The sequence below is a fragment of the Ranitomeya imitator genome, chromosome 2, assembly GCF_032444005.1.
Source record: "Ranitomeya imitator isolate aRanImi1 chromosome 2, aRanImi1.pri, whole genome shotgun sequence".
Lineage (NCBI taxonomy): Eukaryota > Metazoa > Chordata > Amphibia > Anura > Dendrobatidae > Ranitomeya > Ranitomeya imitator.
Window position 1 is genome coordinate 571,023,943 of NC_091283.1, and position 62,591 is coordinate 571,086,533.

At 43.0% G+C, this 62,591-nt stretch overlaps 1 protein-coding gene across 3 annotated transcripts; it reads left to right on the plus strand.

Moving 5' to 3' along the window:
• The first annotated feature begins 29,425 nt into the window (after nucleotides 1-29,425).
• LOC138665015 (proton channel OTOP2-like) lies at nucleotides 29,426-55,334 on the plus strand. Of its 3 annotated transcripts, none has more exons than XM_069752143.1 (7): nucleotides 29,426-29,717; nucleotides 30,396-30,886; nucleotides 44,483-44,619; nucleotides 45,761-45,819; nucleotides 45,973-46,100; nucleotides 48,208-49,067; nucleotides 52,631-55,334. In XM_069752143.1, exons 2-7 carry the CDS (start codon nucleotides 30,520-30,522, stop codon nucleotides 52,799-52,801), a joined length of 1,722 nt encoding a protein of 573 aa, XP_069608244.1. In that variant the 5' UTR covers nucleotides 29,426-29,717; nucleotides 30,396-30,519; the 3' UTR covers nucleotides 52,802-55,334. The 3 variants fall into 3 exon arrangements, with proteins under 3 accessions (XP_069608244.1, XP_069608245.1, XP_069608243.1); XM_069752144.1 differs by having other exon boundaries at nucleotides 30,407-30,886; XM_069752142.1 differs by having other exon boundaries at nucleotides 30,511-30,886.
• The last annotated feature ends 7,257 nt before the right edge of the window (nucleotides 55,335-62,591 follow it).

Consider the following 62,591-nt stretch of genomic DNA (forward strand, 5'->3'; position numbering starts at 1 on the left):
CTTCTTAAAAAGAAATTATCCTCCCCAGATTTTAGTAACAGCAGAACAACGCGTTAAACAGCTCACCCAAAATGAATTACTAAAAACCCGTAAACGCAAAAAACAGGTCCCTCGCAAAGTCGACGAGCAACAAAAAAGATTTACGTTTACTTTTACGCATAGCCCTATCGATAAAAATATTTATGCAGCCATAAATAAAAATTGGCATATTTTGCAAAACGACCGGGATTTGGCAGCAATAGCCATGAGTCGTCCAAGATTCGGTTATAAGCGGACGAGAAATTTGGGGGATTTGCTAGTCAACAATAGATTATCTTCGACGGGTAACAATTGGCTTACGCGGTCACAACCAACAGGTAACCACAGATGCGGCAACTGTAAGTTTTGTCACTTAAGACTCCTAGACAATCCAATTCGTGTAGGTCCTGTTTGCCATTCTGTTCGGCATTTAATTACATGCAAAACCCAATATGTTGTCTATTTAATTCTCTGCCCATGTCTTTTTTACTACATCGGCAAAACAATACGGCCGATGGTCACTAGATTCAAAGAGCATTATAATTCAGTGTTATCCGGCAAAGGGTGCCCTCGGTTCATTAAACATATGCAGGATTATCATAATGCGAACCCTAATGTGTTACGGTTCGCTGGCTTAGAAATAGTTAAATGTCCCGTGCAAGGCGGAGATCGCAATAAAATCTTACTGCAGCGGGAGGCAAAGTGGATAATGGATACTAATGCTCAGGGCCCCATCGGCCTTAATGATAAATTAGACATATCGATTTTTTTGTAAGGTTAGACATGATTTTTTTTTTTGTAAGGTTAGACATGATTTTTTTGTAAAGTTAGACATGATTTTTTCATATATGTCTTATAATGTTGTAATTTACATGTGCTTGTTAATAGTGTTTTGCACTTAACCCTATGTGTTTTTATCTCACACACCTGTTAATGATACGTCAGCTGGTCCTCTATAAAGGATATGACGTTTTTAATTGTGCACCTGGACCCGTTGAAGCGCATTTGCGCGAAACGATCGTCGTCCACCTCTCCTCCTCCCAGCACCATCTCCCGATCCCAGCCGCCTCTCCAAAAGTGTTCTGTTTTATCGCATCATGAATAAAGGACTTTAATTCAGCAGCTTTTCTGGGTGAGTGCCACATATTCTTCTTTTTTACTATATTTAATTTGTCCGTACCTGAACACACCGCTATGCGCAGTTATGTGAAGGAGTCCCTGGAGAAGGGACATATTCGCCCATCGTCGTCACCATTGGGAGCAGGGTTCTTTTTTGTAGCCAAGAAGGATGGTTCGCTAAGACCGTGTATTGATTACCGCCTTCTTAATAAGATCACTGTTAAGTTTCAGTATCCCTTGCCATTGATTTCTGACTTGTTTGCTCGGATTAAGGGGGCTAGTTGGTTTACTAAGATTGATCTTCGTGGTGCGTATAATCTGGTGAGAATCAGGCAGGGAGATGAATGGAAAACGGCATTTAATACGCCCGAGGGTCATTTTGAGTATCTGGTGATGCCGTTCGGACTTGCCAATGCTCCATCTGTTTTTCAGTCTTTTATGCATGACATTTTCCGTGAGTATCTGGATAAATTCTTGATTGTTTACTTGGATGACATTTTGATCTTCTCAGATGATTGGGAGTCTCATGTGAAGCAAGTCAGAATGGTTTTCCAGGTACTGCGTGCTAATTCCTTGTTCGTGAAGGGATCAAAGTGTCTCTTCGGTGTGCAGAAAGTTTCATTTTTGGGGTTCATCTTTTCCCCTTCTACTATCGAGATGGATCCGGTTAAGGTTCAGGCCATCCAGGATTGGACTCAGCCGACATCTCTAAAAAGTCTGCAGAAATTCCTGGGCTTTGCTAATTTTTATCGTCGCTTCATCTGTAATTTTTCTAGCATTGCCAGACCATTGACCGATTTGACCAAGAAGGGTGCTGATTTGGTTAATTGGTCTTCTGCTGCCGTGGAAGCTTTTCAGGAGTTGAAGCGTCGTTTTTGCTGTGCCCCTGTGTTGTGTCAACCTGATGTTTCTCTTCCGTTCCAGGTCGAGGTTGATGCTTCTGAGATTGGTGCAGGGGCGGTTTTGTCACAGAGAGGTTCTGGTTGCTCAGTGTTCAAACCATGTGCTTTCTTTTCCAGGAAATTTTCTGCTGCTGAGCGTAATTATGATGTGGGCAACCGAGAGTTGCTGGCCATGAAGTGGGCATTCGAGGAGTGGCGTCATTGGCTTGAGGGTGCTAAGCATCGCGTGGTGGTATTGACTGATCATAAGAACTTGACTTATCTCGAGTCTGCCAAGCGCTTGAATCCTAGACAGGCCCGTTGGTCGTTATTTTTTGCTCGTTTTGATTTTGTGATTTCATACCTTCCGGGCTCTAAAAATGTGAAGGCGGATGCTCTGTCTAGGAGTTTTGTGCCCGACTCTCCGGGGTTATCTGAGCCGGCGAGTATCCTCAAGGAAGGAGTCATTGTGTCTGCCATCTCCCCTGATTTGCGGAGAGTGTTGCAGAAATTTCAGGCTAATAAACCTGATCGTTGTCCGGCCGAGAAACTGTTCGTCCCTGATAGGTGGACTAGTAAAGTTATCTCTGAACTTCATTGTTCGGTGCTGGCCGGTCATCCAGGAATCTTTGGTACCAGGGAGTTGGTTGCTAGATCCTTCTGGTGGCCATCTCTGTCACGGGATGTGCGTGCTATTGTGCAGTCCTGTGGAATTTGTGCTAGGGCTAAGCCCTGCTGTTCACGTGCCAGTGGGTTGCTTTTGCCCTTGCCGGTCCCGAAGAGGCCTTGGACACATATTTCGATGGATTTCATTTCTGACCTTCCCGTTTCTCAAAAAATGTCGGTCATTTGGGTGGTCTGTGATCGCTTTTCTAAAATGGTCCATCTGGTGCCCTTGGTTAAATTGCCTTCCTCCTCTGATTTGGTGCCTTTGTTCTTCCAGCATGTGGTTCGTTTACATGGCATTCCTGAGAATATTGTTTCTGACAGAGGTTCCCAGTTTGTCTCGAGGTTCTGGCGAGCCTTTTGTGGTAGGATGGGCATTGACCTATCTTTCTCCTCGGCCTTCCATCCTCAGACTAATGGCCAGACCGAACGAACCAATCAGACCTTGGAAACATATCTGAGATGTTTTGTTTCCGCTGACCAGGATGATTGGGTGTCATTTTTGCCGTTGGCTGAGTTCGCCCTTAATAATCGGGCCAGCTCGGCTACCTTGGTCTCTCCATTTTTCTGCAATTCTGGGTTCCATCCTCGTTTCTCTTCAGGACAGGTTGAGTCTTCGGACTGTCCTGGTGTGGATTCTGTGGTGGACAGGTTGCAGCAGATCTGGACTCAGGTAGTGGACAATTTGACCTTGTCCCAGGAGAAGGCTCAGCTTTTCGCTAATCGCAGACGCCGTGTGGGACCCCGACTTCGTGTTGGGGATTTGGTTTGGTTATCTTCTCGTCATATTCCTATGAAGGTTTCCTCTCCTAAATTTAAACCTCGTTTTATTGGTCCGTATAGGATTTCTGAGATTCTCAATCCGGTGTCTTTTCGTCTGACCCTCCCAGACTCCTTTTCCATACATAATGTATTCCATAGGTCGTTGTTGAGGAGATACGTGGCACCTATGGTTCCATCTGTGGAGCCTCCTGCCCCTGTTTTGGTGGAGGGGGAATTGGAGTATATTGTGGAGAAGATTTTGGATTCTCGTGTCTCTAGACGGAAACTCCAGTATCTGGTCAAATGGAAGGGTTATGCTCAGGAAGATAATTCCTGGGTTTTTGCCTCTGATGTCCATGCCCCAGATCTTGTTCGTGCCTTTCATGTGGCTCATCCTGGTCGGCCTGGGGGTTCTGGTGAGGGTTCGGTGACCCCTCCTCAAGGGGGGGGTACTGTTGTGAATTCTGTGGCTGAGTTCACTTCTGTGGTCACAAGTGGTATTGCAGTCTCTGGGCTTCCTCCCTCAGGTGTTTTGGTGAGCTCGTTGGCTGCCTTGCTATTTAGCTCCACCTGAGTCTGTCTTCCTTGCTCCTTGTCAATGTTCCAGTGTTGGATCTGAGCTACTGCATCTTTCCTTGGGCCTGCTGCTCTGCTAGATAAGTGCTTCTAGTTTGTTTTCTGTTTTTTTCTGTCCAGCTTGCTATTGTCTTTTGCTGGAAGCTCTGAGAAGCAGAGGGGTGCACCGCCGTGCTGTTAGTTCGGCACGGTGGGTCTTTTTGCCCCTTTGCGTGGTTTTCGTTTTAGGGTTTTTTGTAGACTGCATAGTTCTCTTTGCTATCCTCGCTCTGTCTAGAATATCGGGCCTCACTTTGCTGAATCTATTTCATTCCTACGTTTGTCTTTTCATCTTGCTAACAGTCATTATATGTGGGGGGCTGCCTATTCCTTTGGGGTATTTCTCTGAGGTAAGTCAGGCTTGTATTTCTATCTTCAGGCTAGTCAGCTCCTCAGGCAGTGCCGAGTTGCATAGGTAGTTGTTAGGCGCAATCCACTGCTGCTTTATAGTTGTGTGAGTATAGATCAGGTACTGCAGTCTACAGAGATTCCACGTCTCAGAGCTCGTCCTATTGTTTTTGGTTATTGCCAGATCTCTGTATGTGCGCTGATTACTGCACGCTGTGTTGCCTGATTGCCAGCCACAACAGGGAACCACCGTTTGGGTGCATGGGAGGGCTCGGAAGGGAAGGAGCATCATTTGGAATGCAGACTTAGATGGATTGGTCTGCAGGCGTCACATTGCGTTTGCAGAGCCCCTAATGTACCTAAACAGTAGAAACCCCCCACAAGTGACCCCATATTGGAAACTAGACCCCTCAATGAACTTATCTAGATGTGTTGTGAGAACTTTGAACCCCCAAGTGTTTCACTACAGTTTATAACGCAGAGCCGTGAAAATAAAAAATCTTTTTGTTTTCCCACAAAAATTATTTTTTAGCCCCCAGTTTTGTATTTTCCCAAGGGTAACAGGAGAAATTGGTCCACAAAAGTTGTTGTCCAATTTGTCCTGAGTACGCTGATACCCCATATGTTGGGGTAAACCCCTGTTTGGGCACACAGGAGAGCTCGGAAGGGAAGGAGCACTGTTTTACTTTTTCAACGCAGAATTGGCTGGAATTGAGATCGGACGCCATGTCGTGTTTGGAGAGCCCCTGATGTGCCGAAACAGTGGAAACCCCCCAATTATAACTGAAACCCTAATCTAAACACACCCCTAACCCTAATTCCAACGGTAACCCTAACCACACCTCTAACCCTGACACACCCCTAACCCTAATCCCAACCCTATTCCCAACTGTAAATGTAATCTAAACCCTAACCCTAACTTTAGCCCCAACCCTAACTGTAGCCCCAACCCTAACCCTAGCCCTAACCCTAGCCCTAACCCTAACCCTAACCCTAGCCCTAACCCTAACCCTAGCCCTAACCCTAGCCCTAACCCTAGCCCTAACCCTAGCCCTAACCCTAGCCCTAACCCTAACCTTAACCCTAGCCCTAACCCTAACCCTAGCCCTAACCCTAACCCTAGCCCTAGCCCTAACCCTAGCCCTAACCCTAGCCCTAGCCCTAACCCTAGCCCTAACCCTAGCCCTAACCCTAACCCTAACCCTAACCCTAGCCCTAACCCTAGCCCTAATGGGAAAATGGAAATAAATACATTTTTTTTTATTTTTCCCTAACTAAGGGGGTGATGAAGGGGGGTTTGATTTACTTTTATAGCGAGTTTTTTAGCGGATTTTTATGATTGGCAGCCGTCACACACTGAAAGACCCTTTTTATTGCAAAAAATATTTTTTGCAATACCACATTTTGAGAGCTATAATTTTTCCATATTTTGGTCCACAGAGTCATGTGAGGTCTTGTTTTTTGCGGGACGAGTTGACGTTTTTATTGAAAACATTTTTGGGCACGTGACATTTTTTTATCGCTTTTTATTCCGATTTTTGTGAGGAAGAATGACCAAAAGCCAGCTATTCATGAATTTCTATTGGGGGAGGCGTTTATACCGTTCCGCGTTTGGTAAAATTGATAAATCAGTTTTATTCTTCGGGTCAGTACGATTACAGCGATACCTCATTTATATCATTTTTTTATGGTTTGGTGCTTTTATACGATAAAAACTATTTTACAGAAAAAATAATTATTTTTGCATCGCTTTATTCTCAGGACTATAACTTTTTATTTTTTTGCTGATGATGCTGTATGGCGGCTCTTTTTTTGCGGGACAATATGATGCTTTCAGCGGTACCATGGTTATTTATATCTGTCCTTTTGATCGCGTGTTATTCCACTTTTTGTTCGGCGGTATGATAATAAAGCGTTGTTTTTTGCCTCGTTTTTTTTTTTTTTTTCTTACGGTGTTTACTGAAGGGGTTAACTAGTGGGACAGTTTTATAGGTCGGGTCGTTATGGACGCGGCGATACTAAATATGTGTACTTTTATTGGTTTTTTTTTTTTTATTTAGATGAAGAAATGTATTTATGGGAATAATATTTTTTTTTTTTTTTTCATTATTTTGGAATATTTTTTTTTATTTTTTTTACACATTTGGAAAATTTTTTTTTTACTTTTTTACTTTGTCCCAGGGGGGGACATCACAGATCAGTGATCTGACAGTTTGCACAGCACTCTGTCAGATCACTGATCTGACATGCAGCGCTGCAGCCTTCACAGTGCCTGCTCTAAGCAGGCTCTGTGAAGCCACCTCCCTCCCTGCAGGACCCGGATCCGCGGCCATCTTGGATCCGGGGCTCGAGCAGGGAGGGAGGTGAGGAGACCCTCGCAGCAACGCGATCACATCGCGTTGCTGCGGGGGGCTCAGGGAAGCCCGCAGGGAGCCCCCTCCCTGCGCGGTGCTTCCCTGCACCGCCGGCACATCGCGATCATCTTTGATCGCGGTGTGCCAGGGGTTAATGTGCCGGGGGCGGTCCGTGACCGCTCCTGGCACATAGTGCCGGATGTCAGCTGCGATAAGCAGCTGACACCCGGCCGCGATCGGCCGCGCTCCCCCCGTGAGCGCGGCCGATCGGCTATGACGTACTATCCCGTCCAGGGTCAGATAAGCCCAGGGCACCTCGACGGGATAGTACGTCTAAGGTCACAGAGGGGTTAAGGGGGAAATGTGTTTTTGATCTTGATCACATCATCACATTTCATCAATACCTCTTCTACCTCTTCTTCACACATTTTAATAAAGAAGAAATATTAATAGGGTATTATTGGGTACAATAACAATCAATATTATAAATATCATTTTTTTCCTTTAATGAAGGGTATTACAGTGGGGCAAAAAAGTATTTAGTCAGTCAGCAATAGTGCAAGTTCCACCACTTAAAAAGATGAGAGGCGTCTGTAATTTACATCATAGGTAGACCTCAACTATGGGAGACAAACTGAGAAAAAAAAATCCAGAAAATCACATTGTCTGTTTTTTTTACATTTTATTTGCATATTATGGTGGAAAATAAGTATTTGGTCAGAAACAAAATTTCATCTCAATACTTTGTAATATATCCTTTGTTGGCAATGACAGAGGTCAAACGTTTTCTGTAAGTCTTCACAAGGTTGCCACACACTGTTGTTGGTATGTTGGCCCATTCCTCCATGCAGATCTCCTCTTGAGCAGTGATGTTTTTGGCTTTTCGCTTAGCAACACGGGCTTTCAACTCCCTCCAAAGGTTTTCTATAGGGTTGAGATCTGGAGACTGGCTAGGCCACTCCAGGACCTTGAAATACTTCTTACGAAGCCACTCCTTCGTTGCCCTGGCGGTGTGCTTTGGATCATTGTCATGTTGAAAGACCCAGCCACGTTTCATCTTCAATGCCCTTGCTGATGGAAGGAGGTTTGCACTCAAAATCTCACGATACATGGCCCCATTCATTCTTTCATGTACCCGGATCAGTCGTCCTGGCCCCTTTGCAGAGAAACAGCCCCAAAGCATGATGTTTCCACCACCATGCTTTACAGTAGGTATGGTATTTGATGGATGCAACTCAGTATTCTTTTTCCTCCAAACACGACAAGTTGTGTTTCTACCAAACAGTTCCAGTTTGGTTTCATCAGACCATAGGACATTCTCCCAAAACTCCTCTGGATCATCCAAATGCTCTCTAGCAAACTTCAGACGGGCCCGGACATGTACTGGCTTAAGCAGTGGGACACGTCTGGCACTGCAGGATCTGAGTCCATGGTGGCGTAGTGTGTTACTTATGGTAGGCCTTGTTACATTGGTCCCAGCTCTCTGCAGTTCATTCACTAGGTCCCCCCGCGTGGTTCTGGGATTTTTGCTCACCGTTCTTGTGATCATTCTGACCCCACGGGGTGGGATTTTGCGTGGAGCCCCAGATCGAGGGAGATTATCAGTGGTCTTGTATGTCTTCCATTTTCTAATTATTGCTCCCACTGTTGATTTCTTCACTCCAAGCTGGTTGGCTATTGCAGATTCAGTCTTCCCAGCCTGGTGCAGGGCTACAATTTTGTTTCTGGTGTCCTTTGACAGCTCTTTGGTCTTCACCATAGTGGAGTTTGGAGTCAGACTGTTTGAGGGTGTGCACAGGTGTCTTTTTATCCTGATAACAAGTTTAAACAGGTGCCATTACTACAGGTAATGAGTGGAGGAAAGAGGAGACTCTTAAAGAAGAAGTTACAGGTCTGGGAGAGCCAGAAATCTTGATTGTTTGTTTCTGACCAAATACTTATTTTCCACCATAATATGCAAATAAAATGATAAAAAAACAGACAATGTGATTTTCTGGATTTTTTTTTTCTCAGTTTGTCTCCCATAGTTGAGGTCTACCTATGATGTAAATTACAGACGCCTCTCATCTTTTTAAGTGGTGGAACTTGCACTATTGCTGACTGACTAAATACTTTTTTGCCCCACTGTATATGCAAAGTTGCATAATTTCAATATTTTGGTAATCCAAGGTCAAGACAACATTTAGATGATGAAAATATTAAGGGAATGTGTTACTGAGACATAATCTTAGCATTTGTCATCAACATATAAAGGTCTTATTCTTATTTTTTATTCTCATTTTTATTTTTAATTTTTCATTTTTTTTTCATCAACAAATGAAAGCCTTATTTTAATTTTTCATTTTTAATTTTTTCTTCATTTTTATTTTTCATTTTTATTTTTCATCAAGGAAAAATCAATATTTAATAGAGTAATGTCTATAAGCATATTGCTTTATCAAATATAGTGATCATATGGTTTCATTATATAAGAAAATTTCAATTCTGAGTTAAATACAACAATTCTTTGACTCATTCATTCATTTATTCATATATATATATTCTTATTTTGGTTCATGGCTATACATACTTACATATTATTGGTCTACTGAACATAAATTAATAAAGTTTTAATACTAAATATCAGCACTTGTTACATAAAAGACACACTGACATCTATGGGTTCAAAAAGAAATTACACCTATGACATAAAAATGTCCAATCACATGAAGAATATGGTTAATAATATACTATCATTTATTATTATTATTATTATTATTTTATTTTTCCAAATATAAACTCCATTTTAATATCATTTAATAATTATATGGATATTATTGATTGCTATGGTACGCTGTGATATTATAAGTTAGGGAAATTACCAGATTTGGTATAGAATAGGGAATGAAGACTTCAATCAAGATACCGGAGATACGTTAATAAAGACTTTTCATTTTTCTAAATTCAATTGATTCTTAAAAGTTGCAAGAAGAAAAGCTGTTATCCAGAAGTTCCACAAGGTAACAATGCTATGATTTCTGAGTAATAATAGACTGTGTCAAATGCAATTCATGTCACCATTCACAACTACAGCATCCATCACTGACAACTGAGTACAGTATCAAAGATGAACTGTGTTATTATGTTCCAGTGGTTTCCTATCACCTATAAGACTTCCATGAAAGCTGGTGAACACTCAGGTAATTGTCAGGACGCTACAACAACCCTGACATGTGTCCTGTGTACTAAGGACTGGTTATGGTGCTATGTTTGGCAAGGAAGAGTCAATGTAACCCTTGCTGTGCTGACCAAAGACGTCACACCTGTCCCAAGACCAGTGCGGATGATATGAGGATTCCAGATGATTTCCAAGGCGAGCCAAAGTAAGTCCAGGTCTCTAAAGGTGACACTGCAGATATTAAAGCTACATTACATCTATGAACTTTGTTTTCTTATCAACATTTGAATTTATGGACTTTGATTGACACATGACACACAGTCTCTACATATCTACATGCTATCATCTATTTCAAAAGACTTATATTAAAAATTGGTTTAAAAGAACCAAGAAGACATCAATATGAAGACCAGATGACATCAGACCTGAGATGCTTCAAGTAGATATAGGGAAGTATAATATATATATTTTATATGAATATTAGTCACGGCCTATCATAACATGAATTTACATATCATTATATTATTGAGAACATATAACAATATTATTATTGATATTACTATTTATTACATCATTTTGCCAAAGAAGAAAGTAGATTTTATTAATATTTTAATTTGAGGGTTCCAATCAATGTTTGTCACCCTCAAAAAGGGGAATTGTTAAATATTAATTATTCTTATTTTTATTCTGTACCGAGCACATGGTTTCTTGCTGACACTATCAAAAGCTATTTCTGTGTATGTAGCTCAGAGTATAAGTTAACTCCATATACAGAGGACACGTGATCAGTGTTGAACATATATAAACGTCTCTTAGGAGGGTGTGGGGGCTTTTTGTCACGTGGGACGGTCACCTCCCTGCCTTCACCATCATTCTCCATGGACATGAGACAAGACACGAGGAACAACAGCTGTTAGCTACTCCATGCCATGATGACCTTCAAACCTCACACAGACAGACGGTTTTACCATTCAGGACCTTGGGAAAGATGAGTAACAAGACAAGCGCTGATATTTACACATGGACACTCTGTTTGTAATTGTTTCATCTACCTTTTATGTTTTTGCTGCGATGGTGGATAACTCAATAAACCACTATACTTTCGTCAGAATATCATGACATTTTTCTTTTAAGAATAACGCACCTGGTTAAGTCTTGATTAGATATTTTTGCGCAATAACGATTTTTAACAGCGGTACAAGGTGTATCAAAATGACCCCACGTCGTTAGCTAAGAAAGGTGCCTTTACCAATATAAAAAGAAAAGTACAAATCAAGCTACGCGAGATGCAGGATATCTGGTTGAGCAAGAAGGCGGCCGAAATTCAGGGCAATGCAGATACCCATGACCAGAAACGTTTCTACGATGCGCTCAAAGCTGTATATGGACCCCAGTCATCAAGCTCTTCATCTCTGCTTAACGCAGATGGAACTAAGCTGCTGACAGAAAAGAAACAAATTCTGGAATGGTGGGCTGAGCACTTTCTTAATCGCCCTGCCAATATCAATTGTGAGGCTATTGCTCGCCTGCCCCAGGTAGAAATAAAAAAGGAGCTTGATGTTCTTCCAAGTGGAGATGAAGTCAGGAAAGCAGTAAAACAACTTTCTTGTGGAAAAGCACCCAGAAATGATGCTATACCTGCTGAGGTATATAAAGCTGGAGGCCCTGTTCTGATGCAAATGGTGACCAAACTATTCCAATGTATGTGGAAAAAGGAACAGGTTCCGCAACAGATGAAAGATGCCAGCATAATTCACATATACAAGAGGAAAGGTAATCGCCAATCTTGTGACAACCATCGAGGCATCTCCCTTCTGTCCACTGCAGGCATTGGCTCATCTCTTGCTCAACCGCCTTTTACATCAGTTTGAGCAAGGACTATTACCCGAAAGCCAGTGTGGTTTCCGTGCTAAACGAGGAACAGTAGATATGGTCATTTCAGCACGTCAACTTCAGGAAAAGTCCCAGGAGCAACACCGTGACCTTTATGTAACTTTTGTTGATTTTACCAAGGCTTTCGACACAGTCTGTAGAGACAGCCTGTGGAAGATCATGGCAAAATTCGGCTGCCCGAGCAAGTTCATCTCAGTCATCCGGCATTTCCATGATGGCATGATGGTGAAGGTTCTGAACGAAGGAGACGAATCTGAGGCTTTCCCAGTAACAAACGGCATAAAACAAGGCTGTGTGCCTGCTCCAACCCTTTTCAGTATGCTGTTCTCTGCAATGTTAAGTGATGCCTTTAACAACTGTGAAGATGGAATCCAGGATAGGTACAGGACTGATGGAAAGCTATTCAACCCAAAACGCCTGAAGGCGGTTACGAAAGTGCATGAGACTGTTATCCGTGAATTATTATTTGCTGATGACTGTGCACTTAACGCTAGCATGGAACAGCAGATGCAGCATGAAATGGACTGCTTTTCGCAAGCTTGCGACTATTTTGGTCTCGAGATCAACATTAGAAAAACCGAAGTCATGTATCAACCGGTTCCAGGAAAACTGTACAAGGAGCCACGTATCACGGTGAAGGAGCAAAACCTCAAAGCAGGCGATAACTTCACCTACTTAGGCAGCACACTTTCCTGTGAAGTAACCATAGACGCTGAGGTTAATAACAGAATCGCCAAAGCCAGTGCCGCCACTGCGTAAAAACATCTGAGAACGAAGGGTACTCAACCTTACCACCAAGCTGAAGGTCTACTGCACGGTGGTCTTCACCACACTTCTCTATGCTAGCGAGACCTGGACAGTCTACAGCCGGCATGCTAAACAGCTTAATCATTTCCACATGAGTTGCCTCCGCAGACTCCTTCACATCAAGTGGCAAGACAATGTCCCGGACACGGCAATTCTGGACCAAACTGGGCTCTGCAGCGTTTACACTCTCCTGCTGAAAGTGCAAGCCAGGTGGGCTGGACATGTGGTTAGAATACCTGACAGCCGACTTCCGAAACAACTGCTGTACGGAGAACTGTGCCAAGGAAAGCGAGCAGTTGGGGGGCAGAAGAAGCGCTATAAAGACTGCCTTAAGGTGTCTCTCAAAAACCTGGAAGTCAACACCAATGAATGGGAAGAGCTTGCCCTGGATTGTCCAGACTGGCGGGGCAGGATCACCTCAGGAGGACATGCAGCTGAAGATAGGAAAACCTTTGATGCAAAAAGAAAGCACGCTGTACGCAAGGCACAAGTAGAATCTGGTGTACTGACCACATCTGCTTCCTTATGTCAAGTATGTGGGTAAAACTTCAGGGCCCGGATTGGACTCATCAGCCACCTCCGGACCCATAACTACTAATTCTCTTCTAACCCTGAAGTCATGGTCATCTTCGAAAACGAAAGACGAACATCACAATGCTATCGCAGCGATTTTGTTTTATCTTACACTGATGGGCAAAAGGGTAACAATGTTTTGAACTGTTAACTTTCAGGCTCCATATCTGACCATCCACTACTGTTTTGAATGTGACACTATCATCATTTTATAGACAATCATCTTGGCTATCTCATACACAAATTTGACTTGCAACTGTTTGGCATATGATTAGTTATGCAGATTCTTGTCATGTCATTGTATTATTACTATTTGCTCCTAAAAATCTAAGTTTTTAATATTTTGTTAGTATTTTGAAAATCCACCTTTGGCTTTCAGCACTGCCTGAATTCTTCTGTGCAAGCTCTCAATCAGATCTAAACATATGTTTTGACTGAAATCTGATCCCAAGTTTCTTAAGACTACACATTCTCAAAGTTGGTGCATACTGGCGACTCACTTGGGTGTGTATACATTGTCAGGACACTGTTGTTAGATGTCCCAGGACCAGTGGCTCCTTCCCTGGCCCTAAGGCTAGGGGCACCCTAGTACACCCCATTACCCGAATTACTTCTGATGGTGAAGATGCTGAGGCTATGTACCTTGCCTTAGCTCTGGAATCCACCATTAGTCTTCCCCCACCCATTGAAGAGGGGAGTAGTAGTGTACCATAATACACCAACCAGACTAACAAGGTAATATGAATAGGGGTAACGGAAAATACCAAACATACAAACATGCTCACACATATAACAGAGAAATGCACAGTTGAGTGGTGGATGGGGTTTAACTAGAGTAGGAGAAGAAAGGGAATTATCTCACACTCAAAACCTAGCAACTGTCACAGATAAACCCACCAACCGTCTTCTCCAATAATAGCCACCTACAATCTCCAGCCATGCAGCATAAGCAGACAATAAGTGTTAGGCCGGGTTCACATTAGCATTTGAGTCCGCAGCGTGGTGCTGCAAACTTTTTTCCTTAGCTCCGCCTACTTCTGCATGCGTCCTGCGTACCTATCTTTAACATTGAGCACGCAGGGACATGCCTTGTATGCGGATGTGTCCGTGTGCGTCATTTTGACATGCCTGCTGAATGCAATATGTTGCATTTTCTTGCGTTCGGCGGGCACGTCAAAACGCCACACGCGGACGCATCCGCATACAACGCATGGCCCTGCGTACCCAATGTTAAAGATAGGTACGCAGGACGCATGTGGAATTAGGCATAGCTTAAGGAAAGAAGTCCGCAGCACCACGATGGGGACTCAAACGCTAATGTGAACTTAGCCTAAGTCAGGGCCTTGTTTATATAGGAAATCGGAGTGGCTAACAGTGCACAGCTGAGAGCCTTAGCTTCAGGAGCAGATTAACCCCTGCACTGCCATAATAAATATACATTGTTTAATAAGAAGGTAAAGTGTTATGACCTGGTGGTTAAGAGGCCACACTGATATGACCTGGTGGCTAAAACGCAACATTCAGCGAGCTCTGAGAAGGTGGTATCTCTACTGACCGCAGTCCCTAATCCTAACAACAACACTAGAAATAGCCGTGGGATGTTCCTGACTCTCCCTAGACACCTCTTCACAGTCTAAGAAATAACTACCCCTAAAGAAGGAAATAGAAAGCTATCTTGCCTCAGAGAAAACCCCCAAAAGGAAAGATAGCCCCCCACAAATATTGACTGTGAATGGAGAGGGAAATGACGTGCACAGAAATGAAATCAGATTTCAGCAAAGGAGGCCAATACTAAACTAGATAGACAGAGAGAAAAGCATACTGTGCGGTCAGTATAAAAACTACAAAATCCACGCAGAGTTTAAAAAAATGAACTCCACACTGGCTCACGGTGTGGAGGGCAAATCTGCTTTCCCAGAGCTTCCAGCTAGCCAGAATAACACATAGTGACAAGCTGGACAAAATGAGACATATTTGCAAAGCAATAGAGTCCAAACAAATAGACAAACAAAAACTAGCAAAAACTTATCTTTTGCAGACAAGGACTGGCCATATGAGAATTCCAAGGAGAGAACCAAATCCAACCAAGAACATTGACAGCAGGCATGGACTAAAGCCCAGAGCAGGTTTAAATAACAAACCCAGGCAAGGCGATTAGTGAAGGCAGCTGCTACAGCTACCTAAAGGAGCAGCAGTTCCACTCGAAACCACCAGAGGGAGCCCAAGGGCAGAACTCACAAAAATACCATTAGCAACCACAGGAGGGAGCTCCAGAACGGAATTCACAACAGTACCCCCACCCCCCCCTTGAGGAGGGGTCACCGAACCCTCACCAGAGCTCCCAGGCCGATCAGGATGAGCCAAATGGAAAGCACGAACCAAATCGGCAGCATGAACATTGGAGGCAACAACCCAAGAATTATCCTCCTGGCCATAACTCTTCCACTTAACCAGATACTGAAGCTTCCGCCTCGAAAAACGAGAATCCAAAATCTTCTCCACCACATATTCCAATTCCCCCTCAACCAACACCGGAGCAGGAGGATCAACGGAGGGAACCATAGGTACCACATATCTCCGCAACAAGGATCTATGGAACACATTATGAATGGAAAAGGAAGCTGGAAGGGCCAAACGAAAAGACACTGGATTGATAATTTCAGAAATCTTATAGGGCCCAATAAAGCGAGGCTTGAACTTAGGGGAAGAAACCTTCATAGGAACATGACGAGAAGACAACCAGACCAAATCACCAACACGAAGCCGGGGACCAACACACCGACGACGGTTAGCAAAACATTGAGCCTTTTCCTGAGACAACGTCAAATTGTCCACCACATGAGTCCAAATTTGCTGCAACCTGTCCACCACGGAATCCACACCAGGACAGTCAGAAGGCTCAAGCTGCCCTGAAGAAAAACGAGGATGAAAACCAAAGTTACAAAAGAAAGGCGAAACCAAGGTAGCAGAACTAGCCCGATTATTAAGGGCAAACTCAGCCAATGGCAAAAAGGTCACCCAATCATCCTGATCAGCAGACACGAAGCATCTCAAATAGGTTTCCAAGGTCTGATTGGTTCTCTCCGTTTGGCCATTTGTCTGAGGATGGAATGCTGAAGAAAAAGACAAATCAATGCCCATTCTAGCACAAAAGGACCGCCAAAACCTAGAAACGAACTGGGAACCTCTGTCAGAAACAATATTCTCCGGAATACCATGCAAACGAACCAGATGCTGAAAAAATAATGGAACCAAATCAGAGGAGGAAGGCAACTTAGGCAACGGCACCAAATGGACCATCTTAGAAAACCGGTCACAAACCACCCAGATGACAGACATCTTCTGAGAGATAGGAAGATCAGAAATAAAATCCATGGAAATATGCGTCCAGGGCCTCTCAGGAATAGGCAAAGGCAAAAGCAACCCGCTGGCACGGGAACAGCAAGGCTTAGCCCAAGCACAGGTCCCACAGGACTGCACAAACGAACACACATCCCGCGACAAGGAAGGCCACCAAAAGGACCTAGCCACCAAATCTCTGGTACCGAAAATCCCAGGGTGACCAGCCAACACCGAACAATGAACCTCAGAAATTACCCTACTAGTCCATCTATCAGGAACAAACAATTTCTCCACAGAACAGCGGTCAGGTTTATCAGCCTGAAACTCCTGGAGTACCCGCTGCAAATCAGGGGAGATGGCAGAAAGAATCACCCCCTCCTTGAGGATCCCAGGCGGCTCAAGAACTCCCGGAGAATCAGGCAAAAAACTCCTAGAAAGGGCATCAGCCTTCACATTCTTAGAACCCGGAATATACGAGACCACAAAATCAAAACGTGAGAAAAACAGAGACCACCGAGCCTGTCTAGGATTCAACCGCTTAGCAGACTCGAGGTAAATCAGATTCTTGTGATCAGTCAAGACCACCATGCGATGCTTGGCTCCCTCAAGCCAATGTCGCCACTCCTCAAATGCCCACTTCATAGCCAACAACTCCCGATTGCCGACATCATAATTACGCTCAGCAGGCGAAAACTTTCTGGAGAAGAAAGCACACAGTTTCATCAAAGAGCCATCAGAATTTCTCTGAGACAAAACGGCCCCTGCCCCAATCTCAGAAGCATCAACCTTAACCTGGAAAGGGAGAGAAACATCTGGCTGACGCAACACAGGGGCAGAAGTAAAACGACGTTTGAGCTCCTGAAAGGCCTCAACAGCCGCAGAGGACCAATTCACCACATCAGCGCCCTTCCTCGTCAAATCGGTCAGAGGCTTCACCACACTAGAAAAATAAGCAATAAAGCGGCGATAAAAATTGGCAAAGCCCAAAAATTTCTGAAGGCTCTTTACAGATGTAGGTTGAGTCCAATCATGAATGGCCTGGACTTTAACAGGGTCCATTTCAATAGCCGAGGGGGAAAAAATGAAACCCAAAAAAGAAACCTTCTGAACTCCAAAGAGGCACTTAGACCCCTTCACAAACAACGCATTAGCACGAAAGACCTGAAATACCATCCTAACCTGCTTTACATGAGACTCCCAATCATCGGAGTAAACCAAAATATCATCCAAATACACAATCATGAATTTATCCAGATAATTCCGGAAGATATCATGCATAAGGGACTGAAATACCGATGGAGCATTAGAGAGCCCGAATGGCATCACAAGATATTCAAAATGGCCTTCGGGCGTATTAAATGCTGTTTTCCATTCATCACCTTCTTTAATACGCACGAGATTATACGCCCCTCGAAGGTCGATTTTAGTAAACCAACTGGCACCCTTAATCCGAGCAAACAAATCAGAAAGTAAAGGTAAAGGGTACTGGAATTTGACAGTGATCTTATTGAGAAGGCGATAATCTATACAGGGTCTCAAGGAGCCATCCTTCTTGGCAACAAAAAAAAAATCCCGCTCCCAACGGTGACGAAGACGGGCGAATATGCCCCTTCTCCAAGGACTCCTTTACATAACTCCGCATAGCGGCATGCTCTGGCACGGACAGATTGAAAAGTCGGCCCTTAGGGAACTTACAGCCAGGAATCAAATTAATGGCACAATCGCAGTCCCTATGAGGAGGCAGGGAACTTGACTTGGGCTCATCAAATACATCCTGGAAATCCGACAAAAACTCAGGAACTTCAGAAGAAGGGGACGAGGAAATGGACATCAAAGGAATATCACTATGTATTCCCTGACAACCCCAACAGTTACAGACATAGATCTCCAATCCAGCACTGGGTTATGTACCTGTAACCATGGAAAATCCAGCACAACAACATCATGCAAATTATGCAACACCAAAAAGCAAATATTTTCCTGATGTGCTGGAGCCATGTACATGGTTAACTGAGTCCAATACTGAGGTTTATTCTTGGCCAATGGCGTAGCATCAATCCCCCTTAAGGGAAGAGGACTCTGCAAAGGCTCCAAGGAAAAACCACAGCGCTTGGAAAATTCTAAGTCCATTAAGTTCAGGGCAGCGCCAGAATCCACAAATGCCATAACAGAAAAGGACGACAATGAGCAAATCAGGGTAACAGACAAGAGAAATTTAGGCTGTACAGTACTAATGGTAACAGACCCAGGAACCCTCCTAGTACGCTTAAGGCAATCAGAAATAGCATGAGCTGAATCACCACAGTAAAAACACAGGCCATTCTGACGTCTGAATTTCTGTCTTTCTGCTCTAGTCAAAATCCTATCACATTGCATAGAGTCAGGACTTTGCTCAGAGGACACTGCCATATGGTGCACCGCCTTGCGCTCACGCAAGCGCCGATCAATCTGAATGGCTAGAGACATAGATTCACTCAAACCGGTAGGCGTAGGAAAGCCCACCATAACATCTTTAAGGGTTTCAGAAAGACCTTTTCTGAAAATAGCAGCCAGAGCCTCTTCATTCCACTTAGTGAGCACAGACCATTTTCTAAATTTCTGGCAGTATAACTCTGCCGCTTCTTGACCCTGACACAGGGCCAACAGTGTTTTCTCAGCATGCTCTACTGAGTTAGGTTCATCATACAACAATCCGAGCGCTTGAAAAAATGCATCCACACTCAACAATGCCGGATCCCCTGTTTCAAGAGCAAAAGCCCAGTCTTGAGGATCACCACGCAGTAAGGATATAATGATTTTTACTTGCTGAATGGGATCACCAGAAGAACGGGTTTTCAAAGCAAAAAACAATTTGCAGCTATTTTTAAAGTTCAAAAACTTGGATCTGTCCCCAAAAAACAAATCAGGAGTAGGAATTCTAGGCTCTAGAGCCGGAGTCTGGACAATATAATCTTGGATACTCTGGACTCTTGCAGCAAGTTGATCCACACGAGAAAACAAACTCTGAACCTCCATACCAGAGCATATATCCAGCACCACCCAGATATCAAGAGGGAAAAAAAGACAGAACAGAGCACAGAAAAAAAAATGGTTCAGAACTTTCTTTTCCTTCTTTTGAGATGCATTTAATTCATTTCTGGCCTAGCTGCTACAGCTACCTAAAGGAGCAGCAGTTCCACTCGAAACCACAAGAGGGAGCCCAAGGGCAGAACTCACAAAAATACCATTAGCAACCACAGGAGGGAGCTCCAGAACGGAATTCACAACAGTAAAGTACATCTAATCAGTGCAGAAGTAGGAGAAATCAGTTCTTCTGGATACTCTCTGTCACAATAAACCCATGATATACATCTTTTTTCTTCAACTCTTCCCAAAAGTGTTCAATTGGGTTTATGTCTGGGGATTGTGGAGACCAATCCAGCACCTCTACTTTATTGTCATTGACCCACTTCTTCGCCAATACTGAAACAGTATGTTGTCCTTTTCATACCCATAGTACTCAAGTGTACCAAGCAACTTGTCTTGTAGTATACTCGAATAGCTCAGCATTGAGACCACCATCGATCCTGGTCAAGAATCTAACGCCTTTGGCTGTTAGACAACCCCATATCACCATGCTTTCTCCTCCGAACTTGACAATTCCTTCAATTTCTCGATCCATGGTCCCTTTTACACATTTTTTTCAGACCCGTTTGTAGCCATTATAGCCTAGTCTATTGACTTTCATCTCATGGCTCCAAATTACCGTTCCAATTAATTTTCTACTGTTCACTTTTCGTACTTTTTTGCAAACTCGAGCCGACGCTTCTTATGATGATATTGGAGTCAAGGCTTCTTCACCTTTTTTGTTCCACCATTAAAGACTTGTGTTACCTGCATTGTGATTGCATGGACATCTGTGAGCTCAGTATTATGATGCATATGAGCCACCTGCACTGCTTTGTTTGTCGCTCTTCTGGTTCCAGGAAACCCGACATCAGAATCGTGACACTGTATACAGTACATACCCAAGTGAGTAGACCAGTATGCACCAACTTTGAGAATGTGTAGGAGAGACCTAAAGCTCCCACCACATATGTCACAAATATCCAGAGTCTCCAATTAACCAATGTAAGTGAAAATAGAGGGCCCGAAATATCAAGACTGGCGATTTTCACATCGGCCTTGTTAAGGCAATGAGCTGAAGTCAGACACACCTGATTCATGAAGCGACGTATATGCAGCGCCCCAGAGATCTGGTCGTTGCAGTATGACACTCTACCACTAAGGGGAGTGATGGTACGTCTGATGGCACTGAAGGAATTCTCCTGACCAGGTATCACTAGAACACATTACACTTCACTCTCCGGCCACTAGGGGGAGAAAAAGGCTTTATTTATTGGGCCACTCCTCACACTGGTAAAACTAGGGGCTGGGGAGGAAGTTAGTCAGAAACTGACTGGGTTGGATTCAGGCAACATCCCGTGGCAGGGGGTGTTGTGGGGAGAAGACACAGGGGGGTCCCTGTCAGGCGTGGGAACCTGTCAAGAGCCTAGTGAACAGAACGTTACGGAACCGCTCCTGCACTTCCTTGCGGCGGTATCCTAAGAAAGAGATAAGAAAGGGAAGGATATTGTGGAACAGTGTAAACGAGATCAAGCAAAAAGGAGTACCAGTAGGAGTCGTGCCGTGAGACCGAGGCAACATCCTACTGAGGCGTGTAGCCGGAACACTGCGGGAGTAACTGACTTCAGGCCTTACTTCGAACTCCGCAGGACAGTTAATTATAGGTTGGCTGTCTACCTTAAATTTCCTGAGAAGACATAGGGGGCAACATTGGGAGAGGGGCGTCTCTAGGGTCCCGGAAGACCTCCAAGCCTTCCCGTCATACGGATGCGTCCTAGCCAAAACATACTGGGGGCACGAGAAACTAGTAACATCTGGAACAAAAGAGAGAGAGAGAGCTGTAGAGAACGAACGAACGAGAACAGCAGTTGTGAGGACTATACCGAATGCTCAGCAGGGTAGGACTACAACACACAGGCGCTAGTGCTAGGCAACAATTTCCATCTGCGAGGGAAGCTCTGGAAGTGCCGATCAGACCGGCCTGTCTCTGATAGCCCTGTTAAACGTGCTCTGGATTGAGGATCCTGAAGTCTTCAGTAAAGAGGTAAAGAGACTGCAACCTTGTGTCCTCGTTAATTGCCTGCACCTCACACCATCACCATCTACCTTACTGGGAAGCCCTGGGGACCTACTTCACCTGTGGGAAGGTATACCATCCAGCTGCCATTCCATCACCCCAGCGGACCCCATAGCAGCGTCGGTCACCCTGACCGAACACCACAGGTGGCGTCACGAACCCCTGACAGACTTTACCACCACCTTCATTGGACGCCCCTTAGCAGGGTCACGGACCGGGTCTAGCCACCGTGACAACCTCAGAACCGAACCAGAGAGGCCCGGTACCGAAACGCGTGGCCCTGTGTCTGGGGGCGATCCATATACCTCTTAATGTATTAGGAGTGCCAGACAACAAATTTTGTACACCACTGTGTTCTGCTCGCCACAATTCCTACTCCACTCTAAGCTGGAGTGAAATTTGTTAAGTAGCAAAGAGTGATGAGCGAACGTACTCAGATAAGGTGTTATCAAAGCAAGCTTGGGTGTTATCCGAGTATCTTGGGCATACTCGGATAATATGTTCAAGTCACTGCGACTGAATGTGTTGCAGCTGATAGACAGCTGCCATACATGCGGGGACTGCCTAACAAACAAGTAATCCCCGCAGGAGTTGTGGGTGTCTAACAGTCACAAAATATGCAGACGAGCATGTTCGCTTGTCGCTAGTAGCAAACAGCTTGTCATGAATTTGACGAGCAGAAGTCGTCACATTGGCGTCCCATCCAATTTCTTCCCACTTATCAGGAGCTGGGCAAAAATGGTGTGAGAATCCCAAAAGTCAAATAATTTTAGTGCAGCTACTAGTCACGCCAAAATTATTCAACATTTTAAAGCTTTTTACGCCAGAATACTGGTAAAAGGTTTGATGATTCAGGTCCAATGTCTGTTTGGCCTTTGATATGTCAAATGGAAAGGGATACCCTTCTTTTGATGCTTGGAACTACACAACAAATAGTAATCTAGTAGAAAAATGAATACTGCATTTTTTGATAATAGGATCCTATGAGCAACACGTATTGGGTCCCTATACAGTGTCATAAGTTGGAGGTATACATTGGAATGTTTCTGACAAATACCTCAAAGGTCACAATTACCCATACAGACATGGAATAACTCTCACTATAACTAGGGTATAGTCCTAGATTTGCTAGGATTTCGGCCATTGTGCAGTTTGCGAAATAATATTTCTTAAACACGTGCTCAAAATTGTTGGTACCCCTTGTTTAATGAGAGAAATACCCACAATGGTCACAGAAATAACTTGAATCTGACAAAATTAATAATAAATAAAAGATCTATAAACATAAGCAAATGTAAGTCAGACATTGCTTTTCAACCATGCTTCCACAGAATTTAAAAAAAAAAACTGAAAATAATGTGACAAAAGGGACATATTAAATCAAGGTGTGTCCACTAGCTAGCATCACAGGTGTCTACAATCTTGGAATCAGTGAGTGGGCCTGTATCTAGGGCTACAGATACTCACTGTGCTGTTTGGTGACATGGTGTGTATCACACTCAACATGGACCAGAGGGAGCAAATGGAAGAGTTGTCTCAGGAGATTACAAAGAAAATTATAGAAAATCATGTTAAGGGTAAAAGTTATAAGACCATCTCCAAGCAGCTTGATGTACCCTGTGACTACAGTTGCACATATTATTCTGAAATTTCAGATCCATGGGACTGAAGCCAACCTCCCTGGACGTGGCCGCAGGAGGAAAATTGATGACAAAGACACGGAGAACACGAATGGTAACAAAAGTTGCTTGTGTAAAGAGCCACCCCTGCCAGAGCTCCTGAGGTGCTCCAAGCCAACTATCTTAGTATTTGCATAGCTGCCCGCACTGTAGTGAGCGTCTTACCCTTGCGACTGTCCGCTGCAGCTGTATTTATAGTTGAAAAGTGACCTTGCATTCTCCGACGTAGTTCATGTGAGGTCTGACCTACTTATATGCAAGGGCAAGGACAGATCAAGGCATATATAACATGAGAGGTTTTGCAATTGATGTATGCCTTTAATTTATGCTGCATCTGATCAGTGGGATTGGAGAAAAAGTCACGAGTGGGATGCATGTATGGACAAACATTGCAATCACCGCATGGGAAAGAACCTCTCAGGGAAGTCCCACAATTAAGTCTCTGTGTGGGTCTAGTGTAGTGACTCTTGGTGAGTATGTCTCTAAAGTTAGGCGCCCTCCTGGCGGTCATCAATGGCTGGGCACTAACTACTTGGGACGTCTGTGTATCTGTGGTTAAAATCCTCCAGTGCTCACTCAAAATCTTCCTTACCTGTGGCCATTGGGTATGGTATCCTGTAAAAAAGCGCGCATAGTTGTCCGGTCTTTTCTTGGTGAAAACAAGGAAGGAGTCCTGTGTCTGTGAGTTGGCCCTCTGGTAGGCACGGGAGATACATTTTTTAGGGTAGTTCCTGCTTCTGAATCTTGTTGTGAGGTCCTCGGCTTCCCTCCTAAAATCGAAATCCTGTGTGCAGTTCCGCCTGGCCCTGAGAAATTGGCCTATCGGAACCCCATCTTTAGTATGTTTAGGGTGGAAGCTCCGATACTCCAGTAAGCTGTTAACGGCCGTGGGCTTCCTATATAAACACGTGGACAGTATACCGCTCTGACATTTGACCTCGAGATCCAGGAAGTTAACTGCAACGGAAGTAGGATGGTGAATCAAAAAAATATTAAAAGAGTGGTTGTTGAGGAAGTCCAAAAACTCCAAACATTCCTCCGATGAACCAGACCAAGTGAAAAATATGTCGTCTATGTAACGCGACCAGTGTTGTACTTTGTTGTTAAAAAAGCTGGATACATAGACGATAGTGGACTCCCACCATCCTAAAAAAGGTTTGCGAAGGCCGGGGCACAGCGCGTCCCCATGGCCACGCCAGATGTCTGTAGAAAAAAAGTCCTGTCAAACAAAAAGAAATTGTGTCTCAAAGCAAAATTAAGCAAATCAATAATGAAAGAGTCGTGCATTCTGTCTGAATTTGCCTGTTGGTCAAGAAAGAATAGAACAGCCCGCATGCCGTCGTCATGATAGATATTCGAATACAGTAATTCGACATCACAAGTAACCATACATTCGTTCGGAGCTAACGTCACTCCTTTATAGGTGCTGATGAAATGTGAAGAGTCTCTGATATAGGAGGGCAGTGTGGTGACCAACGGCTGCAGGAAGAAGTCAATATAGGTACACGCTTTTTCACACAGGCTACCAATACTGGAGACTATTGGTGATCGGGAGGCTTGTTAATGTTTTTGTGGACTTTGGGTAGCATATAAAAAGTTGGTACAGTAGGTTGTTCTACCCAAATAAAGTCCCACTCATTGATGTTGATAATCCCCAATTCAAAGCTCTTCTCTATAAGTGCTCTCAGTTTAGTAGCATAAACACCTGTGGGATTAGAGGGGAGTCTGCAATAAAAACGTGAGGCATCGAGTTGTCTATGGGCTTCTTCCAGGTACAAATCATGGGGCCATAAGACCACATTGCCACCCTTGTCTGCCTCTCTAATCAAGAATTCCTTGTTGGTCTTAAGATTGAATAAGGCCATTCCTTCCTGGGCAGTGAGGTTGGCAATAACGCCAGTCCTCATGGGCAACGCTTCTATGTCTTGTTTAACCATCTCGAAAAAAAATTTTACAGCTGGCACAGTAGAAAGGGAGGGACATTCCATGGATTTATTCTTATATGGGAATCATGGTCTACCTATAGGAGAGTCCCCCTCCCGTAGAAGATCCATAAGATCCTGAAATGCTCTCTGTTCAGTTTGATCAAGAGATGACATAGACTGTGGATGATTGCGCAGAACCTGTAAAGTAATTTTTCTGCAAAAAAGAAAAAGATCTTTGATTAACGTAAATTTGTCCGTCTGTTGCGATGGTGAGAAGGTCAGCCCCCTCTTTAATACAGACGCCTCAATGGTAGTTATCTGATATTGGAACAGATTGATGATTTGTAAAGTGTCTTTATCATTGGGGTTGTTATACTCACGGATGCTGTTGGTAGATAGTATGGTCACTTGCGGTTCTTCTTCTGTTAGTTGTTGTACACCGGCTTGTAGCTCCTGCTCCTCGTGATCCGGGTAAAGAGGCTTGTGCCTCCTGCTCCCTTGCCTGGTCCTGACCCTGATTCTGGTTCGCTTTCCGCGGAGGATAAAAAAATCACTTGAAATATGTCCATCCATGGTTGAACTGTTTCGTGCCAATTCACTGGAACTTTGTCTAATGTTCGTACCCCGACGTTGGTTGCCTTGATGTTTCCAGTTAAAGGCAACTTTCCGATCAAAATCTGATTTATCTCTCAGAAATTTAGACCTCTTTTTGTCCATAATCTCTTTGTCATATTTGTCAACAACCTCCTTTAGTTTAACTTTAAAGGGCTGAATCTGTGAAGCCTCATCAAATTTGTTGAGACCATTTTCCTAACCCTTAATTTCAAATTTAACTTGGGCCAGGTGTTCTCTGTCATGTGTAATCAATAAATTGATCAAGATATGTGAAAACCGTAGTAGTCCTTCCTCTCATGTGGTACGGAAGGTGGCAGAGGGTTCCCATGCTGGAAAGATAGGGATTCTCAGTCCCCTCGGTACCAAATTCAATTTACGGTACTCCTCTAGACAACAAATGTTCCATAATAATTTAATCCCCTGCTTCTGTGCCGCCATTAATTATGTCGTCAACCAAGAGAAATCAGAGTCTGGACAGTTCTGGGTAGTGTCAGTGAAAGCCGCAGAAGCCGAAGCCCTCCATGCGGCCTCTCTAGTATCCCAATCCATCAAAACCACCAACAAAAGCCCACCTAAAGGCCGTAAGTACAAAAATGAATACAGAGATGAGATGAGGTTCCAATAAACCATGTGCTGCCAAGCCGAAAAAAAACATCAACAGGATGTTTCAAGGGGAGCAACTTAATAGAAACAATGCTGCTGGCGCACTGCAATAATTATACTAACAATTCCAATGGGGGGGGGGGGTTCAGGCAAGTGACTGATGATGATGACCATCAAAAGAAGAAAAAGAAGCCACTGTATAATCTGCACACCACCAGTCAATTATATGAAAAAGGAACAAACTTTATTGGTAACAAATGCTAAAAACAATTAAAACCAGTACAAAAAAGACTCCCCCATATGGCCTGTTCATAGTACAATCTGGATATATAACCAAAATAACCCACATGGCACTGAGCAAAAATACATGTACAAAAATATGTACAAAAATATATACTGCTGGGTAAAATATGGAGCACACATCCTATAGGAAGAATATAGACCCTTTGAGTGTGCTGGATCCCAGCAAATAATAAGGCAAAGACAAAATCACCAGTAGGCTGCTGATATATGGGTATTGTCCCAGGTATGGGGGGGCACCAGCCCAAATGCACAGTGCAAGGTGGCTATTGATGCAAATAAGAAGGGATATAGCAGCCGTGGAAATCCTGGCAGGACCGCAGCCCAAGCAGTAAAAAGAATTGCCCAAGAATCACTTGGAATAAGAAAGGTGACCTAAACGGCCAGTGGAAGGAACAGGACCGGATGGTTGGAGGATCCAACACGTATCGCGGTTTCCAAGACCGTTTTGTCAGGGGAAGTGACTTACCGATGCCAGCGGCGTCCTTTTATGTCGAACAGCACGGTCATAAGTGGGCACTGGTGTGTGGCCTGCTGCCGGCCAGAAACGGAGAAGCCGGAAATGAATCGCAGGAGGAGGTCAGATGAACTGGCAAGATAGCGCATACGCAGAGAGCAAAAGAGTGCATGAAGGGGGCCCACACTGTTCTATTGCGCACGCGCCGATCAGAAGGCCGTCGGTCCGCAGAAGAACAAAGAAGTGATAAGCCTGGAAGTAGGATCTATTGAAAAGAGACCAGATATCGCCATATATATATATATATATATATATATATATATATATATACAATATATATATATATATATATATACACAAAAGGGGTGCAACCGAACAAGGAGAGTACTGGTTTCAATTGTTTTTAGCACTTGTTACCAATAAAGTTTGTTCCTTTTTTCATTTAATTGACTGGTGGTGTGCAGATTATATAGTGACCTCTTTTTCTTCTTTTGACTACATGTTGACAAGACACAAAGCTTCTGGGAGAATGTCCTATGGACAGACAGATGAGACAAAAATTGAACTTTTAGGCAAGGCACATCAGCTCTATGTTCACAGATAGAAAAATGAAGCATATAAAGAAAAGAACACTGTCCCTACTGTGAAACATGGAGGAGGCTCTGTTATGTTCTGGGGCTGCTTTGCTGCATCTGGCACAGGGTGTCTAGAATCTGTGCAGGGTACAATGAAATTTCAAGACTATCAAGGGATTCTAGAGAGAAATGTGATGCCCAGTGTCAGAAAGCTTGGTCTGAGTGGCAGGTCATGGGTCTTGCAACAGGATAATGACCAAAAACACACAGCTAAAGACACCCAAGAATGGTTATGAGGAAAACATTGGACTATTCTGAAGTGGCCTTCTATGAGCCCTAACCTAAATCCTTTTGAGCATCTTTGCAAAGAGCTGAAAGATGCCGTCTGGAAAAGGCAACCTTCAATCACGAGACAACTGGAGCAGTTTGCTCTTGAGGGCTGGGCCAAAATAACTGTTGAGAGGTGCTGAAGTCTAATTGACAGTTACTGGAATCGTTTGATTGCAGTGATAACCTCAAAATATTAAGTTACGGGTGCCATCATTTCTGTCCAGGCCTATTTCATGAGTTTTATTTTTTTATTCTGTAGAAGCATGGTTGAAAAGCAATGTCTGACTTTCATTTGTTCAGTTTCATAGATCTTTTATTTATTATTACTTTTTTCAGATTCAAGTTATTTTTGTGACCATTGTGTTTTTTTGTGTCATTAAACGAGGGGTACCAACAATTTTGACCACGTGTGTATCACATATATTGCTATATATAAATGGCTACAAAAATCCAATTACAAACATAACTATTCTGCTACTTTTAATAAACCCATTCGCGTTTCAGGATAAAAGGAATGCTCATTCTAAATTACAAAGCACATGTGCTTTACAAAGCCATTAATAAAATAGCTACGAATATCATTGATACATATGTATAAAAATATTTGTAGACATTCTAAATGCTAAAAGTATCAAGGGGGAATTACAATTCAAATGACTTCTTGTCCCATTGCAGACAAGAGTTGTTAGAATCTCTAGCTGGTGGCGGAAAGCAATGCACTATATTCAACTTTTCCTGAAATAGATTTTAGCATTAAAATAGTATCCAATATCAGACCATATATTGTTGTCACAAAACACAGTTTATTGTCTAATGTCCTGTCGGCAACATTTTATATGTTCTGTAAATATTTTAAGTCTTCTCGCACAGTATATGTGTCAAGGAATGAAATATAGCAGCCCAATAGATTTTACAGAGAGATTGAAATTTGGAAATCAGTTGTTGGCCCTGTGAGAAAAGAAAATTCTACAGTAAATGCTATAAGATATATGTTGTGTTCTACCCTGTCCTTTGTATATTAGGGGCCTTAAATCAAAAGTCAATGGGTTCATAATGAAGAGTTTATAATGTCTTATTACTACAGTGTGTAAATCTGTCCTAGAAACAGTATAATCTGGGAAAAAGAGGAAGCTCATCCCAGATCAAAGGACCAAAACATGAATAGTTTATTGCATATAAATAGAGAATGTAGCCCAAAGTCATTAAATTCAGTAGTAGGTTACTTATACACTAAGGTAGATATTCAAACCTTGGGCTGAAAGGTTTTTTTATAGATTGATCAAAAACACAAATCATACAAAATAATCCAAAACCTTAAACAAATAATACAACAGATACATTGTCCTAAAGAATTGCAGAACTGCAATCTGAAATAATCTTGGTATGAACCAAGACCCGGAAGACGATCATCAACTCTTCTGAAACTGACTCCAGTATTACAGAACCGATTCCTCCTTTGGAAACGAGAGTCCAAGAGTTTTAATAAAACCATCCTGTTTTCTGAGACGGACAACAGGTAAGAAAAGTTTCAATGTAGACAAATAGCCAAAATATTGAATGAAACGTTCTTATTCATTTCCCCATGCAATATTTTGTTTAGTTTGTGTCATATATGTTGTTTAGTTCATCACAGTTAACATTAGTTACACTTTAGCTGCAGATTAAATTGTTACTTAGTGTATAAAAAGAATAAGAATTTGTAATCAGGAAAATTCAGTAGAAATATGCAGAGATGACAGTGCCAAGTGACCCCCTGGGGCCTGATTCTGTGAGAAAAATCCTCCAGCAGTGTGAAACCTGTCCTATGACACATAGGCTTTAAATTGAACATCAAACCTAATAATCCATATCTTATCCCAACAATGACACAAAGAACACTCACTTTCCCTAGAAAGTTCCAACCTCTCCCACTGAAACTTATTTACATATTTCTACTCGTAGCAATTCACATGCTATTCTCTCAAAGGCTATGCATCACCATACTACTTGCTTTCAGCAACTTTCTATTCAGTTTCTGTAATGTATCTACTTTCCTGTACAAAAGCAATATCTTATATTTAGGTTTTTACATATGGGATGGTAGTCATAGATAAGCAACGGGAATGTTATCTGCTCACCAATTCCCAATCAAATGAGATACATATTATATATGTGCTTCGTGGCTATGTATATTACTTTAATTATTCTCACATAGTTTGTTCATAGAGTTTTGCTGATTCAGATTTCCAAGTGTGGTACGAAAAGAAAAGCCTAAGAAGCAAAAGGCATGCACAATTGGAAGAAAGTAAGCTGGTAAACTTATTTTCCAGGACTTGACTATGGGGGACATAAGTGTTGACACCATTTCTCCGGTCACTGAGTCTTCCCTACAAAATGACACCAAGTTTGAGAAGATCAGTATTGACCAGCATTCCTTGGCTGCTGTTGAGCCACCTGTGTTGTGGAAGAAAGGAGGTCGTATGCTCTCTGGGCATCTGGGGTTAAACGTGCTGCTGTTGGCGATCGTCCTTGTTAGCAGTGGGGCTTTCTATGATGTGGCAGTGGTTGAACGGGAGGTGCTCTCTTTTCTGTGCGTCCTTATGGGCCTCACCGGCTGCTGGATGATGGTTTACCTGCTCTGGACATCTAGAAAGGACCGTCACATAAACCTAAAGGACTCCCATGCTGGACCCATCTGGCTGAGAGGTAAGGATAAGCATAGATTAATGGACAATCATGTGGTAGATATTTAGATCAATGTAGTAGAAATATTTTGATTTTTTTTATTTCATGGATAATTCCTAATTAATGCTAAATGCCAAATTCACGAAGACAAATTAATTGTATATGTAACTGTATAGAAAAATTAACATATAAATCAAGCAATCCTTTTTTATTTTAAATTGTATTGAAACATTTATGGTAAGAGAAGTTCTGGAAATGTCATATGGGGCAGATGACTTGGAATACTTGAGCAGCTACACCAAATACAATATACGGTACATTACTAATTTTCAAATTTACCAACAAATTGTTATTATTACCTTATGTACCTTTCAATCATCTCTTATAAGCCACCATTCCTAAACACAGTTTTGAGTGTAGGGGCACATATATTTTTATATATTGCATATATAATTGATAAAAAATAAACTAACAGTTCTATTTTAGAATGCATTCTTTGCAACATTTATTTTACGCTTGCCCAAAACTTTTGCGCAGTAAAGTGTATAGAGAAAGAGAGAGTCAAAATTTCCATTTTACATACAGTACTTACAGTACAGTACTCACTTGGGCATGGAGGTCACTAGAGCTTCATAAATTACCACTGGAATCCTCTTCCACTCCTCATGACGAAATCACAGAGCTTGTTGATGTTAGAGACCTTGCATTGCTCCACTTTCGTTTGAGAATGCCCCACAAATGATCAATAGGGTTTAGGTCTGGAGACATGCTTGGCCAGTCTAGCACTTTTACTCTCTTTCTTTGGCAAGGCAGTGGTCCTCTTGGAGGTGTGTTTGGGGTCTTTGTCATGTTGGAATACTGCCCTGCAACCCAGTTTCCAATGAGACATCAAGCTCTGCTTTATTATGTCACTAGTAGAATACCGAGGCTTCGCTCGTGGAAAATATGTTAAATTGTTGGTTATGGGGGCTAACATAAAATTTTCAGTGTCACCCAAAAATTGACATTTTCAGAGTGCCACAGTAAAAAAATGTTTCCACTTTAAATTTTTATTATTTTGGCATTTTACTAATTTGACGTAACATTGATGTGAACAACAACTTTTCTTTTAATTTCAACATTTTTATTGATTTTACATATTTAATACATATTATGTAGTATAAACTATTACAACTATTTTTTTAACTATTTTTTATCAAGAATGAAAATTTATGCACCTTTCACAAACATATAAAACATTTACACCCAATTAACAACATAGTGCAACCCTTCCCCATCCTCCCTCCAAGTGTAATCTTTAAGTAGTTCATGGACAAAAGAGTAAAATTGGTTTACAGTTATTATTATTATTATTATTTATTATTATAGCGCCATTTATTCCATGGTGCTTTACATGTGAGGAGGGGTATACATAATAAAACAAGTACAATAATCTTGAACAATGCAAGTCACAACTGGTACAGGAGGAGAGAGGACCCTGCCCGCGAGGGCTCACAATCTACAAGGGATGGGTGAGGATACAGTAGGTGAGGGTAGAGCTGGCTGTGCAGCGGTTTGGTCAATCGGTGGTTACTGCAGGTTGTAGGCTTGTCGGAAGAGGTGGGTCTTCAGGTTCTTTTTGAAGGTTTCGATGGTAGGCGAGAGTCTGATATGTTGTGGTAGAGAATTCCAGAGTAGGAGGGATGCACGAGAGAAATCTTGTATGCGATTGTGGGAAGAGGAGATAATAGGGGAGTAGAGAAGGAGATCTTGTGAGGATCGGAGGTTGCGTGCAGAAAAGTACCGGGAGACGAGGTCACAGATGTATGTAGGAGACAGGTTGTGGATGGCTTTGTATGTCATGGTTAGGCTTTTGTACTGGAGTCTCTGGGTGATGGGGAGCCAGTGCAGGGATTGACAGAGGGGAGAGGCCGGGGAATAGCGGGGGGACAGGTGGATTAGTCGGGCAGCAGAGTTTAGAATAGATTGGAGGGGTGCAAGAGTGTTAGAGGGGAGGCCACAGAGCAGGAGGTTACAGTAGTCAAGGCGGGAGATGATGAGGGCATGGACTAGGGTCTTTGCAGATTCTTGGTTTAGGAATGTGCGGATCCGTGAAATATTTTTGAGTTGGAGGCGGCAGGAAGTGGAAAGGGTTTGGATATGTGGTTTAAAGGAGAGATCAGTGTCAAGGATTACCCCAAGACAGCGGGCTTGTGGGACTGGGGAGAGTGGGCAGCCGTTTACTGTAATGGATAGGTTCGTTGGGGAGGTCGTGTGAGATGGGGGAAAGATGATGAATTCTGTTTTGTCCATGTTAAGTTTTAGAAATCTAGTGGAGAAGAAGGATGAAATAGCAGACAGACATTGAGGGATTCTGGTTAGTAGGGAGGTGATATCTGGTCCAGAGATGTAGATCTGTGTGTCGTCAGCATAGAGATGATACTGAAAGCCGTGAGATTCTATGAGCTGTCCCAAGCCAAAGGTGTAAATGGAGAAGAGCAGGGGTCCTAGAACTGAACCTTGCGGGACTCCGACAGATAGGGGGCGAGGTGAGGAGGTGGTGTGTGAGTGGGAGACGCTGAATGTACGGTCAGTTAGGTATGATGAGATCCAGGATAGGGCCAATTCTGTGATTCCAAGGGATGAGAGCGTCTGCAGCAGCAGGGAATGGTCCACTGTGTCAAAGGCAGAGGACAGGTCGAGGAGGAGGAGGACAGAGTAGTGTCGCTTGCTATTGGCGGTTAATAGGTCATTGGTGACCTTAGTTAGGGCAGTTTCAGTGGAGTGGTGTGACCGGAAGCCTGATTGAAAGCGGTCGAAGAAGGAGCAGGAAGATAGATGGGAGGACAATTCAAGATGGACATGTTGTTCCAGTAGTTTTGAGGCAAAGGGGAGAAGTGATATAGGGCGATAGCTAGATACAGAGGATGGGTCAAGAGAGGGCTTTTTGAGGATAGGTGTGATTGAGGCATGTTTAAAGCTTGAGGGGAAAATGCCAGTTGTTAGTGATAGGTTGAAGAGATGGGTTAGGGTTGGGATGAAGACTGTGGTGAGGTTTGGGATGAAGTGGGATGGGAGTGGGTCAAGTGCACAGGTGGTGAGATGCGATCTTGAGAGTAGAGTGGAGAGTCCGTCTTCTGTAATGGTGGAGAAGTTGGTTTTGGAGGTGGAGGGCTGGGTAGTTGGGAGGAAGGGTTCTGGGGGTTGTTTACTAAAACTGTCTCTGATGTTCTCAATTAAACAACTATGTATTGTAGTGCTTTTTGGTAAGCAATGTTTCTGGTTTTACCTTGAGGTGCATATATGAAAAGATTTTTGGGGTTACGTACAACTGTCCATGTGAAAAACACAGGCTCTTGCCAGCTACTTTAAGTGATTGACCTTGTGCTTTGTTTATAGTCATAGCAAATGCAAGTCGGATTGGGAACTGCAAATGCTTAAAATTGAAGGGCATGTCGCTTGGTAGCAAAGCAATACGCAGAATGAAAACATTTGCTCCTTTAGAGTTTCCCATAAGAATAGTGGCTTCAATAACATTGGGCATGAGACTCTAAATGCACAATCTTGTGCCGTTACACATTTTTGGTGGGTGAAGGTTCCGAAGCAAAATTATTGTGGCTCCTAAAGCGAGCTTATACGGTGGCATTCCAGGAGGCTCCAAAGAATTCAGGAACTCCAATGGATACATTACGGCTTGTTCACTCTCCATGCCTGAATCAATGGACATGTATGTGGTCGCCAGACCAGACAGCCTTCCCTGAAATAGTAGATTTATAGAGCTGACACTATCATTTTTAGGTGCTAGGATTGCACGTTCACAAAGCCACTGTTGGTTATTAAAATTGTTACAAATATCAGGGAAAACTTGGTCAATAAGTTCCATTACCGATGACGTCCTTTCACAAAAATATTCTGGAAAGGAAATGACACCAGTAGTGGAATCAGTAGGGAGCCTGTCATTTCCAGGGCATAGTAGCTGGTGTGTAAATTTTTCCACAGTTGTATTTCCCATCAATTGATCCCACATATTAGTAGTAAGAGTTTGCTTCTGAACATGTATCCACAGATAAGAAGATTTTAGACAGGCATTCAGCTCATCCGCTGGTGTTGCTCCATTAAGAACAGGTAATGCCTGGCAGAAGTCACCTGTAAAAATTACAACAAATTCCCCTCATTACACGATCAGTGCCCTGCATATCTTTCAAGGTGCCATCAAGATCCTCAACCGCTTTCTTGTGCGCCATGGTACATTCATCCCAATTACTTAGCAAGTTTGTAATACCTTAGCTTTCCCAGAGCCCTTAGTGATATTACAGACAGGAGTTTCTGACAGCGCTAGATTAACCCTCCGTCAGGGGCAATATGTTTCATAATGAGTTTAGGGGCATTGCGCCTGTCCTGCACAGGCTAGAAAATTGGCTATATTTTCCTTTTTTAAAAATTTCAATGCTCTAAAAGTGATCAGTTACCTTAATAGGAATGTAATAAATGAGAATACACATAATCAGGTGTAAAAAAAAATGTTTAATAACCAGAAAAGTAATATGTTTCTATGTCTTGAGCATCCTCCTCACTCTCTCCATCTGGATCAGTATCAGACACATCTGGACATTCTTCCACATCATCTTCTGAATCAATGTCACTTTCTTCCCCTAAATCTTCTAGCTGTAAGGGGTCTGTCTCATCATCAAGCAGTATATTTTGCACTTGCTCAACATGAAGGGCATTGGACAAGTCAAATATTCTCCTCGCCATTTCATAAGAAAAGCAGAAGCAAGAGAGAGGATGTGTTAGGGCGCAATGTGCGTGAGAAGCACATTCTTATTTCTAACAAAACCTTCTATGACAAATCCACAAATTTAGCACTAGCTATTCATAAAACAAGCTAAAAAAAAACAATTAACATAGTAACATACATAGTAACATAGTTAGTAAGGCCGAAAAAAGACATTTGTCCATCCAGTTCAGCCTATATTCCATCATAATAAATCCCCAGATCTACGTCCTTCTACAGAACCTAATAATTGTATGATACAATATTGTTCTGCTCCAGGAAGACATCCAGGCCTCTCTTGAACCCCTCGACTGAGTTCGCCATCACCACCTCCTCAGGCAAGCAATTCCAGATTCTCACTGTCCTAACAGTAAAGAATCCTCTTCTATGTTGGTGGAAAAACCTTTTCTCCTCCAGACGCAAAGAATGCCCCCTTGTGCCCGTCACCTTCCTTGGTATAAACAGATCCTCAGCGAGATATTTGTATTGTCCCCTTATATACTTATACATGGTTATTAGATCGCCCCTCAGTCGTCTTTTTTCTAGACTAAATAATCCTAATTTCGCTAATCTATCTGGGTATTGTAGTTCTCCCATCCCCTTTATTAATTTTGTTGCCCTCCTTTGTACTCTCTCTAGTTCCATTATATCCTTCCTGAGCACCGGTGCCCAAAACTGGACACAGTACTCCATGTGCGGTCTAACTAGGGATTTGTACAGAGGCAGTATAATGCTCTCATCATGTGTATCCAGACCTCTTTTAATGCACCCCATGATCCTGTTTGCCTTGGCAGCTGCTGCCTGGCACTGGCTGCTCCAGGTAAGTTTATCATTAACTAGGATCCCCAAGTCCTTCTCCCTGTCAGATTTACCCAGTGGTTTCCCATTCAGTGTGTAATGGTGATATTGATTCCTTCTTCCCATGTGTATAACCTTACATTTATCATTGTTAAACCTCATCTGCCACCTCTCGGCCCAAATTTCCAACTTATCCAGATCCATCTGTAGCAGAATACTATCTTCTCTTGTATTAACTGCTTTACATAGTTTTGTATCATCTGCAAATATCGATATTTTACTGTGTAAACCTTCTACCAGATCATTAATGAATATGTTGAAGAGAACAGGTCCCAATACTGACCCCTGCGGTACCCCACTGGTCACAGCAACCCAGTTAGAGACTATACCATTTATAACCACCCTTTGCTTTCTATCACTAAGCCAGTTACTAACCCATTTACACACATTTTCCCCCAGACCAAGCATTCTCATTTTGTGTACCAACCTCTTGTGTGGCACAGTATCAAACGCTTTGGAAAAATCGAGATATACCACGTCCAATGACTCACCGTGGTCCAGCCTATAGCTTACCTCTTCATAAAAACTGATTAGATTGGTTTGACATGAGCGATTTCTCATAAATCCATGCTGATATGGAGTTAAACAGTTATTCTCATTGAGATAATCCAGAATAACATCCCTCAGAAACCCTTCAAATATTTTACCAACAATAGAGGTTAGAGTTACTGGCCTATAATTTCCAGGTTCACTTTTAGAGCCCTTTTTGAATATTGGCACCACATTTGCTATGCGCCAGTCCTGCGGAACAGACCCTGTCGCTATAGAGTCCCTAAAAATAAGAAATAATGGTTTATCTATTACATTACTTAGTTCTCTTAGTACTCGTGGGTGTATGCCATCCGGACCCGGAGATTTATCTATTTTAATCTTATTTAGCCGGTTTCGCACCTCTTCTTGGGTTAGATTGGTGACCCTTAATATAGGGTTTTCATTGTTTCTTGGGATTTCACCTAGCATTTCATTTTCCACCGTGAATACCGTGGAGAAGAAGGTGTTTAATATGTTAGCTTTTTCCTCGTCATCTGCAACCATTCTTTCCTAATTTTTTTTAAGGGGCCTACATTTTCAGTTTTTATTCTTTTACTATTGATATAGTTGAAGAACAGTTTGGGATTAGTTTTACTCTCCTTAGCAATGTGCTTCTCTGTTTCCTTTTTGGCAGCTTTAATTAGTTTTTTAGATAAAGTATTTTTCTCCCTATAGTTTTTTAGAGCTTCAATGGTGCCATCCTGCTTTAGTAGTGCAAATGCTTTCTTTTTACTGTTAATTGCCTGTCTTACTTCTTTGTTTAGCCACATTGGGTTTTTCCTATTTCTAGTCCTTTTATTCCCACAAGGTATAAACCGCTTACACTGCCTATTTAGGATGTTCTTAAACATTTCCCATTTATTATCTGTATTCTTATTTCTGAGGATATTGTCCCAGTCTACCAGATTAAGGGCATCTCTAAGCTGGTCAAACTTTGTCTTCCTAAAGTTCAGTGTTTTTGTGACTCCCTGACAAGTCCCCCTAGTGAAAGACAGGTGAAACTGTACAATATTGTGGTTGCTATTTCCTAGATGCCCGACCACCTGCAGATTTGTTATTCTGTCAGGTCTATTAGATAGTATTAGGTCTAAAAGTGCTGCTCCTCTGGTTGGATTCTGCACCAATTGTGAAAGATAATTTTTCTTGGTTATTAGCAGAAACCTGTTGCCTTTATGGGTTTCACAGGTTTCTGTTTCCCAGTTAATATCCGGGTAGTTAAAGTCCCCCATAACCAGGACCTCATTATGGGTTGCAGCTTCATCTATCTGCTTTAGAAGTAGACTTTCCATGGTTTCTGTTATATTTGGGGGTTTGTAACAGACCCCAATGAGAATTTTGTTACCATTTTTCCCTCCATGAATTTCGACCCATATGGACTCGACATCCTCATTTCCTTCGCTAATATCCTCCCTTAAAGTGGACTTTAGACAAGACTTTACATAGAGACAAACCCCTCCTCCTCTCCGATTTTTACGATCCTTTCTAAACAGACTGTAACCCTGTAAGTTAACTGCCCAGTCATAGCTTTCATCTAACCATGTCTCGGTTATTCCCACTATGTCAAAGTTACCTGTAGATATTTCTTCTTCTAGTTCTTCCATCTTGTTTGTCAGGCTTCTGGCATTTGCGAGCATGCAGTTTAGAGGATTTTGTTTTGTTCCAATCTCCTCCCTGTGGATTGTTTTAGAAATGTTCTTACCTCCCTTCTGAGTATGTTTTCCTGGGTCTTCTTTGTTCAAGTCTAATGTTTTTCTTCCCGTCCCCTCTTCTTCTAGTTTAACGCCCTCCTGATGAGTGTAGCGAGTCTTCTGGCGAATGTGTGTTTCCCAGGTTTGTTGAGGTGTAGTCCGTCTCTGGCGAGGAGTCCATCGTACAAGTAATTCACACCGTGGTCCAGGAATCCGAATCCTTGTTGTCTGCACCATCGTCTTAGCCAGTTGTTTGCATCAAGGATCCTGTTCCATCTCCTGGTGCCATGCCCGTCTACTGGAAGGATAGAAGAAAAAACTACCTGTGCATCCAGTTCCTTTACTTTCTTCCCCAACTCTTCAAAGTCCTTGCAGATTGTCGGTAGGTCCTTCCTTGCCGTGTCATTGGTGCCAACATATATCAGAAGAAATGGGTGGACGTCCTTGGAGCTGAAGAGCTTTGGTATCCTATCGGTCACATCCTTGATCATCGCACCTGGAAGGCAGCATACTTCTCTTGCGGTTATGTCCGGTCTGCAGACGGCTGCTTCTGTGCCTCTCAGTAGTGAGTCTCCCACCACCACCACTCTTCGTTGCTTCTTGACTGTACTTTTTGCTGTCACTTGTTGCTGTGTGCCCTTACCTTTTTTGCTTGCTGGTATTGCTTCATCCTTAGGTGTGCCATCTTCATCCTCTACAAAGATTTGATATCGGTTCTTCAGTTGTGTGGTTGGTGATTTCTCCATGGTCTTCTTGCTTCTTTTGGTCACATGGGATGAATAAAAACAGCAAATTCTAATCGTCAAAGGTGTGACGCATTCAGGGTATGTGCACACGTCAGGATTTCTTGCAGAAATTTTCCTGACAAAAAACGGACATTTCTGCCAGAAATCCGCATGCGTTTGCGGGAAAAACGCAGAAAATCCGCAAAAATAATGAACATGCTCATTTTTTTTACCGCGATGCTATAAAATAGAATGCATAATGTATGCGTTTTTAATGAGTTTTTATAGCGTTTTTAGCACGAAAAAACGGGGAAAAAACGCGAAAAAACCTGTACGTGTGCACATACCCTTAGGGGCAATGAGCCTGAGAAGCCAAAACACTGATATCTGATCTCCTGCAGCTCTGCAGCACAAGAGGCTTCTCAGGTTTCACACAGCCTTTAAAGTTAGGAAGGTACTGGGAGGACGGTGTTTCCCAGACAAACCACTGAAAATAGAGAAATTAAACTAAGGCTACTTTCACACTAGCATTGGACTCGGCCCGTCGCAGTGCCTCGACGTACCGATGCTGGCAGTGAATGCGCCGCACAACGGGGGCAGCGGATGCATTTTTCCAGTGCATCCGCTGCCCCATTGTGAGGTGCGGAGAGGTGGGGGCGGAGTTCCGGCCGCGCATGCGCGGTCGGAAATGGCGGACCATCGGCAGCAAAAAACGTTACATGTAACATTTTTTGCTCCCGGTGGTCCGCCACAACACGGCGCAACCGTCGCACGACGGTTGCGACGTGTGTCAATGCGTCGAAATGCATCGCTAATGTTAGTCTATGGGGCAAAAACGCATCCTGCAGACAACTTTGCAGGATGCGTTTTTACCCATAAACGACGCATTGCGACGTACTGAAAAAAACGCTAGTGTGAAAGTAGCCTAAGTGAGCTGCGCCTGTCAGATCAGTTGCCCCTGACGGAGGGTTAAAGGGCAATCCTAGTGCTGAATGAACCGAGCGCCCTACATCTAAAAGAGTGGACGCAATCCCAGATGATGCAACAGCCAAGGCAATGTCATTGTTTGAGCGAATTTCTGCAAGCAGCAAATTAATTAAAAATGTTTTACCAGTACCTCCTGATGCATCTAGGAAAAATAGTCCCTCATTTCCACTGGAAATCTGAGCCATAATTGCCATATAGGCCAATCTTTGGTCATCAAGCAAAAGAGGCTTATTTAATATGACAAATTCTTTACTTTTTTCCAAATCATAGCTATTTTCTTGCAGAATACATCTGTTCATAAGATCAAAGTCTGGTCGATTTGGTGCTGGTAAACCTAATTCTATTAGAAATCCAGACAGGAAGAAAATAGCAGCACCACACAAGTCTTCCAATGAAAAAAACATTTGTCCTTTATTTTAACAACATGCTGTGGACATGGTTACAGAGGGCAGGATAATTGCAAGACGAACTGGTTAGGTTAATGGACTATGGCCGTTTCGCGTGGTATACGCTTCAACGGGTCCAGATAGAATGGAAGGTGTGTCATTTCCTATTAACCGTCAACACATGACCTCAAGAAAATTTTTATTTTTTTTAAATAAATAAAACATATGAAACACATGAACAAAACATGTAAAAACAACAACCTAACATTGTATTTCATCGATAATATCACCAATTCATATCAAAAGCATATTTTTACATTTCTTTTCCAAGACATTTTAAGCAAGGCATAGAAGCGAGAAGTAGAAAGTTATAAGAAACACGAAAAATCCAATCTTTCATTGAGACCTAAGGGGCCCTGCGCGTTAGCCTTAATAATCCATTTAGCTTCCTGACGTAGAAGAATTTTGTTATGGTCACCCCCATTTTTTGGTGGTTTAACCACTTCTAACCCTGCAAATTGTAGGCAATTTGGATCGGAACCATGAGCCTCCTGGATGTGTTTTATAAAACGCGGTGAGCCTTTCCCTGTGGAGATGGAGTTAAAGTGTTCCCGAAATCTTATGAACATAGATCTTATGGTTTTCCCAATGTAAAAAAATAAACATGGGCAGAAAATAATATAAACCACAAATTTAGTCCTGCAGGTGATCAAATCAAGAACCCGGTGTTGGATGTGTCCCACTCTTATAGATGTCCCAATTAAATGATAGCTACAAAAATTGCAGCTTTCACGTCTATAATTTCCTTTAGGGGTACTCGCAGTAAGCCAGTTGCTATTTTGTATAGTCTCTGTGCGATTACGTACCAGTAAGTCAGCAAGATTATTTGTGTGTTTATAGGCGAATCTAGGTTTGATTACTCCAGACTTGGTTAAATCATTATCGGATTCAAGGACATGCCAGTTTTTACGGATCGAGGCATGAATTATTCAATCCACCGGAGTATATTTAAAACTAAAACTGAAAAATTTTTCATGAGGTGTTATGTGGGAATGCTTTTTTCTTTGTTTTGATCTATCAAATAACAACTCTTTTTGTGTGATATGACTCACTTGTAACTCAGCGTCATTCAAAAGCTCTAATGGGTAGCCCCGATCAAGGAACAGGTCTCTTAGTTAAGATGTAAAGCGAGTGAGAGATGCTTCCTGCAATGTCATATCCCAGTGTTGATCGTCTTCGATCAGACCACGCTTTTGGTATGCTTCCCTGTGAGTTTGACACAGCTCTCCATAAACTATTTTCAAATCTGTGAAAGAATTTGGCCCATGGACAATGTGAAGCAGTAATCGGAGGTAGTAAAGGTACCGTTACACTAAACGACTTACCAACGATCATGACCAGCGATACGATCTGGCCGTGATCGTTGGTAAGTCGTTGTGTGGTCGCTGGGGAGCTGTCACACAGACAGCTCTCTCCAGCGACCAACGATCAGGGGAATCACTTCGGCATCGTTGAAACTGTCTTCAACGATGCCAAAGTCCCCGGGTAACCAGGGTAAACATTGGGTTACTAAGTGCAGGGCCGCGCTTAGTAACCCGATATTTACCCTGGTTACCATTGTAAAAGTAAAAAAAAAAAAAAACACTACATACTCACATTCTGATGTCTGTCACGTCCCCCGCCGTCAGCTTCCCGCACTAACTGTGTCAGCGCCGGCCGTAAAGCAGAGCACAGCGGCAAAGTCAGAACCAGGAGGGTAACGTGGTATCAGAGACAGAAAACCAAAGCCGAAGTCCAGGGAACAGATCGAGTCATACACGGGTACGGGCTGAAAGAGACACCAGGATCACCAAGATCAGGATACAGGTCAGGGGCTCAAGCTGGGAAGCATGAACTATCGTTAACAGTGGTAGGCAGGCTGTGAGGGACTGAAATAGCCCAGCTAGCTCAAGAACGAGGCTGATGAGATTAACCCCCGCATGACCAGTCTCAAAAGAGGAAAAATGAAAATAAACTCCGGACTGGACCATGACAGGTACCATATTGAACTTCCAGTCACCAGTATGTGAGATCGATAACACCAAATTTAATGCAACTGCTCCCCATTTACACCTGAGACCTTGTAACACTAATGAGTCACATGACACCAGGGAGGGAAAGTGGCTAATTGGGCACAATTTTATTGCCAGTGGTTTTGACATTAATGGCTGTGTTGAGTTATTTAACAAAAGAAAGGAATGTCCAGCTTCACCGAGTCCGTAAAAAAGAGTTTTCTTTATTCACAAACTTTAAACATGGAGGATACAGACTTCATGGTCATGGTCATGATTAAGGGAGCCTAGTCTCCAGAAACGTGTTGAGATTCTTACCCATATGGTTCATGCTGAAGTCTGTATCCTCCATGTTTAAAGTTTGTGAATAAAGAAAACTCTTTTTTACGGACTCGGTGAAGCTGGACATTCCTTTCTTTTTTTGGACCTTGTACGCCTGGATACAGCGGGTCCATGCTCCTGAGGTTTGGTTCTTGCATCACGGGTGAGCTGGTTTATGTTCCTTCTTACTGAGTTATTTAACCCCTTGAGCTTTTTCAGTTTTGCGTTTTCGTTTTTCACTCTCCTCCTTCCCAGAGCCATAACTTTTTTATTTTTACGTCAATATGGCCATGAGAGGGCTTTTTATTGCGGGACAAGTTGTACTTTTGAACGACACCATTGGTTTTACCATGTCGTGTACTAGAAAGCGGGGAAAAAATTCCAAGTGCGGTGAAATTGCAAAAAAAAGTGCAATCCCACACTTGTTTTTTGTTTGGATTTTTTTTCTAGGTTCATTAAATGCTAAAACTGACCTGCCAGGTCATTATGGGTTCATAGATACCAAACATTATAGGTTTTATTTTATCTAAGTGGTGAAAAAAAATTCAAAACTTTGCTAAAAAAACAAAATGCGCAATTTTGTTATCTGTAGCGTTTCCATTTTTCGTGATCTGGGGTTGGGTGAGGGCTTATCTTTTGCATGCCGAGCTGACGTTTTTAATGATACTATTTTGGTGCATATTCATTTTTTTGATCCCCGTTATTGCATTTTAATACAATGTCGTGGCGACCAACAAAACGAAATTCTGGCATTTTGACTTCTTTCTTGCTACGCCGTTTAGCAATCAGGTTAGTCGTTTTTTTATTGATAGATTGGGCGATTCTGAATGTGGCGATACCAAATATGTGTAGGTTTGATTTTTTTTATTGATTTATTTTGAATAGGGCGAAAAGGGGGTAATTTAAACTTTATATTTTTTTATTTTTTTCATATTTTTAAAAACATTTTTTTTATTTTGGCATGCTTCAATAGCCTTCATGGGAGGCTAGAAGCTGCCATAACTCGATCACCTCTGCTACTTAGAGGCGATGCTCAGGCTACTATTCCGTCCGATGGCAGAAAGGGGTTAAAGTGCACACCAATTTAACACTATTATACAATCTGTACACTGACTATTTTACCTTGTATCAAAGTGTCATATCTTCAGTGTGGCCCGATGAAAAGATATGATAAAATATTTACATAAATGTGAGGGGTGTACTCACTTTTGTGGTATACTGTATGTTTTTGGCTGACTACATTAGTGCACACTAATTAAAAGACACAAGTTGGAAACTGTCTCACATTGTCTTATCTTTTTGCCATATTTTACGCAGTCGGACTGGCAGTTTTTGGAGTTTGTTCGTTAGTTCTTGATGTGCTGAAGATTGGAAAATCAGTCAGTCTGGCTCACTGTGGATCTTCCATTCAAATTGTCTATCCAGTCTTTCAAGGCCTGTTTGTAGTGTTGCAGGTAAGATTTGCGAACTGCATCTGAAAACACTTTCGTAACCCTTTTTCTTTAAAGGGAACCTGTCACCAGGTTTTCCCCATCTAAACTAGGGCAAGTACCTGCAAGCCCTCATAAATAGCATTCTAATATGCTGTGTATATGTCCCCATTCCGCTCTCCAAGGCAAAAAAAACTACTTTTATTATACTCACCTACAGCGCTATCCAGTCTTGATCCGGTGCCACCTCTCTTCTTGTGATCGCTGTCCTCCTTCCTTGGTTCATGTGGATGACGCGTCCTGTGTCATACACACAGTGTACTCCATCGCTCTCCTACACAGACGCCCCTCTTTTTGCCCTGCCGAAGGCAAAGTCCTGCAATGCATGTGTGCAGTGAAAAGCCATGGAACGCTGGTGCATACGTGCTACAATGCTTTGCTCTACCCTTGGCCGGACAGAGAGAAGTGCTCCTGAGCAGCACCGCAAGGAAGGACATTGTGTGGATGACGTATGACTAGAAATAAGAGAAATAAGAAAACCCATATCGGAAAATTCGGGGTTTGTACCTTGTCAAGTGCTGAACTCTGAACACAAACTTCGGCTAGAAATCCGTTTTACAGTCCAGGAAGGAGACAGAGGTAGAGTGAGAGAAGATTTTCCAGCTCCAAAGTTTGAGTCCCCTTTGAGTTTTATGGGGTTCAGGTTCAAGTTCAGGTGCAGTTCTGGAAACAAATTTTGGAGTAAAGTTTAGACAAACCTGAACTTCCATGGGTCTGCCCATCCCTATATAGGACACATCATTCCCAAGAAGTATGGAAGGAGGATGAAGAATGCAAGAAGAGAGGAGGCATCAGATCAGACCAGAGATTCCCATGAGACCAGACCATGCTGTCTGTGAGTATAATAAAAGCTATTTGCTTTGCCTTGCAGAACAGATTGGGGACATATCTACAACATTCTAGAATGCTGTATACAAGGACATACAGGTGATGGCCCTACGTTTTATGGGGAAAACCTGATGACAGGTTCACTTTAACTGTAACTATTTGTGTAAACATGAACTATCAATAAAATATTTTTGATAAAAAACATTTTTGATTAGTTTTGTAGTTATTGATTCAAGATGTGAAAATGATATTGTGACTGCATGATCTTCCTATACAGACGTACTTCCTCTGGATCTCCTGCCAAAACTGTGTTCAGACTCACATGAACCTAACCAGGTAAGAACTAATGAAGAATTCTGGTGAGAAATCTCAGGTTATGTGATTTCTTATGAAAAATGTACAGTATATAAATGTTAGATAATTTACAATGTAATCTAATGGGTGAAATCAAAGTAACTTTAATGTAGATTTATTAATCATGTATTATAGATGCGGCCTCATGCTGACTCTCAGCACTAACCTAGCAATCTGGATGGCTGCAGTCACAGATGAATCTCTCCACCAGACTCCTAGTGGTAATAGTGGTAACTCATCTGGCGGACACAGGATTGCTAGAGGTAAGACATCTCGGTATTCAGTATTATAAGCCTTTTTTAGCTAAGTGTCAATCTTTAAAATATTGGGCCTTTTTCCTGCACTGCATCTATCATATGGTGACTTAGAAAGTGTTGCCTTGCCCTTTTTTTTGAACCCACACAAATATATACTGGAATTGTATAAATAGCAATCTTCTACAGTCTTAATGCTAGAATCACATGTTGTTTAGTAACAGACGTTTTGTACTTGTAAAGACGCATAGAACTTTAGATACCTTACAACTGCTGTCCAATTGCATCAGTAGACTGCAGGCTGCCATTAAGGAATCAGACACTCAAAAAACTAGTCTGTAGTCTGCTGATGGCCTGACACTGAAGTTACATGGGATTTGAGCCTTTCCACTACAAAAGATATATTCCCTTGAGAACACCCCAAAATATCCACTTTTAGTGTCATTTTGCTAAAACCGATCCTTTTTGTGGCATTGCTCTCAAAACTCTCCTAGCTAATTTATGAGTGTAGGCAAGCATTGCCATAATGTGTCTACAAATAAAACTCACATATGTAGTAACAAGAAGGAGAGTAGCCTGCATAAGGACAAATAAGGGAAAGTAATTAAAGAATATCTAAACTTTCGTATTGATTTTTGCTATTTAGCAGAAACTTGAATTGTCTGCAGATAAATGGGAGTTCGAATCCTGAGACCCCACTAATTGTGCCATTGCCCCTGAGAAGTGTTCATTTCAGCAGACAAGACACATCTCCTGTCTGAGTGCACACACAACGAGGAGTACGAATTTAATAGAAAACATAAGTTATGAGCCTTAGTGAAGTACGCACTTCTTGGGGGACTAGTGCAAGTCTCATAACCCGAGTCCCCACCAATCTGAACGCATTTCAAGTGCCTGCAAAATAGTAACATAGTTACATAGTAACATAGTTAGTAAGGCCGAAAAAAGACATTTGTCCATCCAGTTCAGCCTATATTCCATCATAATAAATCCCCAGATCTACGCCCTTCTACAGAACCTAATAATTGTATGATACAATATTGTTCTGCTCCAGGAAGACATCCAGGCCTCTCTTGAACCCCTCGACTGAGTTCGCCATCACCACCTCCTCAGGCAAGCAATTCCAGATTCTCACTGCCCTAACAGTAAAGAATCCTCTTCTATGTTGGTGGAAAAACCTTCTCTCCTCCAGACGCAAAGAATGCCCCCTTGTGCCTGTCACCTTCCTTGGTATAAACAGATCCTCAGCGAGATATTTGTATTGTCCCCTTATATACTTATACATGGTTATTAGATCGCCCCTCAGTCGTCTTTTTTCTAGACTAAATAATCCTAATTTCGCTAATCTATCTGGGTATTGTAGTTCTCCCATCCCCTTTATTAATTTTGTTGCCCTCCTTTGTACTCTCTCTAGTTCCATTATATCCTTCCTGAGCACCGGTGCCCAAAACTGGACAAAATAAGAAAAGTCAATTAAAAAAAGTGTAGTTATTCTTGAAATATAGAGTTCCAATATGGAAGCTTATTGTGGCCATTTCAATCTTGCCAAAGTGTATCTGTGTGGTAGCCAAAAAGTCCATTGGATAATCTAATAAAGAGTGACAAGAGTTTAGACAGCACATTTTAGGCCACACTGCTTACTCAGGTTATGTTCACATGTATCATTTTTGCCTTGTTTTTCATTCAGCATATTTGATGCGTAAAATATGCAGTGTCTTACAGTATCAACATAATCAATGAGATTTCTGCAATCTCATGCACGCGCTGATTTTAAGCTCATATTTTAAGCTCTACTGCATTTTTGCCGACATGGAGCATTTCAATTCTTTCAGCGTTTTTGCAGCACTTTTCACTCTTTCAAATGAGTGTTTCAAAACACAAGCAAAAAGAAGACAAAAATGCTTACTTTGTATATACAACTGCCACCATTCTGGTTAAAAAAAAAACTCTGCAAAAACACAGTTTGCACCAATGGTGTGTCCTCCCCTGTCCTTGCGTGAAACTATGTCCTCCATAGATGTTAGATGCTGTTGGCTGATATGTATGCCACTAAATACTTCAAGTATATTCATTTTAACTTGTGCTAATAAAAACAGAACATCCTCTTTTGTTTCAGCTGGTGGAGGATCTGGTGACTGTGCATGCAACACTCCTGTGTGCGATACCTTCCAGACAGGATATTATTACCTATACCCCTTTAATATTGAATATAGCCTCTTTGCTTCAGCCTTGTCCTACGTGATGTGGAAGAATGTAGGCCGAGTAATGAGCCAGCATTCTCATCATCACGTACATCATTCCATCTGTCCAAACAGACTTTTTGTGGGAATTATCTTTGGGGTCGGGGTCCTTGTGGCCGGCCTAGGTGTCTTCATTGTATATGAGATTGAAGTTCCTGAGGAAAAATCAAAGCTAAGAGCGCTTGAAATGTTTTACATCTTCAGTATTGTAGCTCTCAGTCTGATGAGTATTATCTCACTTGCTGGTTCAATCATCTTCAGATTTGACAAGAGGGATTCGGACAGTCACAAAAACCCTACAAGAAGCCTTGATGTTGGTTTACTGATAATTGCTGCCCTTGGCAAATACTGTATCGCCTATTTCTCAATAATAGCCATTGTAGCCACTTCTCCTGGGAGCCTCATTGATCATTTAAACTTGGTGTACTCACTGCTCATGATTGTGCAGCACACCCTACAGAACTTCTTCATCATAGAAGGACTTCATAGAGAACCATTCAGTGATGGACGCTCAGAACGTCACCCTTCAGTAGCCTCCGTAGAGGAAGATGAAGTTTACACCAATCCAGCAGTTACAGTTCCTCAGGGCACTCACTCAGTAGCCCAACATGGATATGAGCTGGATTCAAACTGCAATGGGATTGTTGCTCACTCCAATCAAAAGAATACTCGAGCAGTCTGGAGAAGGAAGGCGCTGAAGGAGATCTCTTTATTCCTGCTTATCTCCAATATCATTGTAAGTTACATCTCCAATGGAGATTCAATATACTAGTTACATTTGTTTTATTTTCATCGTCCTAATATAGACTAAAGATATTATGAGTTGCCTAAGGGAAGGACATACAGTATACTATATATAATATTTTTTTCTCATTGGTCCTACAGCTATCCCTCTATGTGCATTCCTAAAAGTAAGGCTATGGATCATTAAGCAGGACTGGCATTTTATCTATGACTATATGGTGGCCCGATTCTAACGCATCGGGTATTCTAGAATATGCATGTCCACATAGTATATTGCACAGCCCATGTAGTATATTGCCCAGCCACGTAATATATTGCCAGCCACGTAGTATATTGCCCAGCCACGTAGTATATTGGCCAGCCACTTAGTATATTGGCCAGCCACATAGTATATTGCCCAGTCATGTAGTATATTGCACAGCAACGTAGTATATTGCACAGCGACGTAGTATACAGCACAGAGCCACGTAGTATACTGCCCAGTCACGTAGTATATTGGCCAGCCACGTAGTATATTGCCCAGCCACGTATGTAACAGCTTAAAAAAGACTTAAAATAAAAAATAAACATATACTCACCTTCCGAAGAGCCCCTTGTAGTACTGATGCCTGTGTGTGGTGCACACGGCAGCTTCCAGTCCCAGGGTTGGTATGAGCGTAGGACCTGTGATGACATCGCGGTCAAATGACCGTGACGTCATGGAAGGTCCTTCTCCCATAGCATCCTTTGTACCGGAACCTGCCGCTTGCACTGGCGAGGACAACGCGACGTCGGAGGGTAAGAATAACCTTTTTTATTATTATTATTATTATTATTATTAACATTAGATTTTTTTACTATTGATGCTGCATACGCAGCATCAATAGTAAAAAGTTGGTCACACAGGGTTAATAGCTGCGTTAATGGAGTGTGTTACACTGCGGCATAACGCGGTCCATTAACGCTGCCAATAACCCTGTGTGAGGGCTGACTGGAGGGGGTATGCAGCGGGCACTGACTGCGGGGAGCAAGGAGCGGCCATGTTGGCGCCGGACTGTGCCCATCGCTGTTTGGTTTTGCGCGTTTTGCCACGACCAATCAGCAACTTGGATTTACATGACAGACAGAGGCCACAACCAATGAATATCTGTGACAGAAAGACAGACGGAAGTGACCCATAGACAATTATATAGTAGATGAGTAGTACTTTGAGTAGTAGTGAAAAAAATCTGTGATTACATTTATATTTTCTTTTTAATAATGATATATGCTAAGTGTGTTGCAATAAGTGGAATAATTACCGTATATACTCGTGTGTGTATTTTTTTGTCCTGAAAATGCCCCCATCGGCTTATACATGAGTCATTGTCCAGAAAGCAGGTGGGGGAGGGGGAGCGGCAGAGCAGTGGCAGGAGCCGGCGGTGGTGGTTGTAACTGTGCCGCTGCTAAAGAGAAATGAATATTCATTTCTCTTATAGCAGTGACAGCTGCAGCCGCTGGCTTCCAGAAGACATCATACTCACCCTCCTCCGTGCCGTCACTGCATCTCCATTGGTCTCGGTGTCGGCAGCTCTTCCTGTGCTGAGCGAACACGTGGCACCCCTCATTAAGGTAATGAATATGTATGCATCTGCACTCCCATAGGCATGGAGCGCATATTCATTACCTTAATGAGCGGTGCCACGTGATCGCTCAGCACAGGAAGAGCTGCCGGCGCAGAGAAAAACGGAGATGCTGCAGGGTTACACTGGAACCAACGAGATGCTGAGAGGGCACGCCGGTAGTAGGATGAGTAGGATTTTTTTGTTTTTTTTGTAATAGGAAGCATGCATACCAAGACAGGAGGGGGTAAGCCATACATACAACAATAGGATGGGGGGGGGCCATGCATAGAATGACGGGATAGGGGGAGTCATGCATATAACAATGGGACCAGGAGATCCATGCATATGGAACACCCGCCAGGGGCCTAGGGTACTCGGTACTGAGTCCGGTACTTAAAGGGGATGAGTCACGGCAGCAGCAACCCCATCCATGGCCCTGGGCGCACAAGTAAAAGGGACAGTCTTTAAAGGTGTTTGGATAAAGTTTGTTTGTGATGCCACCTGTGGTGTTCAGTCAGGGTGACCAACGCTGCTTAAAGGGGTCCGCTGGGGTGATGTTATGGCAGCTGGGATGGTATGGCTTCCCGCAGGTGAAACTGAGTTCCCAGGGCTCCCGGTGTGTTTGGCAAGGATGGTGTGGTGCTGAAGAGAAAGAGGACACAGGGTTGCAGTCTCTTTACATCTTTACTGAAGGGTTCAGGCATCCACAGCCCAAGGTACCGGATCACAGGTGTCAATGGTCTGGCCTGCATGGAAGCGAGTTGGGAGTCCCCCTTACCAGGTGGAGTTAGAGGCCTTTCTTCTAACACTGTTGGTGTAGTCCCTTGCTGCCTTAGGCCTCTCACAAGGTCCTCACGTTTTCTCTCTGTCCCCCTTTAGGTAGGACACTACCCGTACGACAGGTAGCTCGAGCCTTTTTACAGGTTCTCTATCATGACCCGAGCTCTATGCGCTACTGTGTCCTCAGGTTTCAATGGTGGACAGGTGACTTGCAATCCAGCTGTCCTGCCAGTTTCTGCTGGGAGACGTAGAGTACTTCACAACCCCGGTCTTCCGGCTACCGGTATCTGCACTCAGTAGGGAGGTAGCACAGTCGCAGCTAACCCCTAGCTCTTCACTGTCTTGTGCTTCCCTTCCCCTTCACGCTCTCTACAATCTGTTTTGCTTTCCCTTTTGCTCTTTCCAGGAGCTGCAGCACCTCTCGTGTCTGCACGGCCCTTCTCTTTCCTCTCTGCCTCAGACTGCTCCAGTCCGCTGTCTGGCATTCACTGACTAACTTCCCCTCCAGATCAGAATACATATAGGGGAGCCACGCACAAGCTGGATCAGAGCTCCCCCTTCTGGCCTGGAGTATGAAAATGTTGCATGTTTGTGACTACTTGCTAAAAGCGATCCTTCCTCGCTTACAAGCATGACATCACTCTCCCCATGAGAAAAGCAATGCCACTGTAACAACCAGGAACCTGGGGTGTCACACATACAACGATGGGAAAAAAGGAGCCATGCATACACCGAAGGGACCAGGGGAGCCATGCATGCAATGACAGACGGGGTGAGCCATACATACAATGATGGGACAGCGGAAGCCACACATAGCAGGACAGCAACGGGGAAGCCATGCATAGCAGGACAGGGATGAGGGGACAATGCATATCTGGCTTATACTCGAGTCAATAAGCTTACCCAGTTTTCCGTGGCAAAATTAGGTGCCTCGGTTTATACTCGGGTCGGTATATACTCGAGTATATACGGTAATTCCATTATCAGGACCTTAATTTCAATTTAACTATTAAAAAAAATGCCCCACAAGAAAAACTTGATGCATCAAGTTACAATGTATTGATAAATATCCCTGCTGAGAAATATTTTAAAAGTTGATTTATTATTAAGAACACTCAGGGGTTAACCCTTTTATATAAAAGTTAATTAGTCAATTAATTGTGTGTAACTATATTGTGTTGTATTTTCGTAGTTCTGGATCATGCCTGCCTTTGGTGCTCGTCCACAATTTGATAATGAACTGGAGATGAACTTCTATGGAGAATCCATGTGGATTGCAGTAGTAAACATTGGCCTTCCATTTGGGATCTTCTACAGGATGCACGCCGTGGCTAGCCTTCTGGAGGTCTATGTAATTTCATAGCTTAACTGGTGTCATGGCAGAACAAAAGAACAGCATGGTCAATCTAGACGGCTAAGGAAAGCATTACAAAATAGTGTATTTTTTCTATAGCTCATCTATATTTGTAAAATTTATGACACCAATATTATCAAGTCATTTATTGTACATATGTTTGCTGAATTACATCATGAGAAACTGTGAATGTAATGATTTTGTTTGAGGTTATTTGAAGACCATGAGTTTTTTTGCCAACTCCTACCAGAAAGGTATAAGTGAACCTTTTCCTAGGGTTCAAAGCTCTTTCTGAAATGACTGATTCATTAGATGATATCTTTCTGTTCAATGCAACTTAAATGTGCAATTTCAGCATAAAATATTAGATACAAGTATACAACATCATATTAAGAACATTGCCAATGACTCACTGTAATGTGATAGGTGAGAAACCTGTTAAAAGAAATCTGGCAGCATGTTTTTGCCATGTATTCTGAGATGATTATTATTATTTCTTATTATAGCGCCATTTATTCCATGGCGCTTTACATGTAAGGAGGGGTATACATAAAAACAGGTACAATAATCTTGAACAATACAAGTCAGGAGGAGAGAGGACCCTGCCCGTGAGGGCTCACAATCTACAATGGATGGGTGAGAATACAGTAGGCGAGGATAGAGCTGGTCGTGCAGTGGTTTGGTAGATCGGTGGTTACTGCAGGTTGTAGGCTTGCCGGAAGAGGTAGGTCTTCAGGTTCTTTTTGAAGGTTTCGATGGTAGGCGAGAGTCTGATATGTTGTGGTAGAGAGTTCCAGAGTAGGGGTGATGTGCAAGAGAAATCTTGTATGCGATTGTGGGACAAGGAGATAAGAGGGGAGTAGAGAAGGAGATCTTGTGAGGATCGGAGGTTGCATGCAGGAAAGTACCGGGAGACGAGGTCACAGATGTATGGAGGAGACAGGTTGTGGATGGCTTTTTATGTCATGGTTAGGCTTTTGTACTGGAGTCTCTGGGTAATGGGGAGCTAGTGAAGGGATTGACAGAGGGGAGAGGCCGGGGAATAGCAGGGGGACAGGTGGATTAGTCGGGCAGCTGAATTTAGAATAGATTGGAGGGGCGCGAGAGTGTTCGAGGGGAAGCCACAGTGCAGGAGGTTACAGTAGTCGAGGCGGGGGATGATGAGGGCATGGACTAGGGTTTTTGCAGATTCTTGGTTTAGGAATGTATAGATCCGTGAAATATTTTTGAGTTGAAGGCGGCAGGAAGTGGAAAGGGCTTGGATATGCGGTTTGAAGGAGAGATCAGCGTCAAGGATTACCCCGAGTCAGCGAGCTTGTGGGACTGGGGAAAGTGGGCAGCCATTTACTGTAATGGATAGGTTTGTTGGGGGGTCGCGTGAGATGGGGGAAAGACAATGAATTCTGTTTTGTCCATGTTAAGTTTTAGAAATCTAGCGGAGAAGAAGGATGAAATAGCGGATAGACATTGAGGGATTCTGGATAGTAGGGTGGTGATATCTGGTCCAGAGATGTAGATCTGTGTGTCATCAGCATAGAGATGATAGTGATAACCGTGATATTCTATGAGCTGTCCCAGGCCAAAAGTGTAAATGGAAAAGAGCAGGAGCCCTAGAACTGAATCTTGTGGGACTCCGACAGATAGTGGGCGAGGTGAGGAGGTGGTGTGTGAATGGGAGACGCTGAATGTTCGGTTAGTTAGGTATGATGAGATCCAGGATAGGGCCAAGTCTGTGATGCCAAGGGATGAGAGGGTCTGTAGTAATAGGGAATGGTCCACTGTGTCAAAGGCAGAGGACAGGTCCAGGAGGAGGAGGATAGAGTAGTGTCGCTTGCTCTTGGCGGTTAATAGGTCATTGGTGACCTTAGTTAGGGCAGTTTCAGTGGAGTGGTGTGACCGGAAGCCAGATTGTAAGCGGTCGAAAAGGGAGCAGGAAGATAGATTGAAGGACAGTTAAAGATAGACATGTTGTTCCAGTAGTTTTGAGGCATAGGGGAGAAGTGATATAGGGTGATAGCTAGATACAGAGGATGGGTCAACAGAGGGCTTTTTGAGGTCAGCATGATCTAGAGGCAGAGATCCTGATTCCAGTGATGTGTCACTTACTGGGCTGTGTGTTGTTGTTTTCATAAAATCAGTGCTTTATCAGCAGGAGACTGTCAATACAGTTGTCTTGTGTCATGTGGCGCTGTTGCTGTGTGTAACCAAACCCCCACCACTGATTGGCAGCTTTCTGCCTATGCACAGTGTACACAGAAAGCTGCCAATCAGTGGTGCGGGTGGGGGTAGAACTCAGCATTCAGAGAACTGCTACATCTGCAGCAAATAAAACAGTGATTATGTCAAAATGACAGCATACTGACCAGTAAGTGACACATCTGTGGAATTTAGGTCTCTGCACCTACATTATGCTCCTGTCATACCACATAGCAAAAATCTGGTGACAGATTCTCTTTTGTTTGTATAAAAAAAATGCAATAAATAAAAATGAGAAATCTACCATGATTCATTGTATCTTGAAATAACACAATTAATAAAGCATATGCACAAAAAAAATCAAAATGAACCCTTTCATGTACAGCACAATAAATATAGAAAGAATCTGTCTTTTTCAAATATACACTTACATGGAGTGCTATGCTAACACACATACAGGAGTGTAACGATCACAGGGAGGGATCCACCAATGCCAGCACCTAATTCAGCTGGATGTGCGTCCAAGCACTCAAATTCAACTGAAATGTATTGCGGCACAAAGACCCACTGGATTTCTGCTCTACAATACATTCTACCGGCCAATCAGAAAGCAGCCAGCAGCTGACGTCAGCATGGAGGTCACTGGCGGCGCATGGCAGTGATGTCATGCGCCGCCCATGGCAAGCCTGACAAACTCAGCTGCCAGCCTCTCTACCAGCTGTAGAAGAGATTGCCCCTTGGGGGAAGGTAAGAAGAATGGATATTTATTTTGAAAATGTAAAAAACTAATTTGGCACTCCAAGGTAGATGAAAAAACGTGACTCGAATTTTATTTACACAGCTAATCCACTGTATATAATATGGTTTCGGCCAAACGAAAACCATAGTTTTTGAACTGTTGTGAGGGATGTCTTGTGGCGAGATTTGCTTCGTGGTCCCAAAGCATCTAGTTACGGTACCCCTGAGTATGTGTGTGCTATTTGAAAGTTTGTTGCTTACCCTTTTCAGGCCACAAGTGGTTTGATGATATAGGGACCTTAACAATACATGATGAAACAGTGAGACCAGAATCCATTGTAAAATAATAACGTCCTTACTGGAATTCTTTAAATAAAACTGTAACAAACAATAGCAGGTACAATACTTTTGGTACAAGTCTTCTGTGTCAGAGGCCCTTTGCTTATGCGTAACACCCACAGCATTTTTGATGTTAATAGCATTATTTGTGAGTGACAGAGTTCATCTCAAGCTTCCCAGCTCTGGCCTTCTTGTCTTTATCCTCCACTGCAATGGGTACCACGGGTCCCCTCCTGATCGGAATAGGAATGCTCTGAACCTCCAGAACTGATTAACATGGTCCCATTATGTAGTTTACTCCTTCTAGCTGCCATGGGGAATTCCACCTTCCTCAGCTCTGTTTTGCTATGGCTGGTAATCACTGATCGTGAAAGGAACCTTCTGAATACTCTTTCAATCTCTGCATTCTGGCAGTGTAAGAAATCAATTGCTGTAGAACTTCCTGTAAAACTTGCTATCCTTCTATCAATATCCTTCGATCTCCACACTCTCTCACTACTGGCCTTCATCTAATCAGCAATACTACCTATCTTATCAAATGCTGCTTTCTAACTACTACCAGTCATTTTAAATTTTAGTGTAGGGACTCGAAGTATGAGGCCTCTTGACATGGGTTTCACGCTTGCGTGTTTTGGCCAAAATATTGATCAATATCTCATGTAATGTATTTTGTTTTATATATTATTTTTTAACTTTTTATTGCACATTTTTCCTTTTTTTTTACAGGATGCAGCTAGCCTTTTTAGTGTTGGTTGGGTGAACTGGGGTATATACTTATATAGTGCTGGGTAGCCCGCCTGATTTAATAGTATGAGCTTCATTAATAGACTGTAAGCCGGACACTGCGCATCACATGTATCCGTGTGACTGGCATCCAATGCAAGCCTCATCTGTGTGCATTTTTAATACTAGCTCTCTCCATAAATTGGTAGGTTTGTAAGTGGCTGTTTTCATCAGTATTTTTCACATGTGCCCCCCCCAGCTTTATCAAGGGTGTCTGCTGCAACCTGCTAGTGCATTTGTTGAATTACATCATGAGGTTGTTTCTTTTTCTGTATGTAAAAAGCACATGTAAACAGATAAATGCTTCACTTTAGAGACATATTTTTCAGCACATTTTCAAAAGGGGTGCTAACACTGCTTCCACTCCTTTACACCCTGACACATTTCTGTGAGACATTTAAGTCTTTGTTCTTGTAATACAAAATCAGGACTCTCTGACATTGTGACATTGCCAGACTTCCCAGACTAGCATCATGTGTATCCCTCAAATTCTAAGACCCACCTTAATACATCTAAGTTTTCAATCTAAAGTATTTCAAGGAGTATTGTGCCTCACAGTGTCCATCACTCTAGACCAGTGTTTCCAAAACTCCAATCCTCTCAGACCCCAACAGGTCATGTTTTCTGGATTTCCTAAGTTTTGCACAGGTGATGAAATTATCATTAAAGGCATCAGGAATTCTGTCACCTGTGCAACACTATAGAAAACCTGACCTGTTGGGGGCTGTGAAGACTGAAATTTGGGAAACACTGCCCTAGACAGTCTTATGTAAGTACTTTCATTTTTAGATGCAAAAAGCATGTGCAAGAGCCTGTGAAGTATATCTACATACATATTGTATAATCCACGACTAGGGATGAATTAGTCGGCCCATGAGGGAATTGTTTGGGAGGCCATGAAAGCATTCTTTAGGGGGCTTTGTATTAAAGGAATATCTAGGGTTCAGACGAATACTAAGCAGAAAGACCAATGGGTTTTCAGGGAACTGAGAGAGGCGGAGGAGGCATTGACCTTGAACCCATCCACTCAGGCAGAGGAGGCACTTAAAAAGGCTCAGGTTGGAATAAATGCGCTGTTCTTACGGATTCCGGAACGAAAAAAAGTGTTCCGATCTATGCAATACTTTGAAGAAGGAGAGAGAGACGGTCATCTCCTGGCCCTAGTGGCTGCTGCACAGAGAGACAGTGCTTATATAATTGCCTTAAGGAAAGAAGATGAGAAGGAGGTTAGAGATACTGCGGGCATACTGGAGGTGATGGAGGGCTTTTATATTAATCTATATAGATCACAGGCACAGCCGACAGATACAAAGATTAATGATTTTTTTGGTCAGAGCTAAGCTTCCCAGATTGTCTGCAGAGAATCAACAATTATTGGATAGACTGTTTAGCTTGGAAGAGCTGGAGGTAGGGCTGGCCTCTATGGCCAATGAAAAGGCTCCAGGGGGGGGATGGTTTGCACGGTGAAGTATACAAAAAATATGGGAAATGTTTGCTACTTGGTTTGCTGGAAATATATAAGGCAGGGTTGGAAAGAGGTGAACTCCCACGGTCCATGCGGGAGGCAATTATTGTTGTGCTCCCTAAGAAAGGCAAGGACCCTACTGAGCTGGCCTCTTATTGCCCAATCTCACTGCTAACGACGGATGCAAAACTTCTGGCTAAAATGATGGCTAACCGTCTTAATAAAGTTATAACATCTATAGTGCATGGGGAGCAGGTGCGCTTTATGCCTAACAAATCCACAGCAACGAATTTGAGGAGACTTTTTATTAACATGCAAGTGAAGGCGGATAGTCAAGGGCATAGAGCGATCTTGTCATTGGATGCGGCCAAGGCATTCGATAGCGTACAGTGGAAATACTTGTGGGCTACGTTGCAGCACATGGGCTTTGGGGAAGTGTTTACCAAATGGGTTCAGTTGTTGTATACTGCTCCTAGGGCCAAGGTATGTGTTAATGGGTGAATGTCTGAGGGGTTTTCCATGTTTAGAGGCACACGACAGGGAGCCCTTTATCCCATTTATTGTTTGCTATAGCAATAGAACCACTGGCGGCAGTGACTAGAAGGGATCAAAATATTGTAGGATTTAAATATGGGATATATGAGGAAAAAGTGGCACTCTATGCTGACGACATGTTGCTATTTTTGGGAGATGCGGAGGGTTCCCTGGGGACGGTGATGAAGGTTCTAGATGAATATGCCGGTATATCTGGGATCTGCATTAGCTGATATAAGTCTGTTTTGTTACCGCTGGATAGTGGGACTCTTGTTGTAGGAGATCAGCAAACTCCGGTTCAAGTGGTTACAGAATTCACTTACCTGGGCATCAGGGTGTCAAATAATATTGAAGATTATGAAAGACTTAATTTGAACCCGCTGCTAGGTAAATTTAAACAGAAGATTACGGCATGGAGGAAATTAAATTTAACAATGGCCGGGCGTGCTAACTTAATAAATATGATATTTTTGCCTCAGCTTTTCTATGTGCTACACAATACACCAGTTTGGCTGCCTCAAAATAGATTTTAGAAAATTAACGCCATTTTCCGTGATTTGATATGGAAAGGAGGTCGAGCACGTATTAACTTAGAACTGTTGCAACGTCCAAAAGATGATGGAGGTTTGACGGTTCCCAACCCATGGTTGTATAACATCAGGTCCCAGTGCCAGCATTTGATAGGATGGCAGGATCATGATCTTATAAGCTCAGTGGGGAAGGTTATTTCTCATGTGGTGGGGAGGGATCTGCTGTTGGCTGCTCTGGAGGCGGGTACATTTCATCTGAATCCTAAAAGGTTTCCAACTTTGGCGTTGCTTGAAAAACTGTGGAAAAAAATACAGCTATGGAGGGGTATAGGGGAATACATGAGATACACAGCCATTTGGTATGACCCCCGGCTGACTGAACTGCTAAGTCTATGGAATTTTGGACAGTGGAGAAGAATAGGTACCGTATATACTCGAGTATAAGACGACCCGAGTATAAGCCGACCCCCCTAATTTTGCCACAAAAAAATGGGAAAACTTATTGACTCGAGTATAAGCCTAAGGTGAAAATGCAGCATTTACCGGTGAATTTCAAAAATAAAAATAGATCATTCTTGCCCCATAGCTGTGCCATATAGTGCTCTGCACCGTTCATTATTGCCCCATAGCTGTGCCATATAGTGCTCTGCACCGTTCATATTTCCCCATAGCTGTGCCATATAGTGCTCTGCACCGTTCATATTTCCCCATAGCTGTGCCATATAGTGCTCTGCACCGTTCATATTTCCCCATAGCTGTGCCATATAGTGCTCTGCACCGTTCATATTTCCCCATAGCTGTGCCATATAGTGCTCTGCACCGTTCATATTGTCCCATAGCTGTGCCATATAGTGCTCTGCACCGTTCATATTTCCCCATAGCTCTGCCATAAAGTGCTCTGCACCGTTCATATTTCCCCATAGCTCTGCCATATAGTGCTCTGCACCGTTCATATTGCCCCATAGCTCTGCCATATAGTGCTCTGCACCGTTCATATTTCCCCATAGCTGTGCCATATAGTGCTCTGCACCGTTCATATTGCCCCATAGCTCTGCCATATAGTGCTCTGCACCGTTCATATTTCCCCATAGCTGTGCCATATAGTGCTCTGCACCGTTCATATTGCCCCATAGCTGTGCCATATAGTGCTCTGCACCGTTCATATTTCCCCATAGCTCTGCCATATAGTGCTCTGCACCGTTCATATTGCCCCATAGCTGTGCCATATAGTGCTCTGCACCGTTCATATTTCCCCATAGCTCTGCCATATAGGGCTCTGCACCGTTCATATTTCCCCATAGATGCTCCACATATATCTGTGCCATTGCTGCTGCTGCAATAAAAAAAAAATGCCATACTCACCTCTCTTGCTTGCAGCTCCCAGCGTCTCGTCCCGGCGTCTCTCCGCTCTGACTGATCAGGCAGAGGGCGCCGCACACACTATATGCGTCATCGCGCCCTCTGACCTGCACAGTCAGTGCAGATAGACACCGGGAAAATGGAGCGACGCCCGGCGGCTGGAACGTGGACAGGTAAATATGCGATACTTACCTGGTCCCGGCGTCCGGCTCCTTCCTCCGTACAGCTGTCTTTGGTGCCGCAGCTTCTTCCTCCATTAGCGGTCACCAGCACCGCTGATTAGCGAAATGAATAGGTGGCTCCACCCCTATGGGAGGAGGAGCCGCTTATTCATTTCTCTAATGAGCGGTCCCACGTGACCGCTGAACAGTGGAAGAACTGCAGCACCGAAGACCGTGGGACAGGCGGAGAGCGCCAGGATCGCTGGAAGAAGGTAAGTATGCCTCAGCGCCCTCACCCCATCACCCGCCGACCCTGCCACCCACCTTGACTTGAGTATAAGCCGAGAGGGGCACTTTCAGCCCAAAAATTTGGGCTGAAAATCTCGGCTTATACTTGAGTATATACGGTATATGGTATAAGAACTCGAGAAGTGGACCCTCTGGGTTGCGGCTTCCGAGCCTCGAAGGATGAGCAGACCAGAGAGCGCCACCCCCTGTACAGGGAGTGTTTGGGACAGGCCCAAGGAGGGTGAAGCCACAACTGCCGGAGCCAAAGGGATGACTGTGGGCTGGACCAAAGAAAGACAGAAGACAGGAGAGAGACGGAGCCACTGAGGTGACCAGAACAGCGGAGACACAGGACGGGCAGGGACTGCAAAGACAGAGTACTGACCGGTATGGTGAAAAGACACATTTGGCGGGGAACGACAGGAACACAGGACTGGTAGATACAGCAGGAACACAGGATAGGCAGGCACGCAGAATTGGCAGGGACAGCTGGAAACACAGGACAGGCAGGAATGGCAGGAACACAGGACTGGTAGGTACGGCAGGAACACAGGACTTTCCCGGATTGGCTTCCGCAGCACTCATCAAAAATAGGATATTAGGGTTATAAAAGAGTGTGCAACATTGTAATACATGGATAAGGATTGTAGAAGCTTGACGGGTGGGTGGGGGTTGGGGGAGGTTTTCTTGTTATGGGAGGGGGGAGGGATGTGTTTGGTGTATTTACATTTATTAAAAAATGGGGAAAGTATTATCATTTGTACTCTAATGCATGCTTATGTATGTAATGTTATCCTTTCTGCTTTCCTCAATAAAAAGTATTTGATTTAAAAAAAAAAAAGGGATGAACTAGTCGACAAAGTTCGGGCCGGACACCCAATGTCCAGTGCAAACCCCGAACACGGACTTCTTATTGTATGTCCACGTTACTCTTCAGGTTCAGCAGCCTAATAAAGCTTGTTGAAAAGCTGCAACCAATCAACAAGCTTCAATGCTGTGGGCACTTCCGTTTCTGCCCCATCACAGCCATGCCAAGTAATGGCAAGTAATAAGTAATAATATGCCAAATAATAAGCCATGCCAAGTAATGGCAAGTAATAATGGCAGTCATGCCAAGTATGGCAGCACCTGGCCTGACAATATAATATAAATAAATAATCTTAAAAACAATGTGCGGTCTCTACTAATCTTAACCACAGTTAACGACAGTTAAGGGTACTTATTCCTCAGCGCCGCTTTTAAACGGCCCTGAGAAATAAGGTTATAGCTCCCCCGGCGTTGGAAAATCTCTGGGGTCTCAGCTACCGAGGGTAGTTGAGATCCCGGAGAACATGATTTGGGTTGTACCGACCCCAGTTTTGCGATCACCGTTATTTCCTATTTATTTCTCTGTCCTGTAATATGAT

Bases quoted from the DNA above. Each gene is read 5' to 3' on its own strand.
- LOC138665015 (XM_069752143.1), top strand. From the start codon at position 30,520: ATGGGGGACATAAGTGTTGACACCATTTCTCCGGTCACTGAGTCTTCC. The intron at 30,887-44,482 runs GTAAGGATAAGC...TATTTTACGCAG, and splicing joins TGGACCCATCTGGCTGAGAG to TCGGACTGGCAGTTTTTGGA. The intron at 45,820-45,972 runs GTAAGAACTAAT...CATGTATTATAG, and splicing joins ACTCACATGAACCTAACCAG to ATGCGGCCTCATGCTGACTC.